Consider the following 70,017-nt stretch of genomic DNA (forward strand, 5'->3'; position numbering starts at 1 on the left):
TCAGCGGCCATGGCTCACGGGCCTAGCCGCTCCGCGGCATGTGGGATCTTCCTGGACCAGGGCACGAACCCCTGTCCCCTGCATCGGCAGGCGGACTCTCAACCACTGCGCCACCAGGGAAGCCCTGCCGTATATATATATATATATATTTTTTTTTTTTGCGGCACGCGGGCCTCTCACTGTTGTGGCCTCTCCCGTTGCGGAGCACAGGCTCCGGACATGCAGGCTCAGCGGCCATGGCTCACGGGCCCAGCCGCTCCGCAGCATGTGGGATCTTCCCAGACCGGGGCACGAACCCGTGTCCCCTGCATCGGCAGGCGGACCCTCAACCACCGCGCCACCAGGGAAGCCCTGCCGTATATTTTTATATACACTTACTACCCTTAATTTTTTTCTTAGTTTAGACGTTGTTGCAGGTAACATTTTGGATCCTGCTTTTCCCACTTAACATTAGATCCTAGATAGTTTCTCATCTCATAGACTTCATAATCATGTTTTGGGTGACTGCATGATGATAAGACTATTTTAAAATAGGAATATTTTAAAATCTAATATTGAATATGCTATTATTAGATATTTATAATGCCTCCAAGTTTTTATTATTATAAATAAACTGTGGTACACATTTTTTGTGCTTAGATTTCTTTTATTTATTTATTTATTTATTTTGGCTGCTTTGCGTCTTCGTTGCTGCGTGTGGGCTTTCTCTAGTTGCCACGAGCGGGGGCTACTTTTCGTTGTGGTACGCCGGCTTCTCACTGCGGTGCTTCCCTTGTTGCAGAGCACGGGCTCTAGGTGCACAAGCTTCAGTAGTTGCAGCAAGTGGCCTCAGTAGCTGTGGCGCACAGGCTCCGAAGCATGTGGGATCTTCCAGGACCAGTGATTGAACCCGTGTCCCCTGCATTGGCAGGCGGATTCTTAACCACTGGACCACCAGGGAGGTCCCTGTGCTTAGATTTCTAAATTGAGTTTATTTCAGTAAGTGCCCAGAAACGGAATTTCTGGGTTAAAGTACATGAATAATTTTAATACTCTTGAGTCTTTGGAAGTTACCTTCCTTTCCAATTGAAATATAATTGATGTACAATATCATATAAGTTACAGTTGTACAATACAGTGATTAACATTTTTAAAATATATTTATTTATTTTATTTTTGGCTAAGTCGGGTCTTTGTTGCTGCATGCGGGATCTTTCCTCGCAGCGTGCAGGCTCCTCTCTAGTTGTGGCATTCCGGTTTTCTCTCTCTAGTTGTGAGGTGCGGGACAGGGGCTCTAGGAGGCGCGGGCTCTATAGTTGCTGCGCTCGGACTTAGTTGCCCGACCAGGGATCGAACTGGCATCCCCTGCATTGCAAGGCGGATTCTTTACAACTGGACCACCAGGGAAGTCCCTGGAATTTGCTTTTCGAAAGGGTTGTACCAATATACACTCTCATCAGCCATGAAAGAGTGTCTATTTGCCAGCACTCTTGTCAGCAGTGAGTTTTATCTTTTTTTTTTTTAAGTTTTGAAATCTTACCAGGTAAAATTTGGTATCCCATTTTGTCTTTTTTGTAACCAATGATGCTAAACTATTTGTTCTAATGTTGCTTTTCCTCTTTTGGAGTTGTCTGTTCACGGCCATTTATCTTTTGGGCATTCTAATGTTTTACTTAGAGATTTGTACATTCATTTTACACATAAAATATACTAACCTTTTGTCATAACGACCATAAGGATTATTTCTTTTTTAGTCTGTTGACTTTCATTTGAAAAAAAATAGTTACTGAGAAATGCAAATCAAAACAAGAGTGAGATGCCCCCTTACACCCATCAGGATGGCTACTATCAAAACCCCAAGAAAATAACAAGTGTTGGTGAGGGTGTGGAGAAATTGGAATCTTTGTGCACTGTTGGTGGGAATGCAAAATGGTGTAGCCACTATGGAAACAATATGGCAGTTCCTCAAAAAAATTAAGATGGGAAATTGTATGTTACGTGTGTTTTACTATAATTAAAAAACCCCACAAAACCTAGGGAAGCAGAAAATATAACACTAAAAAAGTTATTGAGTTCTGTGTGAAGTATTTTTGTATGCTGGGCACGGAGATTGTAAAAACAGAAAGACATCAAGGTACCCACGCAACATGAGGATCGAAGTAGAAAGCACCATCCCAATGCAGTTTCATGTCTGCTTTGATAGAGGGTCGAGCAGCCAGGGTTCAGGGAGCAGTCAGGGGTGACAGCTGACCCAGAGTGGGTGAGGGGTGGGGTGGGGGTCAAGTTCCTTGTGGAACTAAAGCTGGAACAGCTTAGGAGTTAGCCTGGCAGAGGGAGGAGGTCTGAGTCGTAATTTCGGCTATGCTTTTATGACACGCACACACGCTTAACGCTTCCGTGGACAAGGCTGTTGTTGACCTTTCTCTTTGTGATTTCTTCCAGTGGTTTTATGCTCATAAAGAGCTCTTCCCTCAAGAAGTCTGATGGTTCTGTTTCTTCCTGGTTTCCAGTGGTTCAGTCTATTTTTACATTTAACTCTTTGATCTACCTGGAAATTATTTTGGTGATTGATGGGGGGATAAAGCACCCCAGTGGAAAGGCAAAGAGGCAGAAGGGGAGGCTGGGTGGCTACCAGGAGCCCTGCCTTCATTGCTCATCACCCTCTCTCCTCCCTGTGGTTCTTTTAGGTGATGGCTGGTGTGTGTGTGTGACCGAAGCCCTGGGTCATTGGAGGTGATGATCCAGTAAGACCACGTTGGCCTTGAAGTATGAGGGATGCAGAGCAGACTGCTGTAAGGACTTCCAGCATAGGGATTACACAGGATGGGACGGAGGTGTATGTGCCGCCTCTCCCTGCCCATCCCCTGCCACCCAAGCTGTCACTCTCTGCTCCCACTCTCCCCCTCCTTATAAATAACTTTATGTATCTGTCTGTTTGCTTGTTTGGGGCTGTGTTCCTGCTATACCGTAAGCTGCTAGAGGACGCACGCCTTGTCTCTCTTGCTCTCTGTTGTATTTCCAGTGCCGGGAACAGGGACTGGCACAGAGTAGGTGCTCAGGGAATATGGGGTGAATGAAGGAAAGGAAAGAATGGCCTCTCTGAGCTGGCCCCGCGGGGGTGCAAGCAGGTAGGGATCCAGGAGGAGCTGCCATTCCGAGCATCTGCTCCAAAGCCTGTGGGCAGATTGCTGGGCGAGGGACTGAGGATCCAGACCCCCCAGTCTGGGGCAGACCTGTTGTGTCTGGTTTTCTGGTCTGCATTCCATGGGGGGCAGGGAGGCTGAGGGGCTGGGAGTCTCCCTCCCACAGATGTTCTCTGTAGCTGAAGCCGGGGCACAGAGGCAGGGGTAGGAGACGGTCAGAGGCTGGGCCTGTGTCTGAGCCCAAAGGGACAGGGCTATGGGAGCCATGGGCTGAGTCATGGAGGCGGCTGCTCCGGATGAAGTTTCCTGTCTCGGGGGATCAGAGACATTCATTACAGCCAGGACGAGAAGTAATTAAGCCAGAGAGCAGCAGGGGTTGGGGGAGAGGGACCTGCTTTTCTCAGTAGGCTCCTGGTGTAATTAATCAAGGCAGAGGAAGGCAGAGCTCTGCACAGTCTGGGAATATCGTTAATAGAAACATGGCTTCACAGCCTCAGTCACCCACATCTGTGCTGACCACCAGAACAGCAGGGGCCCAAGGAATGTGATGGCATCTGGTTCCATGAGGCACCTGAGACAGAAGAAAGAGCTCAGGCCAGGGCTAGACTGGCCCAACCCACAGCCCCGGTATTGCCATTTACCTGCTGTGGGGCCTGGGGCAAGTTGCTTAACCTCTCTGAGCCTTAGTTTTCTTAGCAGTAGAATGGCACTAATAACACGGATCTCACAGGAGTGCTCTGGGGATTAAATGTAAAATGCTTAGCAGTGCGTCTAGCATGCAGCAAACACACGTAGAGTTGGGATTCAAAAAGTAGTCTGTGGCAGCTGGGTGTGAGAATCCACGTGGGAGCAGATGACGGGGTGGGGAGTCCAGAACACGCAGGCTCTCCTGACGGGGTCCCGTGGTTCTGGGTCCTGGGGCAGGCAAAACAGCCTCGGGTATCGTTTAACAGACACTCTGTACTTTTTTCCCATTATTTGTGGTCCTTACAATGACCCTTGTGAGGATGTTCTTATGCCCATTTACAGATGAGGAAACTGAGGCTCAGAGAGGCAAAGTGGCTTGCTGAAAAACAGTGGGTTGTAGAGCTGGGATTCTAGTTTAAGCCTGCCTGGTGCCACAGTCCTCAAATGACCCTTTCCTTTAGGCTGCAAGGCTACAGAAACTTGGGGTACACAAGGCACAGGAAACCAAGTGACCCCATCCTGGGGTGAACCATGGGAGCAGTGGGGCACCCAACCTCCTGCTCAGACACCCCACAGGCCGTCCTCCCTGGACATACACTTGGGCATGTGTCTTCAGGGGAGAAATTGCTGGACACTCACCTCTCTCTTTATGGGCCAAGGGCGTGTCTCCACCTCGTTACCTAATCCTGGAGAATCGTGGGTCTCTGCTCCTCTCAGGTCCTGAGTCTGGCCTCTGCTTTTTCCCTGCTGAGACCACAGCCCCACTGGGTCCTACCTTGGGCCCTCACTCGTGGCCAGAGGCTGGAAAGGGTAGGAGAGGCGGGCTGGACTTTGACACCGGGCCAGGGAGGTGGTGGTCGATTATACACCTTTTGTTCTCATTTCTTTTGTTTGTTTTTGATTTTTTCAATTAGAACTTTTCTGATTATAAATACATATTCATTCTAAACTAGAAAAATTACAGAGAAGCACAAAGAAAAAAACCACCTGTAATCCCACCTCAAGAGATAATGCTCTTAACATTTATTTTAATTTTAATTAAAAAAATTTTTTTATTGGAGTATAGTTGATTTATGATGCTGTGTTAGTTTCAGGTATACAGCAAAGTGAATCAGTTGACATATATTGACATTTTAATGTGTAGAATATCCCTACAGGATTTCTTCCTAGAAATATATATATATTTACAGACTCAGAATCATTCTATATGAATTATTTTTGTACTCTGCTTCCCCCCATGTAAGCATATGTCATAAACATTTCCATATCATTTAACATTTTTCTAAAACGTGATTTTAATGACTCCATTAAAATAGTACATCTTTCCTATATACTATAATTTACCATTTGGGGGATTTGGGTTGTTTCCCTTATTGTGTGTGTGCTATTATTGTTAATTGCAGTTATGATGAGTATCCTGGTGCTTATCTCTGGATGTGTCCATTGGTTACATTCATAGAAATGGAAACTCTGGTTGAAAGGTTATACACATTACCAGCCTTCTGAAAGTTCTCTTACAGTCTTGTCTTTTTTTTGATAAATTTATTTATTTATTTTTGGCTGTGTTGGGTCTTCGTTGCTGTGTGCGGGCCCTCTCTAGCTGCAGCGAATGGGGGCTACTCTTCGTTGCGGTGCGTGTGCTTCTCATTGTGGTGGCGTTTGTTGCGGAGCACGGGCTCTAGGCGAGCGGGCTTCAGTAGTTGTGGTGTGTGGGCTCAGTAGTTGTGGCTCGCAGGCTTAGTTGCTCCCGTGGCATGTGGGATCTTCCCTGACCAGGGCTCGAACCCACCTCCCCTGCGTTGGCAGGTGGATTCTTAACCACTGTGCCACCAGGGAAGTCCCTCTTTTACAGTCTTATCTCTAGTGTTTGCAAAGGGGTCTGGGCAGCACTGGGCATTATCATTAAAAAAATCTTTGCCAAAAGTTTTTAATAGAAAAGAAAAGTATCTGTTTTAATTTGCATTTCTTTGATTAATAGTGGAATTGAATCAATTCACATTTGTGAGTCATTTGTGCATTGCCCTTCCTTACTTTTTAAAACAGGCGTCTCTGTGACTCTCACCGACCTATGTAACCTGACTGGACTTAATTAAGAGCAAAATCGAGATTTAACGACCTTACCAGTTGAGACTAGACTTAGATAATCAGTATCAGTAACCTCGGAGCCGACTTGGTGCCTGACACCCAGACAGATGTGGCAGTGCCGAGGCCGGTCTGGGAGCTGCCTTCCCGGCTGTGCCTCAGTTTCTCCATCGGTAAACCGAGGAGGCTGGACTAACCAGCTGGTGTCTTATGAGGAGGCCGGTGCAGGCTCGGGGTTCAGGCAGCACCAGGTTCAAATCCATGTGCTAAGGTTTTTAACTTCTCTAAGTCAGCAGTTTCCACCTCTGTAAACCGGGGCTAATAACAATGCCTCCCTCACTCAGTTGCTGGGAAAATGAACTCAGATGATAGTGATGTTTCTCAGGCAGCCCTGTGCCCCAGTTAAGCCTTGGTCAAGTTGATATTATTTTGATTATTATTATTACTAGTAGTAGTAGCCGCAGCAGCAGCGGTAATATTTAGGAATTCCTGTTGAGTCTCCTGCTTGCATCCATTGGGAATCCAGGTCAAGACGTGGATCCCACAAGGGGAAGGAGGCCGGGACAGCCAGGTGTTCTTGCGGCAGCCAGGCTGATGGCCACGGTCTGGGCGGTGGGGAGAGGAAGGAAGCAGGGCTGACCGAGCAGGAGTGGGCAGCAACGGGAGAGGCGCTGGAGGGGCTCCGGCCTCGCCTGGGTTGGAGCTCCACTGACAGGGATCCCGTCACTTTTCCTGGCTCCGCGGAGCGATCAGAGGTGGTGGGGTGCCGGGGAGTGGCGGTCCCCTCCGCTTCTTATCAGCGGTGGCCGGATGAGCGCGCGGTGGGGAAGGGTTCCGGGCCGGGGCTAATGCAGGCGGGCGGCGGGCGCCGTGTTTGCTGAGATAAGCGCGCAGCTCTGTACACAGATGCCACTTAGCTGCGCAAACAGGCGCCGCTCGCCTCGGGATGCTCAGGACGCCCGGGTGGGCAGGGCGGGTGCGACGGCGGCTTCCCGGCCAGAGCTGCGGGGTATGGGGTGAAGGGTGGGAGCGCTTGAGGAGTGGGCACGTGGGGGGTGTGGGGTGCTGATGAGCCGCGGGGCGTTGTCAGTTTTAGGAGGGTGTGCCCCTGAGCCGGTGGGAGTCCGTGTGGGTCTGAATGGAAGCATGTGTGAAGTGTCTACGTCCCTGAACGTGACAGCTGGGTGCCTGAGCTTGTGGGGTGTTGGCAGTGGGCGCTAGTAGGTATCAGAGGGACTGTGCCATCCTGTGATGTGTGAGCCTCCAGGGCACAGCCCTCACATCCTGCAGTGTCCCCTTAGCCAGGCCCCAGGGACCTACTTGTCCACTGCTCCCTAACAAGCCTCACCTTCCTCCCCTTGGGGACAGGCACCCACACCCCTGGGTTCCCACAAGTGGGAGGCTCAGGCTGCTGTGTCCCAGCAGGGCTGGGACTGTGGGACACTGAGCAGAGCTTGCGGCAGCACCAGGCAGGAGTCAGGGCCGGAGAGCCCCTGGAAGGCAGCACCCCCCCCCCCCGCCTCACTGCCTGCTCTATCCCAGGGCTGTCAGCTCTGTCCCCACATCCCTCCTTTGCCCCCATCTTCCACTCCTAGCTGCCTTCAGGACCTCAACATACTGCTGGAGGCTGCAGACTTGGGGCCACCACCCTTCTCCTCCTCCTTAGGATACCCCATGCCCAAGGTAGCCTGAGGGAGAAACTGTCTTATCTAGGAAAACATGAGCAACTGCCCAGACCAGGGAAGCCTGCCAAACATAGACTGGTCATAGGCGTATGGCCCAGACTCCCAGCTGAGAGCAGAATCCAGCTTGGCTCAAGTTCAAGTGTAAGCCTCACTGACATCTGATTAGCTTGAAAGACTGTCCAGTCCTGTGCAGTCATCCCTGTTCCTGCCACATGCTTAAATCTGCTTTTTTTCCCTACTTTGTCCAGAACCTTGGCTAAACCTTCTCTGATTTTGCCTGATTCCTGCTTGAAAGCAAGGCTGCCAAGTACTAGGATCCAGGTTGTGCACTGCACTAGAGCATTGAATCTCAGAGGCATCGTTCACATTGTAGACATAGAGTAATATATATGAGCATGTGGTGGCCTCCTCATCAAGTCCTTGATTGAGAGGGGAGCCTACATAGGTACCCAGGGCCATGTATGGGAAAACACTCACTGGCACCCACAGGTGCAAGTGGCTTGACCCCATCCAATCTGTGCTCCAGAGTCCTCTGGCTTTTCCTGACAGCCTGCCACCTGGGATGTGCTTCCCAGCCCATTCACTCTGAAGTGGGGATGCTTGCCAATTAGTGTTGACCTGCCATTCAGATTCAGGGTTGGGGAGATGTGTGTGGGTGAGAATGTGGGTTCAAATGTGAATGTGCCTAGGGCTTCCATCGTCTGGGGTTCTGGAGTCCCCTGGCCCTGTCCAGGCAGAGCTGGACAGAGCTGGAGGTGTGTCTGCGCAGTGATAATTTCATCCAGTACCTGAAAGAATGCATGCTCTCTGGCTGCCAATTTAAAATGTTTATGCCAATTGATACATTGGACTGTAGTGACCATACCACTAAGAGATTGGAAAGGCAAGCCACAGAGTGGAAGAAGAGATTTGTATAGGAATCATATCCAAAGTATATAAAGAACTTGTACAAATCAATAAGAAAAAGGTAGACAATTTGATAAACAATTGGATAGAAGGCTTCAAAAGGCAATTCACAAAAGAAGTCAAACATACGAAAAGATGCCCAACTTTATTTGTCATCAGGCAAATGCAAATTAAAACCGCAATAAGGGACTCCCCTGGTGGTCCAATGGTTAAGACTCCATGCTTCCAATGCAGAAGGCACGGGTTTGATTCCCGGTCGGGGAACTAAGGTCCCACATGTCGCGCAACGTGGCCAAAAAATAATTTAAAAAAACCCCAAACAAACCCACAATGAGCTACCACTACACATCCATCAGAATAGCTAAAATGCAAAAGAGAGATAATGCCGTGTGTTGACAAGAATGTGGAGCAACCAGAACTCTTATCCTGCTGGTGGGAGTGTAAACTGGTACAACCACTTTGGGAAACTGTCTCTATCTACTAAAGCTTAACATATGCACCCTATAATCCAGCAGTTCCACTCAAGGATATATACTCAACAGAAATGTGTACATGTAGTCACCAAAAGACACTTCCAAGGATGTTCATAGCCTCAGTATTCATAATATCCCCAAACCTGAAACTACCCAAAATGCCCATCAACAGTAGAATGAAGAAATAGGGACTTCCCTGGTGACGCAGTGGTTAAAAATCCACCTGCCAATGCAGGGGACACGGATTCGATCCCTGGTCCGGGAAGATCCCACATGCTGCGGAGCAACTAAGACCGCGAGCCAGTATGAACTTAAAAAAACAAACAACCATATTGCTGAGCCCCATTCCCAGATTCGAGTTCAGTAGGACTAAGATGGGGCTTGAGACTGTGTAGTTTTTTTTTTTTTTTTTGCGGTACGCGGGCCTCTCACTGTTGTGGCCTCTCCCGTTGCGGAGCACAGGCTCCGGACGCGCAGGCTCAGTGGCTATGGCTCACGGCGGGGCACCAGCCGCTCCGCGGCCTGTGGGATCTTCCCGGACCGGGGCACGAACTCGTGTCCCCTGCATCGGCAGGCGGACTCTCAACCACTGCACCACCAGGGAAGCCCAAGACTGTGTAGTTTTAACAAGTTGCCAGGTGATAATGTTGCTATTGATCTGGAGACCTCACTTTGAGAATGACTTCCATAAACACACAGGGTTTTATTTTCTCATGTGAAAAGCCCAGAGGTTGGCAGCCCAGGGTTGGTGTGACACTGAATTGTCAGGGACCCAGGGTCCTTCAAGCTTTTCATTCTGGCTGCCACATGTGTCATTTGCCTCATGGTCCAATATGGCTGCTTGAGCTCCAGCCATTAGGTCTTCCTCCAGCAAACAAGAAGGAGGAAGAAGCAGGAAAACAAACCCATAGTGTTATGGTGCCTTAAAGTGCCTTTAAAGACACTTCCTGGAAATTATAAACAGCACTTCCATTTGTAATTGATTGGCCAGAACTTAGTCACATATACAAAACTAATTGCAAGGGAGGTTGGACAGTGCTTTTTTATTCTGGATGGCCAGGTGCCAGCTAAGTCAGGAGTTCTCTGACTAATGAAGAGGGGGAGAATAGATATTGGGGGCAACAAGGAAGTGCCAAAGAGCACACCCCACCCCATTTGCCCAGGGCTAGGGAACCCAGGGTCATCAGGTTAAGATTAGGTGACCTCAGGTAAGGCAAGTCACCTTACCTTCATGTGTCTGTGAAATGGGGACTCATTCACGTCTTCATCTGACACATATTTATTGATGCTCTCCCCTGGCCTGGTACTGGGCTGGGGGCCAGGATAGAGAGGAATAAGTCCAGGGCCCACAGTGGAGGATCCAGATGGACAAACCTCTGCCCTCCCGATGCAGGGCATTGAGGGTAATGCTGTGTGGAATGCAGGGAGGGGCCCTGACCCAGCTGCAGAGTGGGAGTGGGGTTGACCCTTACAAACAGCTTCCTCCTACGTTTAGTTTTGTTGTAGGATCAAATGAAAACAACGGGTGTGAGCATGGCTTGTTGCTTTTCTCTCTGAGACATGGACCCAAACTGGGTATATGGGGTGGAATTCCCAGTGCTGCCAAGCCTTGCCAGTAGGAGAGGTGATCTGGGAGAGGGTGGTGGAAGCTTTAAGAGTGGATGAAAACTGGGAATGCTCTTCCCCCAGAAAGATGTACTTTCACACAAATTTTGCCACACAATGTCAAGGCGTTCAGAGACCCCTGAAACTTATTGAAGGGCCCCATTTAAGAGCTCTGATCATAGAGGATATCTTCCTCTTTTGGTCAGTGGTGGTTTTTAGGAGCCCCAGGCTCTGGGACAGCAGTTTCAAGAGGTTTTCCTGAATAGCCCCAATTCTGGAGCCAGGACTTTAAGCAGGAAGACTGCTGTGGCAGTGGCAGAGGTGGCTCTGAGACTGGGCTGCACTTGCAAGGGATCCCAGAGCTGGGCAGAGGGGAGCAGGAGAAAGTGGACAGAGGATGGAGGAGGGCAGAAGCGGAGGACCATGAGTGCATCCCGCGGGGGAACAGGCAGGCCTGTGGTGCCTGCAGCGCGGGTGGGTGGGCATCCCGCAGGGGAACAGGCAGGCCTGTGGTGCCTGCAGCGGGGGTGGGTGGGCATCAGAACAGGCTTCAGGCCAGCATCCTCTGGCTGGGGGCAGCACCCCCCTGTATCCTGTAAGAAGTGAAAAATCCTGGTGGAGAGTTTGTCAAGGAAAGGCCCTGGGAACCCTAATTTCCTTGCAGCTGCCCGGGCCTCGGTCTTCCTGGGAGGCGCCACGAGGGCGGGTGGTGGGTTGTTTGTTTGTTTGTTTGTTTGTTTGCGGTATGCGGGCCTCTCACTGCTGTGGCCTCTCCCGTTGCGGAGCACAGGCTCCGGACGCGCAGGCTCAGTGGCCATGGCTCCCGGGCCCAGCTGCTCCGCGGCATGTGGGATCTTCCTGGACCGGGGCACGAACCCGTGTCCCCTGCATCGGCAGGCGGACTCTCAACCACTGCGCCACCAGGGAAGCCCGTGGGTTGTTTTCTTGTTTTCTCCTCTCTCTGCTGTCACCCTCCACCCCCCACCCCTGATGGATGGCCCAGGCTAAGTCACACTAATGGGTTTTTTTTCACACACAGAGCCCTCGGAACTAATGAAGCTGCTAACAAGTGATGGGGTAAATGAGTCGACGCAGCTTTATCACTCCCCCTGCAGCAGCCCTCCCCATGTTGGGGTTGGGGGGGCGGGCTGAGGAGCAGGCCACGGGCTGCCCAGTGGCTCATGGATACTGGGGACATAGGATAGGGTGGTGGATGGAACCTGTTACTTGGGCTGGGCAAGGAGGTGGAGTTGGGGGGAGAGAAGGGAGATGCTGGGTGAAGGAGGAGAGGAAAATAGGTAGAAAGGGAGTTGGTGAGAATTGTGGGGAGAGATGGGGAGATGCAGGTGGCAGGGCTGAAGAGAGGGGAGGGGAAGGGATATGTGGGGTAGGTGGAGTGAGGGTCCTCCTTCCTACCAGGCACTGGGGTACAAAGATCGGAGACCCCAGGCCTTGGCCTTGAGGAGGCCACAGTTGGGATGGGGAGGGAGATAGATATATCCATCATTTTAGTTATCAAAAGAAGCTGGTGACACTGGCTTTATTATTCCTGTTTTACAGTGAGGCTCAGAGAGGTCAGGCAACTTTCTCAAAGTCACACAGCTGAGAAATGCAAGTGAAATTCAAGCCCGGAGCAGTGTGACTCCAGAGTCCAGGCCGTTTCCACTACCCCTGATTTGCAAGTATGTGGAAGCAGAAGGCAGGATCAGAAACCACTAAGAACAGATTACTCTGGGTTGATCTGATTTGCCCCATTGATGGGATTACTTGCTCCGGGGTGGAGGTGCTGCAGGCTCCTTGTGCCTGGACTTCGGCAAAGCACCCGAAAAATCTCTCCTGACATCCTGTGGACACAAGGGTGACGTGTGGGCGAAATGGCTCAATGGCTGGAAGAATTTCTAATTAGATGTGGGCCAATTCTAAAGACAGTTGCCGGCAGAGCTGATGTATCAGTTGGAGGCAGTGATTTTGGACCATGGGGTTCTGTCCTTCGTCCTGTTGTGCTTAACATTTTTTTCCTTTTCCTCTCCCCTGTATTTAACTCTTATTACCCAAGTAGTTTATATTTGCTGTAGAAAGAGGTACACTGGGGGCTTCCCGGGGGCTTCCCTAGTGGCACAGTGGTTAAGAATCCGCCTGCCAATGCAGGGGACATGGGTACGAGCCCTGGCTGGGGAAGATCCCACATGCTGCAGAGCAACTAAGCCCGTGCACCACAACTACTGAGCCCGCGTGCCTAGAGCCCGTGCTCTGCAACAAGAGAAGCCACCGCAGTGAGAAGCCCGCGCACCACACCAAAGAGTAGACCCTGCTCACTGCAACTAGAGAAAGCCGTGCACAGCAACGAAGACCCAACGCAGCCAAAAATAAATAAATTTATTTTAAAAAACAAATAAAAGAAAAAGATACACTATAGGTAAGTAAAAAGAAAGAAAAAGCATCCTAAATCTCACCAAAAACACTCACTGAACAGTCTTTTCAACCTGCTGTAAGTTTGAAAATGTTCATAAGATGCTGGGGATTAAAAATCCACAACAAAAGGTTACCTGCTGTTCACATTTAGGGTGCATCCTGCCACTCTCTATTGCAAATAATAGCTATAAAATGTAGCATTTTATTGGGCACTTACAATGAGTTGGCAATGGTACAGAGCAACTTGCAGGCCTCATATCATTATGTCCTCATAATCTTTTTCAGGCACTTTTATGATCTACTTTTCACAGATGACAAAGCCGATGCTCAGAGATGAAATAACTTGCTTTGGTCACGGAGGCTAGCGAGCAGCTGGAGCACAGCTTGAACTGGGATTTGTCAGACTCCAGAGCTGAACTCTGAGCTTCTACGGGACCCCATGCTCCATGAGTGCATCAGGACCCGCCCCCCACAGTCCACCCCTTACCACCTCACCCCTCCTGCGGGCTGTTTGTGCAGGATGATCATGAATCCTTATGTTGCTTCCCTTTAGCTTACACAGGTGGTGTCCTAGGTGGAGACACCACCTGGGATGTGACCCTGTAGAAGGCAAGGACCCCAGTGAAGCTGGAGATTCTCCTGGTCTTTAAGCAGCCCCTCAATGGGTGTTTCTTGTATGTTTCTTATACAGGCAGATTCCTCAGCTTGGAAAAGCCAAGAATTTATTTTCTTTTGAAGTAACAAACAGTTTTAGAAAACTTATTATTTGCCAGGTGCTGTTTTAAGCACTTTAGAGATAGTAACTTAAAAAAAAAAAAGATTAAAAAAATTAACATGCAGTAAAATTGACTTTTTTGGTTGTTGTACAGTCCTGAGTTTGTTTGTTTGTTTGTTTGTTTTTTGCGGTACGCAGGCCTCTCACTGTTGTGGCCTCTCCCGTTGCGGAGCACAGGTTCCGGATGCGCAGGCTCAGCGGCCATGGCTCACGGGCCCAGCCGCTCCGTGGCATGTGGGATCTTCCCGGACCGGGACACAAACCCGTGTCCCCTGCATCGGCAGGCGAACTCTCAACCACTGCGCCACCAGGGAAGCCCCAGTCCTGAGTTTTAATGCCTGCGTGGATTCCTGTAATCAGGATACAGAATAATTACATCACTCTGAAGGACTCCCTAATGCTGTCCCTTTGTAGTCACGCCTCCTCCAAGCCCTAATCTTTGGTAACTACTGATCTGTTCTCCATCACTATAGTTTTATCTTTATAAGGATGTCATATAAATGGAATTATACAGTCTGTAACCTTTGGAGACTGGCTTTGTTCACTCAGCCTAATAATGCCCCTGACATTAATCCAATTTGTTCCATGTATCAATAGTTCATTCCTTTTAATTACCGAGTAGTAAATATCCCAATATACGGATGTACCATTGTTTATTCAGTCACTCATTGAAGGGAATTCGAGTTGTTTCCAGTTTAGGATAATTATGAATAGAGCTGCTGTACACATTCGTGGACAGATTTTTGTATGGACATCTGTATTCATTTCTCTGGGATAAATGCCTTGGAGTGGGATTTCCGAGTCCTATGTAACTAACTGTATGTTTGTTTAACTTTAGGAGAAAATGCCAATGTCTTTAGACATTTGTCTGAAGCGCTTCCTTCAGCACTTCTTTTAGCACAGATTTGCTGGCGACGAATTCTCGTAGTTTTCCTTCACTGAGAATTTTATTTCACTTTCATACTTGAAAGGCACTTTCACTGGATAGAGGATTCTGGGTTGACAGGTATTTTCTTTTAGCCCTTCAAAAAGGTTGTTCCACTTCTTTCTGGTCTCACGAGTTCTGGGGAGAAATCTGAGATCACTGACATAGTTTTTTTCTTACAAGCAACCCATTATTTTTCCTTGGCTGAGTCTCAAGGAAACAGCAGTATGATCATGAGCTGTCCTGCTTGGGTTTGCTGAGGTTCTTGAATTGGTAAACTTATGTCTTTTGCCAAATTCGTGAAGTTTTCAGCCATTCTTTCTTTTTTTAAAAAATTAATTAATTAATCTTATTTGGGGCTGTGTTGGGTCTTCGTTGCTGCGCGCGGGCTCTCTCCAGTTGCAGCAAGAGGGGGCTACCCTTTGCTGTGGTGCGCAGGCTTCTCATTGCAGTAGCCTCTCCTATTGCGGAGCACGGGCTCTAGGCGCACGGGCCTCAGTAGTTGTGGCTCACGGGCTCCAGAGCATAGGCTCAGTAGTTGTGGCACAAGGGCTTAGTTGCTGCATGGCATGTGGGATCTTGCTGGACTAGGGCTCAAACCTGTGTCCCCTGAATTGGCAGGCAGACTCCCAACCATTGCGCCACCAGGGAAGTCCGCCATTATTTCTTCAGACACTTTTTTTTTTCTGTACTGCTCCCTTTCTCCTTTCCTTCCAGAACTCTGATGTCGTGACTATTAAACCATTTGATATCATCCTTTCATATGCCTGAGACTGTTCGAGTTTTTTTTCAGTAGTTTTTTCTCCGTGACTTATTGATCTAGCTTCAAGTTCACTGGTTCCTTCCTCAGTTATCTCCATTGTGCTATTTGAGCCCATCCAGTGAATTTCTGTTTTGGTTAGTTTATTCTTTCAGTGCTAAAATTTCTATTTGATTCTTTTTAATATCTTTTATTTAATAGCTGAGACTTTCTATCCTTTCATTCATGTTAAGAGTATTTGCCCTTACTCCCTGGAGCATTTTGAATAGCTGCTTTGAAATCTTTGTCAGATAAATCCAAAATCTGTGTCATCTCAGCATTTGCATCTGTCTGTGTGAGGTGATGATTTTCCTGGTACTAGTAGGCTAAATAATGCTAGCTTTATCCTGGATATTTAATAATATTGTAAGAATCTGACTACTGTTCAGATTCTTCAGAGGATGTTGGTAGTTTTGTTTTAGCAGGTGACTGACCCAGGTGGGTCCAGGCTGCAAGTCCTACCCAGACTTCTGTGGGTTATAGTTTCCATGTCAGTTCAAGGTCAAAGTTTTTGCAGCTCTATTCAGTTCTGTGCCATGTGTGTAGCATCCAGTGGTCAGTCTGGGACCTGGGCAGTGACCTTACCCCAGTCCATTTCTCAAAGCCTTAGGTCTACTGCTTAGGACCAGATCCACTCAGGTGCAGCTGAGGGGTGAGCTCAGGGGTTCATAAACAGCTTGATGGGGATGCTTGTACTTCTGTGCGATTTTCTTCATACTCTCTGATTCTCTGGGGCTTTTTTGTTCTTCAGTGAGAAAACTGGGCCTTGAGTTACCCTCCTCTGCGGCACACTTCCTGTGACTGTGCCCGTATTCAGGGCCACATGGCAGGAAGACAAAGAAAAAAGCAGTGGGGTTCACCCCACCCACTTGAGACCACAGCTCTTTTGATCAGAGCGGGGAGACTCCCCTCCCTCAGAGTTTTAGGTGTCTGTGGGCCCCTGCAGCCACTGATGTAACTGTCACCACTGCCCCTGCCGTGGAATTGCCTGGGGTCTGGGGCACGAGAGAAGGCAGAAGAGGAAAACCAGGTCTCTTCCACCCTCTCTGAGGTTAGACTTCCCTCTTCCACTCCTTGAGGCAGAACTAGAGAGTTTCTGCTAGAGATCTTTCTCTTCAGCCCAGTGCCCATTCTGGATTTGGTGCTGTCTTGTGTCCATGCTGGGGATACCAGAGGAAAAAATGAGACACTCACTGCCAGTTCAGTGGGACTTCAAATTCTGGCTCTCTTCCCCAGTTTGCCTGCTGTTCTTTACGTTTTAGACTCTTCAGATGACTGCTCCGTGCACTTCTGTCCAAGTTTTATAGCTTCATTCAGTAGGAGAGACAGGGTGGTGTGGGCTTATGCCTTCTTACCTGGAGTAAGACAAACACTGTATATACTTTATCCCATCTTATAGTTAGGGATAAAAATGTGTTATACAAGGTACACACTACCATATATAAAATAAACAAAAGGACTTACTGTATAGCACAGGGAACTATATTCAATATCTTGTAATAACCTCTTAAGAATAGGAGTGCTGGGCTTCCCTGGTGGCGCAGTGGTTGAGAGTCCGCCTGCCGATGCAGGGGACACGGGTTCGTGCCCCGGTCTGGGAAGATCCCACATGCCGCAGAGCGGCTAGGCCCGTGAGCCATGGCTGCTGAGCCTGCGCGTCCGGAGCCTGTGCTCCGCAAGGGGAGAGGCCACGACAGTGAGAGGCCCGCCTACCACAAAAGAAAAAAAAAAAAAAAAAAAAGAATAGGAGTGCTTACATGGTGGGGATGTGCTTGGACCTCTGGGGGTTGGGGTGGAGCCCAGGGCCCCCTCACAGTATTTCATTCCAGGATTCACAACAAACACCAGCATTAAAAATTTTTTAACTAAAAAATTATTTTTAAAAATATTATTTATTTATTTGGCTGTGCTCGGTATTAGTTGCAGCAGGCAGGCTCCTTAGTTGCGGCTTGCCGACTCCTCAGTTGTGGCATGCGAACTCTTAGCTGCGGTATGCATGCGGGATCTAGCTCCCCTACCAGGGATCAAACCCGGGCCCCCTGCATTGGGAACGCAGAGTCCTATCCACCATGCCACCAGGGAAGTCCCCTAAAAAATTCTTTTAATAGTGCTTTAACTTATTAAAATAACGTATATATACTCTATAAAAACATTCAAACTATATAGGAAATGGATAAAGTATTGGAGAAGTTCTTATTTGGAGATAAGCAGGACTGGTTCATTGCCCAGTCTTTTGAAAAAATCAGTTAAAGTTGGGCAACCATAAAAATAGACACATATATGCCTTAGTCATTTTGTCTGGACTTCAAACATAAAAATGCACATTCAAGCACCCACCTCTCTTTGGGTCTCCTGAGTCCAGCTCACCTTGTCTTTCCTGCATAAATCACACCTACAATCCCACAATCCATCACCTACTCTTTCCAGTTTCACTAAATGGGCCAAGAACTTAAAGACGCGTGTAAAACTCTCCTATGCAGGATCTGCCTTGATTTTTTAGGATTTTCCCTGAATATTTTACAGTTTTCCTTCACATTTAATCTCACATTTCAGCCTTTTCCTTTGTTGAGTCTTTCCAAAGCATTCAACTTAGTTTTCAAGGAAACGACTCTTTATGCACTCATATTTCATCAGTGTGTAATATTTAATTGGATTATATAATTATATGATAACAGTGAAAGTATAACTGGCATAAATATCAAGAGAACATAGTCAACTCACTCTTGGTAAACAGAAAACTCAACCCGGAGGGAGGGGAAGCCCTTGTTTTTTTAGACCATGGGGTTAGCAAACTATGGCCTGTGGACCTGTTTTGGTATATCCTGTAAGTCAAGAATGGCTTTGCATTTAAAAAATATTTATTTATTTATTTATTTATTATTTATTTTGGCTGTGCTGGGTCTTAGCTGTGGCATGCGGACTTCTTAGTTGTGGCATGCATGCAGGATGTAGTTCCCCGACGAGGGATCAAACCCCGGCCCCCTGCATTGGGAGTGTGGAGTCTCAGCCACTGGACCACCAGGGAAGTCCCTACATTTTTCTTTTCTTTTTAAAATTGAAGTATTTACAATGTTGATTTACAATGTTGTGTTAGCTTCAGGTGTACAGCAAAGTGATTCAGTTATACATATGTATATGTGTGTGCGTGTATATATATTCTTTTTCAGATTCTTTTCCCTTATAGGTTATTACAAGATATTGGGTATAGAGACTTCCCTGGTGGCACAGTGGTTAAGAATCTGCCTGCCAATGCAGGGGACACGGGTTCGATCCCTGGGGACACGGGTTCGATCCCTGGTCCAGGAAGATCCCACATACTGTGGAGCAACTAAGCCTGTGCGCCACAACTACTGAGCCCGCATGCCACAACTACTGAAGCCCGTGTGCCTAGAGCCCGTGCTCCGCAACAAGAGAAGCCACCACAGTGAGAAGCCTGTGCACCACAGCAAAGAGTAGGCCCCGCTCACCGCGACTAGAGAAAGCCCGTGCACAACAACGAAGACCCAGTGCAGCCAAAAATAAATAAATAAACTTTTAAATAAATAAATAAATGTCTATTTAAAAAAAAAAGATATTGAGTATAGTTCCCTGTGCTATACAGTAGGTCCTTGGCTTTACTTTTTTTTTTTTTTTTTTTGCAGTACGCGGGCCTCTCACTATTGTGGCCTCTCCCGTTGAGGAGCACAGGCTCTGGACGCGCAGGCTCAGAGGCCATGGCTCACGCATCCAGCCGCTCCGCGGCATGTGGGATCTTCCCAGACTGGGGCACGAACCCGTGTCCCCTGCATCGGCAGGCAGACTCTCAACCACTGCGCCACCAGGGAAGCCCGGAGTGGAGTTCTTTTATTTCTGTTGTTTCCTCTCCAAACGGACCCAGCCTTGTTCCCCTGTATTTCTCTGTCGCTATGTTCTTGGAACTCCTCAGACAGGGGCTCTACAAGGATGGTGCCTCCTTTCTCAGACTGGGGCTCCGCAGTGAAACTGCTGCTCCTCTCACCACAGACTGGGAGTCCCCAGGGATGCGGCCTGGCATTCCTGGAGAACAGGGGTGTGCCTTGCCCCTCAGATGAGAGCTCCCTAAGAAGAATGATTTTCCTCTGCTCTCTGAGGATGGGGTCCATGTCCCCTCGTCCCGCTGTCTTCTTCCACCTCCATGCTCGCCACACCGACCTGGCCTTTCTTGGGATGTGTGGGGCCCATAGGACCCAAGCGGCTGATAAGCAGCCATTTCCGGAGAGTGCAGGTGACTGAACCCATAAAAAGGTAATTGAGACAGCCCTGGACTCTCCACCTCCAGAGAGAACTCTAAAAATAACACCCACGGCCATCTGTCCTGGAGGGTGGCGGGGCTGGCCCCGAACTAGGGGCCTGGACAGCCCCCTCCTGCTTGTGTGGGCTGATGGGATGCCTGGAAGCACTGGAGGATCCAGCCAGGCCAGGGAAAGGGAGCTGGAAATGGCTTTATGGGGAGACTCCCCAGTAGCCCTCTCTTTTCCTGCTGGGGGCAGGTGGGTCTGATGGGGTTGGCAGACCCCATACTTAGCTTCCCTCCCCCTGCTCTCATGCCTGACTCCTAAGCCCCATGGTTATCCTAGGTAGTAAGCCTTTCTGTCCACCATGATTGAGTGGGACTCTTCCTGGGGTCTACCTCAGCCCTTTTGTCTTGTTTGAATCCTGGGTGACCTTGGCTCTTGTTTCCTTACCTCTTAGAGCTTTAGTTTCCTATCTGGAAAATGGGGAGAAACTCAGCTCATTGTGTTTTGGGGCCTGAAATCATGTACTGCCCAGTACACAGTAGGTGCTTAATAAACAGGAGTCCTTTCCGGTTTCCTTCAAAGGCCCTGGCTGAAGATATTTGCCCCTGAGCCCAGTGGAGATTGCAATGGGCTGGGGATGGTGGCATGTTCTTGGGCAGCCCTGGCATCACTCAGTCCCATAAGACACCAGTGCCCTGAGTGATACCTGGATGGAGATGGGGGCACACTGCCTTGCAAGGGATCTCTATGCCAGGCCTGCTGGACCTGAGTCTGTATGTGTCAGGCTGGGTGCACAGGTGGCTGACTCAGCTGCTTCTGGGGAGGGGACTGGCTTTTGCCTCCTCCCGCCCCTGTCCCCAACTCTTTTTTTAAAAAATTTATTTATTTTATTTTTGGCTGCGTTGGGTCTTTCTGCCGTGTGTGGGCTTTTCTCTAGTTGCGGCGAGAGGGGGCTACTCTTCATTGCAGTGCGCGGGCTTCTCATTGGGTGGCTTCTCTTGTTGCAGAGCACGGGCTCTAGGCGCACGGGCTTCAGTAGTTGTGGCACTAGGGCTCAGTAGTTGTGGCTCGCAGGCTCTAGAGCACAGGCTCAGTAGTTGTGGTGCACGGGTTTAGTTGCTTCGCGGCATGTGGGATCTTCCCGGACCAGGGCTCAAACCCGCGTCCCCTGCATTGGCAGGCAGATTCTTAACCACTGCACCACCAGGGAAGCCCTCACCAACTCTTTAATAGAGAGGAGATACAGAGGGGTGTCCAGAGAGGCCTCTCCTCCAGGACATCATAAACAGCAGTTCAAGAGCCAAGGTTATAGCTCCCATCCCTGCCTCCAGTCGAGAGAGAGTTTTCCCCACAGGTCCTGTCACTCCTTGGGCCCTCCTCCAACATATTACAGAGCAGGGGCTGAAAAGGCTGGCTTTTGGAAGGAGTGGTCGGTCACAGGTCCCGCAGGCTGGAAAAAGTGGGTTTGGCTTCCTGCCCCCCTTCTCCCGAGCCCCCACTCCCACCCGTGGGCAGGCTAGGAAAGATGGAATCTCAGCCCTGATCCTAGGGGTCGTCCCAGGAACCTAGATCCAAATGCTTCACTTCTTCCAAAGGCTAGACCTGCTGTTGGGGGGCTGTAGGGTGAAGATGGGGTTCCGGCTAGGCACCCTATCCAGAGGTACCTTGAGTCCGAGTGTGGGAGCTCCCCCCTTCCCCGGCTCCTTGGAGGTGGAGACATCACGCACGGTCTGGGTGTAAGCTCAGCGATCTGGCGTGGGGTGGAGGGAGGAAGGAAGAAGAGCCCTCCCCCCTCCAGCTCCCCCTCCCTTTCCAGGCCTGGATATAAGCCCCGGAGGGCAAGCCCTGAGCTGAGGAGGCCGCAGCCTGACCTGCAGCAGCCCAGCCCTTGGGACTCCTCTCGCCTTCCATCTCCTGATCATCTCTGCCTCTGGAGCTGTTGCTGTGAGTGGCCTGGGACCCAGGAACGGTCTGGTGCTGGGGATCCCGGGCTATCTGGTGGGGAAACTGAGGCTAGGATGGGGGAAACTGGCACTGAGTGGCGGGAAGCTGGATTGGAAGGGGGCCAGCCGACGTGGGAAGGAGAGAGGCGGGGGAGCCCCCACTGCCAGCATAGCCTTCTTCCTCCATCTACCCTTCTGGGTAACACGGGTGGAGGCAGGCAGGGCTTATGCCCCTCTGACAGATGAGGAGACTGAGGCCAGAGACGGTGCAGTGCCTGAGAACACAGAGCGAGCAGGTGGCTGACCCTTGGTCGGGTACCAGCCCCAGACAGGCCGCTGGAGCGTGGGCCCCACGGCAGCCTCAGCCTCCTGCCTCAGGGGTAGAGGCTCGGGCTGACTCCAGTGCCCCGTCTCCAGATGGTGACGGTGCGCAGGCCGTGGCCCGCCACGGCCACAGTGCTGCTGGCCCTGCTCTTCTGCCTGGGGGCGCTGGTCGACGCCTACCCCGCCAAACCCGAGGCTCCCGGCGCACTCGCCTCGCCGGAGGAGCTGAAGCGCTACTACCTCTCTCTGCGCCACTACCTCAACCTGGTCACTCGGCAGCGGTGAGCTCTTGCGCGGGGTGGGCGGGGCGGGGTCGCCACTAGGGGCGCGGCCGGGCCTGACCCCGCCCACCTCTGGCCCCGCCCCGCAGATATGGGAAACGTGACATCTCGGAAGCTCTCCTCTCCAAACTGCTCTTCCCGGATCTCGAGGACCGACCCGTCAAGTCGCGGTAAACGCGCCCCGCCACACGCCCCGTCACCTGGAGCGTGGCCTGGTCCTACGGCCACCCTGGCACCGCCACCTAGTACTGTCCCCAAGTCTCGCCTCCCCAGATCCGACGCCGGGCTCCGTGTGATTCTTTTCCTTTCCCTCCTACAGGCCAGAAGGCGCCTACCTGTGGTGAAGACCCCCAAGGCCTCCTGAGAGATACGCTGATTCACCAACCTCGTTTGCATGTTTGCTCCTAACCCCGGGACCTGGATTCCTCTCCCGCTTGCTGCGTCTGGGGAGGGTTCGGGGTGGGGTCCTCATTCCATTTCTCGGTACCCCCGCCCCTGGGCTGGAGGGCTGTGTGTGGTCCTTCCTTGATCCCTAAATAAAGAGCAAATTTCACTGACATGGAAAGTGTGCGTTTCTATTTCCTTTCCCTTCTCCTTCGTGGAGGTGGCATCCAGGTGGGAGTGGAGGGTGGAGACAGAGAGAGCTGGGAGGATAGAAGATGGCACGTGAGACAAAAGGCGCCCCAGGCCACGACTGGGGTGGAGTGGGGGGGGCTCTCTCTGATCCCAGCTTAGAGAAAACGCTGCCACGCGGGGAGGGGATAGCATTCAGACTAGGGTCCTCTGGAACTCTCTAGTCCGGTGCGGTGGGGACAGGTTGGAAGTTCTTCAAAAGGGGTAGAAAGGAGCAGCGAGAATTGCTGCTGAAGGGTGAAAAGTGTGGAAAGGAGCATGCTAGGCAGCCCAGCAGAGCAGGTGGTGGAGACAGAGTTGCCCCCATCCCCCAGAGATGAAGGTGGTTGGGAGCGTGGGCTTGACACCAACACCCCGGTTACCCCGAGGAGGTGTATTACTAACCCACCTGGGCTGTAGTGGCTGGGGGTGGAGATGGGACCCGAGATGGGGCTGTGGAGGGAGAGTTATTTGGGGGGTGAGGTGGGTGTGTGTGCTGGGGGAAGGGGTCATTTCTAACATCTCCGTTCCCTGGGCAGGAGGGGCGATGGGACTGTGGAGGCTGTCCTCTCTCTCAGCAGCCGCCCTCCCCTTTCTGAATTTATACCCAGTAGATAAGTCACTAACCATGCCCTCCTTGTGACAAGGCCATGACAAGGATGCCCTCATTAGGTGCCTCTGGGAGGGGACCCTCAAGCTGGCTCTGCCATCGTTGCAGAAGAGACCCCTGCTCAGACACAGCCTGCCTCGGGGCCCCTGGGGCTCTAACACCTCCCCTCCCCTGCGCTGCCCTCGGCCTCCCTGCAGGTAGGGCAGAAGGGTGAGCTGAGAGCAGGTCCAGGGCCTGGTCAGGTCACAGGCTGTGCGGACTCTAATGCTCTAAGCCCTTGCCCAGGCCACTCCCTCTGCCTGTAGATCCCTTTCCCTCTCTTCAGTCTGGAGATCAGCTTCAGGGTAGTGGCTACCTCATCCCAGAAGCCTTTCTTGATTGCTTGGGGGGGTGGAGTTAGTTCATTTCTCTGGTTTCCTCTCCCCACAGTATTGCCATTATCTGAGACCCACTTCCCATCACGATTCCCCCTGTCTTCTTTCCTCTACTCTATCCCTTCCCCCTCCCACCCCGCGCCCCAGGAGAGGTGGGATGGGAGCACGCAATGGCTGCCACAAGCTTTGGTTCATTTTGTGGTTGGAGAAGTGAGAGGATGTGAATCTGTGTTGGTGTCCATGGTCCCCTGTCTGTTGGTCTGCTTGGGAGAGCCGTGGTCAGTTTGAGGCTAACAGAAGAGAACCCTGGTATAAATTATATGACCACAGACAATTTTTGCCCAGTTTGACGTGTCAGGTTCAACATCAGTGACGTGGGTTTGTCGCACGTCCACTGGGGGGAGTGTTGAGAGGTGGTTAATCCACTGCTGATCAAACCCAACCAGTGTTGGAGATGGAGGGAAGCTTAGATGTAACATTAATGACGACAATATAAATAGCTACTTTTTTTTTTTAAGTGCTTACTGGGAATTCCCTGGTGGTCCAGTGGTTAGGACTCGGTGCTTTCACTGCAGGGGCCCAGGTTCGATTCCTGGTCATGGAACTAAGATCTCGCAAGCTGCGCAGGTGGCCAAAAAAAAAAAAAAAAAAAAAGCACTTACTTATGTGCTAGACAATGAGCCGTTTGTTTTACATACATTATATTGCCAGGGTATTGATCTGGCTTTTAAAATAGAGACAGAATTAAAAATGGCTTAAACAAGAAAGAAGTTTCTTTTTCTCCTACATAAAATAAGAGTGGCATCTGGGCAGTTGGCAGCTCTGCTTCATGGGGGCATCCAACATCCCAGGTTTCTATTCTGAGGCTTCCCCACGCCCTCATCTACACGACTGAATACGGCCCACCATCACCGCATCCATGTTCTAGCCACTGGGAAGGGAGGGAAAGAGAAAGAGGAGGTGCGCTCGTTACTACGCTGCGTAACAAGTTATCCTATAACTTAGTGGCTTAAATAACCGCTGTATTTCACTCATGATTTTGTGTGTCAGGACTGGGAAGGGCTTGACTAGGCAGTTGTCCCTTGGATCCTCTCATGCAGTGGCTGTCAGAGGTTGGCTGGGTCTGGCAGGTGCTGCTGGCTGTTGTCTGGGATCCCAGCCCGGCAGCTACATGTGGCCTCTCCAGCATCATGTCTTGGGGTAGTTGGACTTACACGGTAGCTGGTTTCCCCCAGAATGAATGCTCCAAGAGAACCAGAGGGTGGCTACATTGCCGTATTAGTTTGCTAAGGCTGCTGTAACAAAGTACCACAAACTGGGTGGTTTAACAACAGTTCTGGAGGCCAGAAGTCTGAAATCAAGGTGTTTGGCAAGGTTGGTTCCTTCTGAGGGCTGTGAGGGAAGGATCTGTTCCAGGCCTCTCTCTTTGGTTTCTAGATGGGTGTCTTCACTCTGTGTCTCGTCACATCATTTTCCCTCTATGCGTGTCCGCTTCTGTGTCCAAATTTCCCTTTTTTTTTTTTTTTTTTTTGCGGTACGCGGGCCTCTCACTGTTGTGGCCTCTCCTGCTGCGGAGTACAGGCTCCGGACGTGCAGGCTCAGCGGCCATGGCTCACGGGCCTAGCCACTCCGTGGCATGTGGGATCTTCCCGGACCGGGGCACGAACCCGTGTCCCCTGCATCGGCAGGCAGACTCTCAACCACTGCGCCACCAGGGAAGCCCGGCCATATGGTTTGGAAAGCACATCCACTACCCCTTCCTCCTCAGTTGTCACAACATCCCTGAGAGGACCCAGAAGAGGAATCACTTGTTTGCAAAGGCGAAAAACGAAAGCTGTAGGTTCAGCTGACATTATAGAGTAACTGTCATTTCTTAGGCACTGACAAAGCTATGACAAAGCTATGTCCCCTCTGTGGCCAAAACTATGGATGGCCCCAGCTCTTGAGTCAATCCCCAGGTCTACCATTTGTCTGCAGGGGTTGGGAGCTGGCCGGGGTGGTGGCCAGAACCGTCCCACAGCACTACAGTCCTGTGGGAGACCAGACCTGTTGAATTAGGGCTGGAGCCTGGCGCCCCCTGGTGGCAGCCTGCAGCCTCTGCTGGTTTCACCAGAGGCCCTCCTAGGACCAGCCACTAATTCACCCTTGTTTTACCAAGTGGGATCCCGAGGCCAGAGAAGGGCCAGGGCTAGCGGAGACCGAACGACCTCCATATCTGCTTTGCAGAATGTAAGTTGTTGTTGGGTGAAGCATTATTCTTCTTGTTGTCAGAAGTCAGAACTGAGAGGAACAAGACAGAACACTGGTGTTTCCTGAGGCTTCCTTAATCCTCAGTATCTTGAGGAAAAGCAAAGCTCAGATCCCTGCAGCATCACCTCCAGTCCTTACCGCCCCCCCCACCCAATCCTCTCCTGACACACTCTTTTGGTGTCCTGATCTGGGACAGCAGAACCTCAGGGGCGAGAAGTTCTTTGCTCCCTACTCAGGCGTCACTGAGTTATTCAGACAGTCACTTGTGCTCCTTGGCCTGAGCTGGGGAGGGGGCAGGGGGCTGGGGAAGGGAGGCTGAGCAGGGGAGACTCAGAGGCTCCTGGGGGTGGGGCGCTGCTGGTACTGGTGGGGTTGGGAATCTAAGCCAGAACTTGAGTCCTGGACAGCTGTGTGATCTTGGGCTAGTGTCTTCACCTCTGTGAGCCTCATGTTTCTCAGCCCCAAATCAGGAAATTATAGCAATATTTTAACAGCCCTACTTAGAAGAGTCCAGATTTTGGAGTTAGACTTTGTTTCAAACCCTGTATCTCCCACTGACTAGTTATGTGGCCTGAGGCTAGTTATTTAATGTCTCTGAGACTTAGTTTCTGAATCTGTAAAATGGGTTGTTGAAGGAACTCACTGAGGTGATTGAGCTGGGAACACTTTGGAAGATTCAAGGCTTTCCAAATGATGCTGGTTTTTAACACTTCCCTGGAATGGGGGTGCTGGGAAATGGCTACCAGATATTGGTACCCCCCCACACACCCCGGGGCACATCAGTTCTCATTCTGCATCCTATACACCAGCCAGGGAGAGCGTTTCTCCCTGCCTGGGTCCCCACCCCTTTCCACATTCCCTGGTTACCTGAAGCATCTCCCCCGTTCCCATCTTGCTCTAATCACAAGCTGGAAAGGAAGTCCTGAGTCTCCAGCCTTCATCCCTGGAGTCTCTGAGCCACAGCCTCAGTCTTCTGCCCTGAGGGAATCTGTTTGAGGATTTGGATTAGTCCTTGGGAGGCAGGTGGAGCTGTTCCCAGGCCTGCAATCAGAAGCTTCCAGTTATCCTGATGTCCCAGAACCCCGTCCTTCTTGAACTAAGCCTGCTCTGGTACCCGCAGGCAGAGAGGGGCCTACAGGAGACTGATTGTGGTCCATAACTTTTACCCGTTATGCTGCTAGTGTGGCACCCATAACACTTCCCCGTTCCCCTCCTGTACCTGGTCCTAGCGCGCTGGCGTTGTGGGCACCCGGGAGACGGGAGACGGTGGGAGGAGGGGGTGAGGGCTGGGGAGTGAGAGAGGCTGACAGGAGGCGGGGACTCTGGGGGCTGAGGACTATAAAAGGGCCATGGCCAAGGGCAGGGGTATCCATCTGGCCTGAGGCAGGCACCTGCTTGGTCCAGCACCCGCTCCCTCAGGATTCAGGGTAAGTGGGCTCAGCCTGTCCTGAGCTCGGGGTCAGGGGGCTCCGAGGGGCTCGGGCTGGGATGTGGGGAAGGAGCCGGTGCCTTGCAGGGCTGGGGGCCTCCGGAGGCCTGAGGTCCTACGTGGGTCCGGCTCTACATCTGGACAAATCCAGCACCCTGGAAGAGCAGCCTGCTGCTGACTAGAAGACTGCAAATGTGTGGGGGGCAGGGGATGGTGGCTGTGAACACAAATCCATGCGTGTGGCCGGCCTCTTGCTCACAGCGACAGGGGCTGTGGTGTCCTCTCCAGGACCCGCATCAGCATGTCTACTCCTGGAGGGGAGGCTGGGGAGGGTGGGAGGGCAGCACACCAACAGGCAATGGATTCCTGCCCTTTGGTTCACAAGTTCATTCTGTGTGCCCCCAGCGTGCAGGGGGGCGGGCGTGCCCCTACTTCCCAGCAGCCCCTCCGCTCCAACTCCCTCCCCGCACCTGCCTCTTCAGAGCCATCAGGCCCTGGAGGTCATGAGTCCTGTGTCTCCTGCCCCACGGCCCCACCTTCTCTGCTACACTTTTCTGCTCTGCCCGGGCCCTGGCTGAGCTCCGCCTGCTGCGCTGCTCCTGAGAGGGGCCGTCGCGCTCTCCAGGGCAGGCTCTAGGAGGAGGGGTGGTCAGGTCCGAGTAGCCCTTTGCACTTGGTCCCAGACTTGGAGAAATGGGTGGCGGGCTCGGGGCTGGGCAGGTGGGCTCCGTGCTGCCTCTGTGTCCCTGCTCCTTGCTCCTCAGATGGCCGCCGCCCGCCGCTGCCTCTTCCTGCTGCTCCTGTCCGCGGGCGTGGCTCTGCTGCTGCAGCCACCACTGGGTGCCCGGGGGGCCCCGCTGGAGCCAGTATACCCGGGGGACAACGCCACGCCGGAGCAGATGGCCCAGTACGCAGCTGAGCTCCGCAGATACATCAACATGTTGACCAGGCCCAGGTGTGTGCGAGAGAGGGCGAGAGACCCCAGCCCTAGACCCTTTCACGCTCTTGGGAAAGCAGAGCGTCTCTACTGATCTGGCCTGGGCCCCTGTGCCGCGGGCGGGGTGGTGCCCAGGGGTAGGCGCGAGGCAGGTGAGCTGCCACCTCGGCACAGCGCTGGCCCCAGCTACCTCTCCCCTCCCAGGTATGGAAAAAGAGACAAAGAAGGCGCGCTGGACTTCTCGGAGTGTGGCTCCCCCCACGCAGCTGTCCCCAGGTGGGCTTGTTCCCTGCCCTGTGTGTCCAGATGCCTGGAGCAGAAACGGGGGGTGTGTCGGGGTGGGGAGAACAGGGGCCTAGGGCTGGCCTGAAGTGTCCCGAGGGCACGAGGACTACCCACTCATGCTGCCATGCTCTGCCCTCTCCTCACAGGCAGCTCAGCCCGAGGGACTCGTAAAGCCACCTCCTGCCCCTCTGACTCCAGGGCAGTGCCGGCCCAGCTCGCCCTCCTGGACCCTTGGCTCTGGCCGCAGCTTGCTCCCTGCTCCCACGCAGGCTAAATAAAGCACATCAAAGTAATAGCCTCACTTTCTCTGTGTCTCTGGGGACCCCAGGTCGGGGCAGGAGCAGGCCAAATGCACAGGAATAAAGGGGGAGGCAAGGGGGAGGAGAAGGGAAACAAGGGTGTATGAATGATCCAGAACGTCTGTTGGGTCATCAGAGCCATCCAGCTCACCCTCTCCACTTCACAGAGGGGCAAATTGTGGGCCAAGGGGAGGCAGGACTCCCCCAAGTTCATTCAGCAAGTCAGTGAAGCTTGAATCATCCCATTTCAGCATCCCTAGACCCTCCTGATCATTGGCTTGATGACAGCCCTGCCCCCAAATGCACCCCCATCAATGCTTTCCTATAGCCTAGGCAGTAGGTGAAGTGCTCATTTATACTAAAGTGTCCTTGGCACAGGGGTGGGCGCGACAGCCCAGCCCAGAGGAATGACGGGTTAAGACAGTCACCGGCTACAGCTGTGGCATCGGAGCTGCCCTCCTCTGGGCAGTCAGAGGTGTGTCACTGTGCGTGTTCGGTCCAAGGGCGCCCCCTCCTCACGGCACGGTGCCCAGCAGAAGCACGGCCGGAGGAGGGGGACAGTGGTGGGGAGGGGTCTGGAGATGGTGTCACGTGAGGTTGTTGGGAAAGGGAGCCTGTGTGTGCCAGGGACATTTAACCCTCTCTGTGAGGGGGGAGAAACTGTTATCCTCGCTCTACAGAGGGGGAAACCGAGGCTCAGAGAGGTCCAGCAGCTTGTCCAAGGTCCGGCAGCAGATGGCAATCCAATACAGGGATACAGCATTGGCTTTAGAGTCAGATGAACCTGGGTTAGAATCCAGGATGGGCCATGTTCCCTGTGTGCTTCTGGGCCAGGACATAACCTGAATGATAGGGGTGTAGTGAGCAGGACGTGAAATAATGCATGTACAACATTTAGCATGGCCCTTAACCCAGAAAAGTGCTAGCAGACGGGAGCTTCTGCAGGGCAGACTTGCAGCCAACCAGCTGCTTCCATGAAGCATGGTGGACAGACGAGCAGAGGGATGACCAGTCTTCAAATATATGCAGCTCCAGCTTGCGCAACAGGGTGACGGTTAACTCCATGCGGCTCCAGGAGGGGCTCCGGAAGGCGGGCTTTCCTTGACTAGAAGTTTCATCTTTGAAGAACCAGAAAACTGGAAAGGACTTGCCCTGAGAGGTAGTGAACTCCTGGACATAAGAGCTATGCAAGCAGTCGCAGGAGGGGAGGCCGCAGGAGGAATTCGGCCTTCCGGGGTGGAGGCTGCACTGGCTGAGCGCTCCGGCCACCTCCAGGAGTCCAGTCTGTGGATCCCCCACTCCAGCTCTGGGAGGGTGAGGACTCGGATCCTGCCCGGGGAGGCCTGCACTGACAAGGGGTCCCAGTGGCCCTTGCCAACCCTCGCCCTTCTCAGGCATCCTGAATAGGTGGGGATGGGCTGGTGTGTCTGCGACTGGGAGGGAGTGACCTTGTCTCTCTCCTCTTTTCCTGGCCTGGGAGCACCTGTGGATAGGGGACAGTCATGGCAGGGGTGGGGGGAGAAGTGAGAGAATTCAAACCTTCTTGGTTCCTGGAACGGCTCCTTCTGCCTCCCCTACATGTCCTGCCTGACGAGATGGGGCTTGTGGGTTCGGTGGATGAGGTGGTCCACTCTTCTGGGCTCAGCACCTCACACTGACCCCATGGCAACGACACCACAGTTGTGGTTCCCCTCAAGTCTTGGCTGTGTCTGGTGTGTGCAAACGACTTGAAAGTGGAACTAGGCCCTAAAAGGCAAAGGGCTGGAGAGGATGCCGCCACTCGGCAAGCGCATGGCTCAGGCTGATTCTTACATCCAAGGGGGTGTCTGGGAGGGGGGCTGGTTTCAGCAGGAGAATAGAGCTTGAGTTTGGATGATGGAGCCTTAAGTCCCAGAATCTTCCCTGGCAGCTAAGGGGATGGGTTCTAGGTTGGGAGAGGTGTAGTTACTTCCCAGGAGCAGGAATCGGGACTCTGCTCAGGACATACCTGAATGTGACAGTTGGATCAGGATGGGGCCCCTGCCCCTGCCCCCAGGGGAGACAGCTTCTCGGGGACAGGCCTGGCTGAGCTCCTGCCCTCTCCCTGCTCTGCTCACAGCCAGAGGGGCTGAGAGGGTCCCCGGGGGTGGGGCGAAGGCAGGACCTTAACGCTCTGCACACTGGGGGGCTGCTTGTTCCTGTGACAACCCTGACTTCCCAGGCTGGCACCAAAGCTGCCCTGCTCGGGGCAGAAACTTGGGGTGGGGGGGGTCTGGCTGAAGCTCCTCCTCCGAGGTTGCTGGGACCCACTTCTCTCACCTCTGCTCTCCCGCTTGTTTAGGGCCCCCCCGCCCCCTCCCCCGTTGTGGTGTAAGTGCCTGAGGTGGGGGAAGGCGGATGGGTCGCAGGGAGGAAGCAGGGAAGACCCCACAGCTGAGGTCTTTTTCCTTCTACTGTAGCAGCTCCAGGAACCCCTCTCCCCCTCCAAGGACAGGTCCCTTCTTGCCCAGGGCTCACAGAAGTCAAGGAAGCAACAGAGATTCCGTTTCTCTTTATTGTTCTCACCGGGGCCGGGCTGGGCAGGAGTTGGGCCCCTCTCAGAATATAAAGAGGGTCGGTGGGCAGGGAGACTTGAGTTGGGCTTCTGGAAGTCAAAGCCCAGCCTGGAGAAGGAAGTCCCCGGGGCCCTGGATTCCCCACAGCCCTCAGGGCTTCCTTTCGCTCCCGCCCAACCTACCCCAGTTCCGAGGACCCTGACTGGTGCCAGCCGAGCCCAGGCTCTCCTACCTGGGGCCCCGGGAGGAGGCTGCTGGTCGGGGTTTCGCGGCGTCCCGGGGTGGCGGGTTCGTGGTGTTCTATCGGGGGGGTTTCGTGGCGTTCGCTGGTGGAGTATTCTTGGGGTTGTTCGCGTCATTAGAGTTCTTGGCGTTCTTGGACTTCATGCTGGGGAACGCGTCTTTGCAGAGGCCATGCGGCTGCTCTGCGAGCCCGGTTCCGGGCTGCGATGCGCAGGGAGTGGGGTGGGGTAGGGTTGGGTAGCGGGGGCAGGTGGTGTCTGTTTCCTCCCCTCCCCCTCCCTTCCCACCTGCTGTTGAAGAGCTTCTCTATGTACTCGTTGAACTGGCCGAAGTTGGGCAGCCAACGGGCAGCCCTGGGCCTGAGACGCTGCAGCTCTTGCACTTCCTCCCCCACGGCCCCGTCAGGCCTCAGCAGCAGCAGAGCAGGCACAGCAGGGCGAATGCGCACGCGCAGCGCAGAGCCGACGTCTGGAGCGGGCGGGGCAGAGAGAGGCGGGGCTGTCACGTGACTCCCAGCCCTCCGACGCGTGGCGGGGTGGGCAAGCTGGGGCGCCCGGGCGCTCACACCCAGGGACCCTCAGACTCTGGGACATAGACAGGTACACTACTGCCATAAGGGACTTCCAGGTGCCCAGGCCGAATGGTGCACACCTGGCCATGCACAGTGATGAGCACAAAGCGCCAGGTAAACGGGGACCCTGGCGGTGGACTGGGAGGCACACCCTGAGATGAACACACCAGGACGCCGTAGAGCCATTGGTCAGCTCCTTAATCTCACTGACTTCCGTGACTCCTTCCTCACCCCACTCTGGCCTCTCCTGCCTCTTGGCTGTTCCTCAACAATGCCAGACATGCCGTTCACTCTGCCTGGAAGCCTTCTTCCAGATATCCGTACGACCAACTTCCTCGCCTCGCCTTCAGGAGTCAGCTCAAAATTCGCCTTCTAAATGGACCCTACTCTGACGCCCCTGTTTAACACTGCAACTCATCCCTTCATCTTGTTCTACTCCCCCCGCCCCCTCACCGCACCTTCTAACTTACTGTATTTTATGCTTATTTTTTCTTGTTTTCATCCCCAGCAGTAACCCCTCCACCGCTCCACCAATGTAAGCACCATGACAGCTGGGCTCTTTGCCTGTTTTGTTCACTGATGTATCACAAGCACCTAGAACAGTGCCTGACATTTAGTAGTTGCTCAATACTGCGTGTTAAATGAAAGACTAACACAGTTACGTACAGGAATGCTAGCCCAAGGATCCCCACGCACACCCAGCCGCGCACAGAGAATTTCGTGCTGGCAACCTACAGGCACACCCAGTGACTCACATACTTTGATGCCCATACACATGCTACATACCACCGGAGCCCCTGAGACCCTCAACCCTCTCTTGACCAAGAACGCCTCTCCTCCCCACCACCCAAAGCAGGGACAGGAAACGCTGGCAGCTGTCCTGGCCATCAGACTGGCAGAGGGGGCTGCCCTGGCCTCATTCATGACCTTAATGGCCTGAGGAGGGGCGCTTGGTGCCAGCCTCCGTCACAAGCTCCTGGAGAGCACAGCTGACAGGGCCCACCAGACATTACCATGGTGCTGGGCAGGTGCAGAGGGCATGGCAAAAGGGTCTCTGGTCAGGACCTCCCAGCCCCTTTATATTCCTCGGCATCCATGTCCCCTTTCCCTCTAAGTCTCCACCTCCTCCTTCTCCTGCCCCTGTGTCATAACCTGGGAGCTGGGAACAGGGAGAGGGTGGGGGCGGAAACACATGGGCTGCCAGCTCTCCTGACCAGAGCACAGTCCCTGCCAGAGGCCCAGAGGCGTGGGTGGCAGAGGCAGAGGCACTGAGGAGTCGGGTAACTTTTTTTTTTGCGGTACGCGGGCCTCTCACTGTTGTGGCCTCTCCCGTTGCGGAGCACAGTCTCCGGACGCGCAGGGTCAGCGGCCATGGCTCACGGGCCCAGCTGCCCCGCAGCATGTGGGATCTTCCCGGACTGGGACACGAACCCGTGTCCCCTGCATCGGCAGGCGGACTCTCAACCACTGCGCCACCAGGGAAGCCCTCGGGTAACTTTTTGCTCCAAGCCTACAGATCCTAGGGAGGAACTGTCTCTGGGGTTGAGAGGGAGCTGTGCTTTTTCCCAGAGGCTATTTTCAGGGTTGGGAGGGGAGCTATGTTGAGAGACCAGGCGTTCCTTCCCACCCAGCTGGCTCCAGAGGGCCTCTTTTCCCTGAAGGGCTGCTGTGAGGCCTCAGAGCCCCTGCTCCTGGCTTCTAGGCCTCTGGCGTGGGGAGGGTGGGGGGGTGAAGGTGAGGTTTCTGCCTTCAGGACCGCAGACCTCACTGCTTGTCCTGGGTATTTTCCCGGCCTGCCCTGCCACTCTGGAGCCCCTGATGGATGACCTGCAGAGCCTTCTGAAGGGTGGTGGGTGTTGGCTGCCTGCTTGAGGGATGAACTCAGGCCTTGGGCTGCCTCAGGTCACAGAGTTTTGGCTGTGTGGCCTGTCAGGGCCCCTGTAACTGCTCAACATTACTGCTTTTCTGGGGTAAGGTTGTGAAATGTAGGCTGATGCTTTTTCATGCCCATCCCACTCCCTGAAGGGGCACAGTAGGAAGATCAGGGGCTTCTGGGTAGGAATCCTGACGTCACTACTTCCTGGCTATGTGACCTTGATTAAGGGACTTTATCTCCCCTGAGTCTCTGCAGCCTTGTCTGTGCCATGGAGCTGGTTACACCTAGAGCACAGAGCTGTTGTGAGGATTGAGTCGGATGATGTAGCTGAAGCCCTTGGACAGCTCCCGGCACAAATAAGTGATTAGCGTGTGTGAGCCCCTCAACTCCCAGATGCGCTCTTTCCCCACCCCCCACCAGCATTCACACTTCTCCCTCAGGGGAAGGGGTGAGAAACTCAATGTCAATGTCACAGAAGTTTATAGGATGGCTCAGTAGCCAAGTGAGACCAGGACTACATTTCCATGGAGCCGAGAATCTCCAGAAAAAGCAATGAGATTCCTATGATAAAATTCCATAGGACAAGGCGGGAGGAGAGATCTAGGGGCCAGTGTACCTCAAATCCCAACAAATAGGCTATTATTTATCCTACTTAGGCACAAGCCCAGCGCTGATGCCCCCATCCCCGAAAGAGCTCGAATATGTGTCCTCTTGCAGCTTTGGCTGTGAGAACCCAGGCTGCCCTTACAAACCCCTGGGCTCCTCCTCCGGCACCAAGGGCCCTCAATCCCTCACTCTTCCGGGCTCAGTTCATTCCAGGAACCATCAAGTTCTGAGGGATGGCACTTGGCTCCCCTCCTTCCTGGCCCAGAATAAGAGAAAAAGCTCGATAGGGTGAGCAGGTTGCAGGAGGAGGGATAAAGGACTCAATATTATTATCAATAAGAGTAGCTCTATGAATATAGAGTTACATATTGATAACTGATCATCACTGCAGTTGCTCAGTGCTGGGTACCAGGAGAAGCATTCTGTTGCAGCATCTGTAATACTGATGACCGATGCAGGCACCGTTAACTCCTTTTCATTTGAGGAAGCAGGCTCAGAGAAGTTCTGAGACCTACCCTCTTGGATCTGGAGAAACAGGCCCATCTTCTTGGAAAGCTACCCCCAGCCAGTTACATGCCTCTCTGTCCTTCAGGCCTCGGGCCATCTGCAGTCCTGAGTCCCCCTCCATCGCCTCCCACTCCCTTGGTCCATCAACTGCTCCTAACTCAAGCAAGACTTCTGGCCATGCTCTGCGCACCACCCCCGCCCCCAGTCTCCTTCCATCTGCTTGGCTCTGTTTCTCCCAGGGGCCGTTTCGAGTGAACTCTTCTCTGCCGCTCGGGTCAAGACACAGGCATCAGCATCAGACTGACCTGGGCTCCAAGCTTACCATGCTGCCTGCTGGCTGTACATCCCTGGTTAAGTCACTTTACTTCTCTGAGCACGGTGTCCTCAGCTATGGCAGGTACATTACAGCTAGGTCACAGGGTTATTGGGAGACAAAGCTGAGAGAAGGCTCCTTAGGCTTTCAGACCCAAATCTGCCTTGAATTCTGTGAGTTGCCCCTGGACCCTTCAGAGAAATTCTCTCTTTTGCTTAAGCTGTCCTGAGTTGGACTTTTACTTGCTATCAAACCAAAGCAAACTGAAAAACCTTTGATTAATAAGCCTCCCATTACTTCCTGGATAAAGCCCCATCTTCTTAGCATGATATCTAAACTCCTTCACAATTTGACCTCAGCCTACTTAAAAAAAATAACTTTAAAAACAACTTTATAGAAAAATTTAAACACAAAACTCCGCCCATTTTAAGTGTACAATTGGATGAGTTTTGACAAATATGTAATCAACCCCACAGTTGAGATACAGAGCATTTTCATCACCCCAGCAAGTTCCCTCCTGCTGCTTTCCAGCTCATCTGGCCAGAACTGGGCATCCCCTCAGGCTGAGAATGTGGCCCAGGATGGAAGGTTCTGAAGGAAACAGTTGTCTGTGGTGACTTAGGAGAAAATGTAGCTATCGTGTTAAGAAATTAAGTAGGTTATATACTGAGCCCTCATTAGTAGACTAAATATTAAAATGACAAGAATGCAAATAATATCATCTTAAATTGAGGCTGGGAAAAGAAATGCTGGTCTGGAAATTACTGGTATTTTGCCTTACAGGAAAAATAACAGTCAGCTTACTAATTCTAATTCTCACTCTGGTCTGGCCCAGGGGAGGCCTCCCTCAATAAGAGTGCATAGAACAGATGGTGCAGCCCCTGTGGGAAACAGTCTGGCCGTTCCTCAAAACGCTAAACATAGAATTACCATATGAACCAGCAATTCCATTCCTAGGTGTGGACTCAAAAGAAATGAAAAACTATGTCCACACATAACAGTATTATCCATTATAACCAAAGAGTGGAAACAAACCAAGTATGTATCAACTGATAGATGGATAAACAAAATGTGGTACAGCCATGAAATGGAATGTTATTCAGCTATGACGGAATTATGTAGTAAAGAACTTAACCTTGCAAAGTCGATTGCTGGTTGTCTAGGGCTGGGGTGGGGGGAATGGGAGGTGACTGCTAAAGGGCATGAAGTTTCTTTTGTGGGGGTGATAAAAATACTCTAAAATTGATCGTGGTTGGCAATTGCACAGCTCTGTGAATGTACCAGAAACTACTGAATTGTACAGAGTAAATGGGTGAATTTTATGGTATATGAATTATATCTCAATAAAACTTTTACCCCCCCAAAAAGAGTGTGAGTGGAATTGAAACTCCTAGAAAGGGGACTTTGCTGTGTTCACTGGTGTGTCCCAGTGCCTGAAACCCCTCCAGGAGGACAGGTGCTCAACAAATATTGTGTAATAAATATGCCAAGTGACCCCTGGAACTGAAGCAGGGCCCTGAGGACTCCCAGTCTGGAATTTTCCAGACCACTCCCCTTTGCAAAAACAAGAGCTGTTCTTAGAGCATCTGTACCTCCACTCTGCTTTGGGACTCAGCCAAAAGGCTTAGCTGGATTGAGTTGAGGCCTGTGGCCTAAGAGTGAGGGCAAGACGAAGAGGGTGGGAGGGACATCAAGAAGACTGACCTACTGCATCCCAGGCATGGGATCAGCCCCTCCAGCCTCCCATGGGTTAGCCCAAATACCCACATCATCAAAGAGATTCCTTGGGGCGAAAGATTTGAGTCTGAGGCTCTCAGATCCATGGGCTGTGAGGAGAGAGCCAGGCCTGTCCCCTTTGGAAAGAGTCTCAGGCTTGGAGGGAAGGGTATTGAATGCTCCAACCAAGCTCAGACAGGAAGAACCAGGCTCAATAATTGACTCCCACCATTTCTCTCTGAGACTCTCTGATCCCTCCCCAGATGCTTTGGCCCCATCTGGGAGGTGGCCTGGCCTGCCCTCCCTCATGCCCCTGGGAATGTGCAAGGAAGTGAAATTCATATCCTGATTCTTCATATTCTGTTACTCAGGCAAGATAGTTAACATGTGTTCACTCAACTAACGCCAGGCATATGTTCTCCTCCAGGCATTGGACAGTGTCCATGGGACAGGGAGTGAGTCAGACACTGTTCCCTCTGCTGGAGTTCAGTCTAGCACAAGAGCCAGACGTGGGCATCACCTGCCAGAAGACCCCATAAACACCGTCACAACCGCTTGAGCAGAACAAGAGCCCCAGGAGTCCAGGGCAGGGCAGCGATGGGACCAGAGAGGCCTCACAGAAGAGGAATTGCCAGAATTGGGCCCCAGGGGGGATTTTGCTGGGCAGAGGAGCAGAAAACAGCTCATTCCAGACAGAAGGAACAGCACAAGCAAAGGCAAGGTGTGTGTGTGGCGGGGGGGGCGGGGGGGTGCTGTGAGGGTGCAAGACTATCCAGGAGGCCACTGGAGTCAAACAGGTAGAGGGTTGGACAGGTACAATGAGGCAGGAACAGCAGGAAATGTGGCTGAAAAAAGTGGATTGAAATGCAAATGGCCAGAACGGGAAAGATAAACAAATTGTGATACATCTCACAAAGGAAGAGTACCACTCAGCAAGAAAAGAGAACAAATGGCTGAGATGCCTAACAATACGGAGAAATGTCAAAAAGGTGATGCTGAGTGAAAGAAGTCAGACACAAAAAGAACACACTGTTTGATGCCATTTACATGAATGGCAAAACTAAAATAAAATAGGCAAAACTAATCAATGGAGATCAGATCAGAGAGCAGCATCAAACTACCACTGGCATTTTTCACAGAACTAGAACAAAAAATTTCACAATTTGTATGGAAACACAGGGTACCCCAAATAGCCAGAGCAATCTTGAGAAAGAGAAATGGAGCTGGAGGAGTCGGGCTCCTGGACTTCGGACTATACTGCAAAGCTACAGTGTTCAAGACAGTATGGTACTGGCACAGAAACAGAGGTATAGATCAATGGAACAGGATGGAGAGCCCAGAGATAAATCCACGCACATATGGTCACCTAATCTTTGATAAAGGAGGCAAGAATGTACAATGGAGAAAAGACGGCCTCTTCAATGGGTGGTGCTGGGAAAACTGGACAGCTACATGTAGAAGAATGAAATTGGAACACTCCCTAACACCATATACAAAGGTGAACTCAGAATGGATTAAAGACCTAAATGTAAGGCCAGACACCGTCAAACTCTTGGAGGAAAACATAGGCAGAACACTCTATGGCATAAATCACAGCAAGATCCTTTTTGACCCACCTCCTGGAGAAATGGAAATAAAAACAAAAATAAACAAATGGGACCTAATGAAACGTAGAAGCTTTTGCACAGCAAAGGAAACCATGGACAAGATGAAAAGACAAACCTCAGAGTGGGAGAAAATATTTGCAGATGAAGCAAATGACAAGAGGTTGATCTCCAGAATTTACAGGCAGCTCATGCAGCTCAATGTCAAGGAAACAAACAACCCAATCCAGCAATGGGCAGAGGACCTAGATAGACATTTCTCCAAGGAGGATATGCAGATTGTCAACAAGCACATGGGGGAATGCTCAGCATCATTAATCGTTAGAGAGGTGCAAATCAAAACTACAGTGTGATGTCATCTTGCACCGGTCGGAATGGCCATCGTCGAGGAAGCTGCAGACGGTGAGTGCTGGAGAGGGTGTGGAGAAAAGGGAATCCTCATACACTGTTGGTGGGAATTAAAAAAAAAAAAATTGTTTTTTTGAAGTTGATTTTTTCACGTTTAATGTGAAAATGAAGATATCATGAAGTTTACATATCACAGTATTAGGCATTATTTAATATCAATTTTGATAGCTATAGTTACATCATCTAAAAATTACATGACGATTGGTGGCACGTTATATGCTATTCAAAACTGCAGTAAAACAGAAATAGCGTGAATGCAAATACATATTGCCAAGGACCTAGGGATCACACTCAAATGACTGGATGGCAAACTTTACATGTTAGCAAGATAAAAAGAAATTGCTAAATCTTTTTTTCCCCCTGTATTGAAATAATGAGTCTTAGATGATAAAGTAACAAGATCCAAGATACCTTAAATCAAAATATTTACAAAAAGTTCAATAATGTTTTAGAGCAAACAAAAAACAAAAAGGTGAAATTAAAGAGATCATTCGTATTCTAAATTTAATTTTTTTCTGTTGGTTCTTAGTTACAAGCATTTCAAAGACTCTTTAAATAATACTTTTAAACTCCTAGTTAAAATAAAATGAGGTGAGGTAATATTTAACTAAAGCAACAAGTTATACCAGTTATGTAAAAATATCTTCCTGTTAATTTCAGAGATATTTTGTACCATTCAACAAGGAAGAAACTTGAACAATTATCTCAAGATAATGCTGCGTCATCAGTGGAGCAGTGGCGATATGCAATCGTGAGAGACTTCTGAGGCCCATGCAGGGAGAGGGGGACGAGAAGGAGGTGTTTTGACTGAAGTTTTTTTTTTTTTTTTTTTTTTTACAACTTTATTGGAGTATAATTGCTTCACAATGGTGTATTAGTTTCTGCTTTATAACAAAGTGAATCAGTTATACATATACATCTGTTCCCATATCCCTTCCCTCTTGCGTCTCCCTGCCTCCCACCCTCCCTATCCCACCCCTCCAGGCAGTCACAAAGCACCGAGCTGATCTCCCTGTGCTATGCGGCTGCTTCCCACTAGCTATCTACCTTACGTTTGGTAGTGTATATATGTCCATACCTCTCTCTCGCTTTGTCACAGCTTGACTGAAGTTTTGCTGGCAGGGAACTCCCTCCTGTCCTGTGATCCCCAGACCCAGGAGGAGAAGGAGGACAGCTCCCTTATCGTGGTATCACAAACTAACAAATGCCTAGTGTGTCCCTTTCCCAGCTCCCCCCTCCAAAGCGGGGTGCCTCTAAGAGGCATGTTAACCTCACATCAGACCCAGGAGAAGCGGGAAGGAATTTGGCGTTGACTTAATAAAAGTGTCTGATGAATAAATGACAAGGACCTACTCTATAGGGAACTATGTTCAATATCTTGTAATAACCTATAATGGAAAAGAATATATATATATAACTGAATCACTTTGCTGTACACCAGAAACTAACAGAACATTGTAAATCAACTGTACCTCGATTAAAGAAAAGAAAGAAAAAAATGTCTGCTGAAACATTATATACATATATATACTTAAAGTTCATAAAAAGAAACATCTTTCATCATGCGGATGTTGATCAGCTGTTTTTGCATGTCCCTTTGTAAGGAGAGGATCGTCTCTCCCCTGAGTGAGGGGATGGAGCTGACTCCTCTTGAGGGCATCAGCTCTGCCCCGGCTCTCAGATGCTGTGCCAGGGACAGCGAGGACCAGAGACCCTGGAGCCCCCAGCTGGGTGTGGCCAGGGGCCAGTCATGGACCTCTCTGGGCCTCCGCGGCCTCAGACACCAAATGGAAGCCCCCTTCGCAGGGTGGGCACTAGAGAGCACAGATGGGGCCATCAGTTCTTGGCGGCCTCTTCTCTTCCCTTGGGTCTGGGGGCACATCCATCTGTTCTCCTCTGGGTTCCCTCAGCTCTTCCTGCTGCCCTGAGTCCATAGCTGCCTTCTGAGGCAAGAGGCCTTGGGGGTCGTCTCTGCATCCAGCTGCCCGGCAGTCCTCACCTGTCCACGTCCCAGCCCCAGTCTAATGACCAAGGGCCTCAGGCCACATCTCCTGCTGACGATCCCTTACATGCACCTATTGCCAGCCTTGGCTGTACGTTGGAATCCCCTGGGGAGCTTTATCAAACTTCTTTTGCGTGGCCCCGCACCCAGAGCCTGCACCCGTGTTAACCAGTACCCTCTTGATGGCAAGCGCTGTGCTAGGTGCTGGAGTTACAGCGGTTAATAAGATACATTCACCGTCTTCAAAGAAATTCACGGGTGTGGAAATAGGTATTTATTTAGTGGAATAATGAACATTTCAAGAGAGATCTATCAAGAGGTTACCTCTTGGAAATCCCTGTTGGCAAGAAGGTTTTTATCTCCTTTATGAGCAGAGCGGAAAGTGGTCTCCTGAGATACACAGATTGATGGAGTTGGAAGGGAATTTAGTTAACTAGTCCCTGTGCCCCAACCTCCCATTTTACAGATGAGGAAACCAAGGCCAAGAGGCTGAGTTTTCTGTGTGGGAGGAGGAAAGCGGTCTCCGAAAGCCAGAAGGCTCTTGCATTGTGGCATCCCCGGCAGGTGCTCTTGAGAGCTGCTAAGCTGTTCTCAATCCAGTATCTGATGCCAAGTGAATAAAAGATTTAGGGCGCATTAGTATAAGTATTTTGATCAAGTCTAGATAAATTCAAGATTAAGCTGTGATGGATAACAGCTAAGGATTAGCAAGAAAGTTTACAGATTGTCTCTAGGTGTTTATCTCTTTTAAGGCTGATGATTCTATGCATAATCTTAATCTACGTCACATTTAAATGTGATTTAAGTTCAGCTGTTTTTGTGAGTTATCATATTTTCGTAAGTTGAAGAATACTTGATGGAAAACGAAGCAAATCTTCTTACTAACCAAACCTACTAAGCCTGGCTCTGCCACTAGCTTGTGGGGTGATCCTGGGCAAGTCCTTGAGCGTCTCTGGCTTTCAGTTTCTTCATTTCTAAAGTGAAGCTACTAATAGTAGCTATGAAGTGAGGCGCCGCATGTCTAGCAGAGCCCGAGGCCAGATAACCTGGGGTCAAATCCCAACTCTGCCACTTAGCGTAATGCCTTTGGGTCGATTGCTCAACCCCTCTGCACTCAGTTTCTTCATCTGTACAACAAGGTGATAGTATTGCCCACCTCGACGTGTACTTATGGGATCAAAGAACATGATACATGTGAGGAGACTGGGGCTATGCCTGGCAGTGCGCTTACAAGTGGTGGCTCTGGCGGGGATGATGCTTAGAGCTCGGAGCGTCAACCCACAATTAGAGGCTAACAATGTAAACTATGAGCGAGCTCTCTGAAAACCGAAGAATGCAAATCTAACCAGGGGGGTGAACTGTGACTAAGCAGACGCTCGAGACTCAGGGGAAAGAAAAGAGCTGCATTTCTCCTAACCCCAGCCTCATTTCACTCCTTCATCTTTGACCCTCCCCCATTCCTGCCCTGTCCAGGGTCTATAGGGGCACTCCAAGGCACTGTCGGCTTGTGGGAGTCTCCAGCAACAGACACTGGGTTTTTGGGTTGGCTAGCAGGACTTCCTCCCACTCCCAGGGTCTGCACTGCCTTTTGTGAGCTCGTCCCCACTCCAGTGATGAGCTACTTATTCCTGGGCCCCTTACGTGGTGCCCACAGCAAAGCCCTTGGCACCTTGGTTGGGCACTGGAGGAAAAGGATAAGAGAGGTGGGTGGCACAGATAGGGCTGGGCAAGATGCCCCTAATGGGTGTGTGGGCAGCAGGAAGAGGACATGCTTTCTGTACCAGATACCTGGGGCTTCAGAAGCCCTGGGGTGGACCACCGCCTTCCCCAGGAGGACCTGAGGCCAGTTATGGGTACATCAGACAGCCAGAGACAGAGACGAACCACCCACTGCCCAGCTGGTACCTAGTGAGAGCCTACTCAGACCTACTCCCAGGAAGGAACCACATTTATGGGGCACTTTCTGTGTGCCCGGCACTGTGGCAGCCACTCTGTGTCCTCTCCCAAGGCGGAGGCTGTTATCCCTATTGTGCAGATGAGGAAACTGAGGCTCAGAGATGTTATGTAACTGGCCTAGGACACATACACCACGTGGCGGAGCCAGGATGTCAGCACAGAACTGTCTAGTTCCAGAACACCCCACCCCATGGGGTTGTGGCAGAGTAAAGCAAGGAGTCAGAGCAAAGTGCGAGTGTTGGGCCAGGGGCGGGGAGTGGGGAGGAGGGCCGGGAGGCTGCTTTCGGGAGAGGTTTTGCACCTCCAGACCAGCAGTCTAACGTGGGTGCAGGGCAGGTTGGTGTGTGTCTGGTGGTGGTGGTGGTGATGGTGGAGGACTTTTCAGGCTGTCTTGAGGTTGCGACGGGAGCAAGTGGCCAGGACACTTGGTCCTCCAGGGAGGGTTCGGTTTGGTCCTGGAGAGGAGGCAAAGCTACCTGTCTAGATGCCCTGTTGAGGCTGGGATTGAAGAGAGGGTAGGGGCACAGCTTTTTCTTTAGAAATTTGGTTTCCAAAGTGGGGAATGCACCTAGGGGGGCATCAGATGATCCGTTAGGGTGTGGTAAGAAAATATTGGAACTTCTATCCATAGTTTAAAAAATAATCATGAAAATTTTTTGGTGCGTGAATGATTTTTAATATACATATTAGTTCAATCGCATAAATATAATATATAAACATAAATATACATACAGTGACGGTTCCAAACTTTATTTATTTTTTTACTGAGAGCTACAGCCAATAGAAAAGGCTTCCAGAACAAGACTGGCGAGTTGCAGGGGTCGGGGAAAGAGATCGGAGTGGGTGGGTGTAGAAACAGAGACTGGGGATAGCTGTTGGCGGCCCCTGCTGGTCATCACCGGAAGTGCAACATCACTCAATACAGCACCCTTCAGAACACCCACGCCGAGTTTTCTTTCTTTCTGTGCCTTGAATCCCAAAGCCTTGGAATGAATATCCACCAGAGGAAAACCTTGATTTTAGGGGAAACAGTGACACTGCCTGCACCATTGTGACCTCTGGGGCGGGGGCAGGGAGGAAGACAGAGCTAAATACAGACCCCAGAGGGAGAGGACTCATTCCCCTCACTGCCCCCCCCGCCCCCCGCCCAACTCCCCCACTTCCCCTTACTCCCCCCACTCCCCAATCCCTCCGCCAGAGGGGAGCCCCTAACTGCCATGGGATGCATGGTGGACCCCTCAAACCTGCTTCCCGCCCCAGCAACTCTATTTCCCACTAGTAGCACCCTCATTCCTTTGGGGCCCTGCTTAGAACACTTACTGCACCTCTTATGACATTCAGTTATACTGCCAGACAGTGATTTTTGTGTCTGACACCACCCCTCCCCGACCTCCACCTTCAGGAATCACTGATGCTGGCGCTGAAGCTGGTATCTGACTCACTATCACTGAAGCTGGCACCCTATCTGGAACAGAATAAGAGCATCCTACTCTGTATCAGGAAATGCTTCTCCCTTCTCTGTAACCTCATGGGGCTGTTGTGAGAATCGAACAATATATCAATTGTACGATCCTGAACAGATGTGAGGAGCTGGCATTCTATAAGGCCCTTATAAGAGAGATGCTTGTTGACTGACTAAGGGGGGGGGAGGCAGCTTGTAAGGGTAACGAATTGGGCTCCACCTTCCTAGAGGGCCAAAATCTGGGATCCCACCTTGTCCTGGTGATCTTGAGTGAAACTGAAAGTTTGCTGTGTGTTGCTATGGGGTAATAGTCACGTGACTGAGAAGAAGTAATTAATATTTTGGAGAGATTCAAGATCCTTCCACTTCCCAACCAAACGCAAATAGCCAAGTGATTCACTGCCCAGAGGTGGACAGGTGAGAGTGGACAGTAGCCTTCATAATGGGAAAGAAGGGACTTCTTCCTGAATTGAATTAGGAGGATCTTCTGGCTTGAAGGCAGAAGAGAGGGCTGGAAGCATCGTGCTCCAGCAAGCTCTTTGGTTGGAGACAGAAGCCTGCAATTCCAGTCCCTGCCATCTGGGGTCGCTAACCAACGTTCTTCTCCTTCCTCAGTAACAAGGGCAGAGAGCACCGAAAAACATCAGGGTTTTCAGTCGAGTTTGGCCTGGTTCTGTGCCTCTTCCCTTTACTGATACTCAACAAACCTATGCTCTCCGGAGCTCAGGGGCGAGCTGAGTCTCCTGGACCCGGGGATCAGTCCCATTCTTCCAGGATGGATTTCCAGGTCAAACCCACTTTTGAGATTTCCAAGCAAGTTTCCAGGATGCAGTTCATTTCTGATCTTAAGAGCCCTGCATGTTCTAGAGGGCAGCTGGAGGGGTTGGGGAATACCGCGGCCAGAGTAGTACTGCGGCTGGCCCCGAATGCTCTGCACACTTAGCGAAGGGTGGTCTTGGGGCTGAGCCTCCTGTATTCCAAGGCCAGAACTAAGTGCAGGTCTAGGGTGGAGCCAGAAGCCGGGCGAAGGCGGGCAACTGGATTTAAGTCTTTCTTTATTTCTTGAGATGGCACTCTGAGGAAGGGTTACCTCGTTCTGTACTCCGTAGACAGAGGTGTGGACCAGCTCTCCGGTCCAGGCTTGAAATAGGGTCTCGACGTTTCCCCCCTTTGACTGCAAATTCGCCGAGAGGATCTGGGATCCAGGTAGCCACCACTGAATCCTTAAAAGTTGCCCCTGAGGGGCTTCCCTGGTGGCGCAGTGGTTGAGAGTCCGCCTGCCGATGCAGGGAACGCGGGTTCGTGCCCTTGTCCGGGAAGATCCCACATGCCGCGGAGCGGCTGGGCCCGTGAGCCATGGCCGCTGAGCCTGCACATCCGGAGCCTATGCTCCGCAACAGGAGAGGCCACAACAGTGAGAGGCCCGCGTACCGCAAAAAAAAAAAAAAAAAAAAAAAGTTGCCCCTGAGCCCGAGGCCCTACGGGGGTGCGTCTCTTGCTCTTTGGGGGTTTCCCTAAACTCCTCCTGCTCCCTTATCCAGTTGGGAAGCAGGATAATGAGGAAAGGTGAGGCACGCTTGGAACTGCAACGCGGGTCTAAGCAGAGAGAAGGGGGCGGGTAATCTTTCACCATCGCCCTTTTAAGGGATCGCTGGGCGCCGAGGGACTAGTGGATACAGGTCCCTGTCCTTGCTTCCCCGAGTAGGAGGCAAGTTGGGGAGGAGGGTGGGTCCTGGGCTGTGCAGTGTCTCCCAGACCACCACCTCCCGGCCTACCCACTAGCTGCTCGGAAAGGCTACTTTCCTCGGGGTGGTCCCAAGGCATCCATATCCCCCTCCCCTCCTCTCTCGGTCTCCGCCCCTTCGCGCAGAGGAGGCCTCGCCGCTTTAAGACCGGGGGTTGCGATTGACAAGCAATAAACGCGGAGCGCCGGGCTGCGCTGGAGCAACCCCGAGCTAGGGGCCTCTAGGGGCGCAGGTAGGCGCCCCCCAGCCCCCGAGCCAGCACCCACCCGAGGGCCCTCTTCGTCCTGGCACGGCACTTGGGGCCCTTTCTCTGCGTCCCACCTCCCCTGGCCTCTTCCCTCAGGCCAGTCCCCTCCCTCTCACCCTCCCGCCCCCACCTCCCTTTCTCGGGTGCTCCTAGAGATAGACCAAACCCCGCTGCCCATTGACGGTGGCCCCCGCCCCCGCGGCGAGGGCTCCTAAGTGACGTCAGGCACAGAGCTGGTGAGCTGTGAGGGGCCCGGGCGTCCGGGCGGCTTCTCTGGGGGCTGTGCGGATTCTGGGGACTTCGGAGCCAGGCATTACGTAAGAACCGCGCTGTTAGCTCTTCCGGGGGTGGGGGCGCAAGACAGAGGTTGCGTTGGTCCCCTTGGCTCCCCCGCCACCTTGGGAGGCCAACACCTTAATCTTTCCTGGGAGGGGGTCCTGGGAAGGGGGTGTAATGCTTCTTCGCTTCCTAGGTTGTAGAGGGGGCGGGTCTGGGTCGGGGGCCAAGGCTAGGATCCGGAGATCTGAGAAGGGATCGGTGCCAGGAGCGAGGAGCCAGGGTCAGAAAGTTAGGTCAACTAAGGGGTGGGTGGGGGGGAGAGTGTGGACGGGGTGGGGGTGGGGGCGCAGTCATTCAGTGACCTCATCCCCTAGTCTCCGGCGGGCGTGCAAGCAAAGAGCCTACTTTGATGGCTCGCAACACACCCCCCTCCTCCCGGGTCCTAGCGCCCAGCGTTGTCGGGCTGGGCTCTTGGAGCGGGGGTTGGGTGGGGGCGCTCTGATAGTCGGTGCTTGCAGACCCGCCCGGCCACAAGACCCAGTCTGTCTACCCCTCCCCACGACCTTTTGGTCTTCAAAGTGCCTTTGTCAGACCTTACTCCTCTCCATCTCTTTGTACGGGTATTGACGGAGCTTGGAGGAAACCTCCCCCTCTCTCGGTGGGCCCACATCATCTACCGACCCTGGGTAGTGTGGATAGCCTGGACGTAGGGGTGAGAGGGCGCCTGGGCCCAAGGTTTTGGAAGCTGAGGTGCGGGTTCCCAGATGCCTGGGCTCCGGACCTTGGCTCAGAGCCAGGCTGGCTTGCCTGGCACTGCTGTTCTCCTGTGGGCACAGCCGGGCCCCGCCCTCTCGGAGGCTTGGGTGGGGGTAGGGCAGAGCTAGCCGATGCCGTGGGAACCGACTCCCCAGAGGCAAAACCCAGGCAGGCTAGGCAAGACTTCTGGGGACAGGATCCTCCCTGCCTCTTCCCACCTTCCACCCTCTGGGGAAGGAGGATGTCTGGAGTTCTCTTTGCCAGCAACCGTCAGGGAGACTAGCGCCAGCCAGGAGAGGGCTGCAGGTTCCAGGTCCCTGGGACCTGGGAGGGGGCAGGAAGGGAGCCCTCCTCGATACTGTCTAGGAATAGACAGCAGGGTTTGGCGCCGGGAGCACTAGTTGGTACAGTGGATCCTGGGCATTGCTCCCAGCCTGGGTGCTAGCCTGACAGGGGGTGCCTTCCTCTCCCTGAAAGCTCCTTTCTTCCTTGTTCTCAGGGGCAGAGCCAGGAGGAAGGGGAGCCATCCTTCCACTTTTGTAATTTCTGCTACTTGAGCTCAGATGACCAGCTCAGGCCTGGGAAGGTGATAGGAGGAGAGAAGATTTTATTAAAATCAGGTAGTGGTCCCTCTAGGGACCTTTTGGTGGGGGAGGTGAAGTTGTGGCTCCCCCACCCCCAGGGCCCAGTAGCATTCAGTCCTAAAGTGGGCACTGCCAGCTGCTTCCCCGCACTCCCCCATCCCTGCTGTGAGCCACCGCCTCCTGTTGTCAAGGCAACCAGGAATTAGGGTTTTCTCCAGCAGCACAGGCCCAGGAAGGCAAAGTGAGGAAGAATGGTGGGTTACCCACCTGCACCCTCCCCTGGAGAATGGGGGATCCAACCCCAGCTTGGGGAGGACCTGGGATGGGAACTGGGTCTGTAAACTCCATGGCTGGCTCTGCCCAGAACCCCTGCTCTCCTTGTCCCAGCTCCGGCTAAGAAGGGGCATGGGGAGAAAGAGGCCTTGGGGATGTATGACATCATTTCTGTCAGACAGATGGACAAACGTTTGTGGAGCATTTACACTGCGCTAGGTCTGGGATCCAGAGGCAAAATAAAACTGATGTGGTTCTTGACCCATGGAGCTTAAAGTCAGGGAACACCCATCTTTCCGGCTTTTGCCTCAAACTGGACTTTTCCCCACCCTTTCTCTCTCTCTCTCAAAAAAAAAGAGACAGATGGTAGGCAGAAACAATTTTTTTTTTGAGTCATGAACCCTGGGTTTTCATTGTAGCTCTCTTTATTAGCTTTGTGACCTTGGGCAAATCAACTAACCTCTCTGATCCTCTGTCTTCTCCTCCTTGGAGAAATGGGCATGTAATATCTGCTCTTCCTGCCTCCCAGGACTGTGGGATCATTTAGTGTCAGGGCAATGCCGTCTCCCCTACCTCAATGGGTGATCCTGAGGGCGAGGCCCTTCCTAATTCCTTCCCTTGCTTTGCCCTCATGCCTTCTCAACTTCCTCTCTCCCCTCCTCCAGGAGAGCCATTTCAGAGCCCTTGCTGATTTCACCATGCCAGTTGCCGCCACCAACTCTGAGTCTGGTAAGAAGGGAGTGGGGATGTCAGTTTATATCAGTGGTTCAGAGGGTGCCACGCAGGGTGGGGAGCAGCAGCCAGGCACTCCCACAGCTCCCTGTAAGAACAAACTGCCCGCTGCCGCAGCTGCTCCACCCAGCTGCTCAGCCATTTCTTCGGCAACTTCTATCACCCTGCTGCACCTGCCCCAGGGTGGGGCTGGAGACACAGCACAACTCACCTCCATGGAGGTCAGGGGAGTGCATGCTCTGGAGAAGTCCATGGTGCAGTGCCCACCAGATGGGTAGAGTAGACTGTCACGTGCTAAGATGGGAGTGTGTGTGTGCTGGGGCACAGGAAGCTGTGCGTGGAGAATGCCAGGTCAGGAAGCCTCGACTTAGTTCTATAGGAGGTTTTAGGGCAAGGGTGTGGGTCAACCCAGACAAGCTAGGAAGCCTCAGGAACAAGCTGCTTAAATTCTTGGAGCCTGCGTCTCTTCTTCTGTAAAGAGGTGTAAAGGCTATGACAGAGAAAGCACGTTACCATTAAGAATATTCCCAAGTATTATGCTGTGCTGCTGAGTTGTTACCTCATTAACCTGTGACCCTGAGTCAATCACCTCACCTTTAGGACCTAGGTTTCCTCATCTGGAAGATGAAGTGGTGGGACAAGATCAGTGTCTTTAACTTGTATTGGTCCTGAATCCCATTGAGAATCTGATGAAAGCCGAGGGTCCTCATCATAGACAAAGTCTTCTATGCACAAAATCTGCATTCTACTCCAGGGGTTCAGGGACGCCCCCTTAAGTGCGTTCAGAGACCCACCAGGTGAAGTGCCCTGTGCTAGAGGCCTTCTAAGGGCCCTAGCAATTGTAAACCGCTCTTGTATTGCTCTGATTTCTCTGGATTTCCCCCTGCCTGCACGCCTCCCACCCATGTAGCCCCTTCCCTCTCTCTAGGCTCTGCTTCTGCCTCTGCAGTATGTTCCAGGCCCCCCAGTTTGGTTAGATGGAGTCGCCTGTTCCTCTCCTCTGACAAACTGAACTAGGAAAGTGAAGGCTGCTGTGAGTGGGCCAGAGCCTAAACTGTGACATCCTTGTCCCCCAGGAAAGGCCTGTTCTCCATGCAGTGGGGGGACTGTACCAATGTCCCCCAGCTTCTGCAGTCTTGGAGGGCTCAGTGCCTCCCCCTGCTGCTCCAGCCTGCCTGGGCCCCTCTGTAAGCTGCTTAGGGGTTAATTAAGCCCATCCCTGAGCCTGTGATTAAAGGCCTCTCAATCTGGGACTGTCCAGTAAACCCATTAATAGTGCCTGGCAGGGGTGTAGAGGGAGGGGAAGGCCCAGCAATTTAGTTTCCCTGCTGCAGGCCTCTTGATAGGCCCTGGTGGGGTGGGGGACAGGGCAGGGAGTGGAGCCCAGGAGTGGGGGTGTGAGGGCCTGCTTCCTCTGAGGACTCCTGGGGCACCTGCTCCCTTGGGTGTTGTGCCACGGGCTTTTGCCTTTCCATATTCAAAGGAAGAAGGATAGGAGCAAGCTGCTTAACCTCTTGGAGCCTGTGTTTCCTCCTCTGTAAAGAGGTGATGGGAGACTCAAAGCATAGGAGTCTTGTCTTTCCCTTAGGTGGCTCTCTGCACCTGCCCTGGGGCTGGACTTGGCTCCTGGCCTCAAAAATCTAATGGTGGGTTCTGGCCCGTCTCATTTGGTGGTCTTTACACTTCTCATGGGCCTGATAGACAGCTGCGGCCCTGCCTCTAAGGTCAGGTTCACCCTCCCTGTCCCTTCTGCCTTCCCCCAGAGGTCCTTGCCTTGGGCTCTGCAGAGCGTGAAGCTAGCAGGGTCCTTCTACCCTTACCTACGTGTCGATATGGCCACTGTCGTTGTGGAGAGAGGGAGATGCTGTGGGTGTATTCCTCTTGCAGAGAGACCCCAACTCTATTTCTAGTAAGGCGGAGGAGTCCTTTTCCTGAGGGTTGGAGATACGTGGGTGTTGGCATGGGCTGAGAGTTCAGACAGCTTACCCCTGGACTCCAGTCCATCAGCTCTGCCCTCTCTTCCCCCTTCAGCTGGTTCCCTCCTTTCTTTGAATCAAGGCTAGGATGTGGGGCTTTCAGTTGGAGCTGTCCCTTTAAATCTCTGGGTTAGTGTCCTAGTGTGTAATCCTGCTTGCTGCCATGGCAACCAGGGGTGTGCTGTGACCTGGTGTCACTCCTCAGGGAATGGCAGTCTGGTGGCAGCAGCAGCGCCTAGTGGTAGCTTCATGGGTACAGGGTCTCAGAGGAATGAATGGTGGCTCTGGGCTGGGGTAACTTTCAAATCCCCCCCACCTCCTCCCCCCCGGACCCCCTGGTCTCTGCAGCGTGAATGCTCCCTCACCTTTTCCTTTCCCCAATCCCAAGATGCCTGACTTGCCACGGGCATCACCCCCTTAAGCAAGGGGGAGCGCAACTGGGAGATGGGGAGGGAGAAGCTGCTGCTGAGATGTGGGGTCAGAGGGCTTGGGGCGCCCTTCCCTGCCCACAGTGGTGTCACCCCTTTCCCTCTTTCTTCTCCGCCTCACCGCTTCATGGCTAGCAGCTGGGGGAGGCATCTGGGGCTTGAGGTGTTTGTCCCACGCCAAAGTGGTGTCACAGCCTCCTGGCGGAGGACCGAGAGTCGTTCTTGGTGGCTTCCTTAGATCTGGAGGGAGTCATTGTAAAGGAAACTGTGCTTGGAGAGGGGACTGAGAGGAGAGGTCGGAGGGCTCAAGAGGAGGTGGCGTGGGGTGTAAAAGAGGAGGGACCTGCAGGAGGGTGGGCGGGAACAAGATGGGGGCCAAGTCCCCACCCACCTTGGGTTTCTCACGGCTGGGCTGGGAGGGGAGGGTCTCTGAGCACCGCTTCCGTCCTGAAGGGGCTGCACGCTTAACCCCTTCCCCCTGCAAACCTTCCCTCAGCCGCCTCCTTCCCTTTTAGTGGTAGGTACTAAAACTGGGGGATCCTGCCACCCGTGGGACGAGGACCCTCCCACCGCCCCTTCCCCGCCTCTCTGTTACAGTCGGGGCTTTGGCCAATCAGCAAGGCGGTCAGAAGCTGAGCCTTGCTATTGGCTGACCCTGCAGCGGGCGCTCCCTGAGTCCCGCCTCCTCCAGCGCTGCCAGCCTCTGGCTGGGAAAGCGGCGGCGGCGTGGAGGCTACTCTGGGAGCCCTGGGCCGGGTCGGGGGCAGCCATGGCCGGCAGCCCGGGCTGCGGGGCCTCCTTGGAGGGTATATCCCTGGGATCCTCTGAGGAAGCCGAGCTCCGGAGGGAAGGTAGGGAAAGGCGGGGTGGCGAGGCTGGGGGCTGGTCCTGTGGGCTTCGGGGCATCTGGAGAGGGTCCCTAGGAGTGGGCTCTCTGGGAGCCTAAGGGTCTGGGGGCGCGGCCCTCCGGGAGCGCTGGCCTGGCTGAGGGCACCAACTACCCTGGCTCAGTCCTCCCGATGGCTGGCAGGCTGGGGAATCTGTGTGTGAGGATGACTGGAGAGGGAGGGTCCCAGGATATCCTGGCAGAGCGGGAAGGGTCCCTGCCCTGGCCTCTTTCTGAGCCCACTGAGGGCCTTGCAGGTGTCTGACCAATGCCAAGCCCAGGCCTAAGCAGAAGGGGTCTGGAGGGCAGACGTGGGTGTCTTTTCTGGAGAAGGAGGGAAGGATGAGGGGGAAGAGGTTGGGAGGCCAAGAGTCCCTGGACAGCAGCTGCCAGCTCCAGTCTCAAAGCCTCCTGCTCCCCACCCCCATTCCGTCCTGGAGAAGGGGGGCACTGCCGAGAGCAGTGAGGGTTGCCAGGGACTGTACCCACCCCCCCCCTCCCCGGTTTGGGTGCTGTTATGCAGATGTAGGCGTGGGTAGCAGGGTGGCAGAGTAATGATACCCCCTGCCCATCTCTGCCCCCAGCTGGGCACACTCTGCTTCTCCCTTCCTTCCCCCAGAACCTGCCACAGCCAGGAGCTCCCACCTCTGCTGGTGAGGGAAGCCAGCCCCCACCTCAGACCTCAGCAGTGGCCCAGCTTCAGGTGTTCTCATGCCCTTGCTTCTGTCCCATCCCAGGCTGAGGGTTTGCTGATCCCTGGGATGACTTGGTCTGCCCTCTGCCCTTGGGTGTCCACAACCATCCCAAGCCCCAGGGTGCCTGTTTCCCCAGCTCCTACCAGTGTTCTGGGCCTCAGCCTTGGCTTCCTATGATCTGTATTAACTTCTGGGTCATTGTCTTTCAAAGCTGAAGGGCCTGTAGATACCAACCAGTTTAATCCACCCATTTTACAGGAAGGAAAGACTGAGGCCTGTGAGGGACAGTGACTAGTGCAAAATCACTCTGAATTAGTGGCGCAGCTGGTACTGGATACTGGGTAGGCCCTGACCTCCTGCATGGCTGCCTGCTTGACTTGCACTCAGGGACGTGCTCCAAGCACCGTTTCTCTCATCCCTGAGCCCGCCAGGTGCAGGTGGCTGAGTCCTGTGGCTTCAGCCCAGCCAGAGGTTGAATGATGTGGTTCTCTGGTTTAGGGCAGAACCCGGAACCTGACACCTGCTTTCTTTTTTCCCCTCCCCCCACCTCAGAGTCCACTTCCTGGTGCCTAGAGCCTTCCACTTGCCCAGGCTAACATTACCTAGGGCCTAGAGAACAGGCCAAGGAAACTGCCCCTCCCCTCTTAGGGCCCCTGCCCCAGGCATTCAAGGAGTACCAGGAGTGCCAGGCAGGGAAGTATGTGCTGCCGGGGAGGGGCTGTCTTCTGTGGGATGTGGGGTCAGAAGGGCAGGGTTTCTGTGGTGTGTTTGGGTCCCCTGTGCTCAGCTGGCACTTGTGTGTCTCACTGCCTGCTCCTTCCCTCCAGCCATGCAGCAAGTCCTGGACAACCTGGGATCCCTCCCCAATGCCACAGGGGCAGCCGAACTGGACCTGATCTTCCTTCGAGGCATTATGGAAAGTCCTATAGTGAGATCCCTGGCCAAGGTAGAGTGCTCCAGGGAGGCTGGCACAAGCTCACTGTGGCTGGGGAGGCATAGTGTGTGGGGGGATGTTAGCCACAGGGGTGCTGGGAATGGGGCACGTGGCACCGGAGACCCCCAGAGTGGGGTAGGCATGGACATCCATGCCCAGGTGATGAATCTGAGACACTGCAGGTAGGGAGGCTGCCCCCATGCCTGACTGGTGAGTGTGTAGACGTGCCCACATGGATGGGTGTTTGGTGACTGCCAACTTGTAGAGGGTATGATTGGTTGGGGGTGAGCATGCCTGTGCTTTGGAATCTCCAGAGTTCATCCTGCTTAGCTTTCTGTCTTTGGGCATTTTGTGCGGACATCTATCTAAGGTCACCTGCCACGTATCAGGTGGGGGAGAGACTCACTAAAACAGAAAGTTATAAAGCACTTTGGTAACAGCAGTGATAGAGGCAGATGCGCTAGGCATTTGGGGAGTGTAAAGGACAGATGCCTGACCCAGCCCAGGGTGGGTAGGGAAGACTTCCTGGAGGAAGGGCCATTTGTGCTGAGTCTTGAAGTATGAGGAGGAGGGGCAGGGCATTCCATGCCATGGAATGTTGCTTGAGCAGAAACAGAGGTGAGAAAGAGCCAGAAGTGTACTGGAGCTGCAAGTGTCAGCGTGAAGATGGAGCTTTAGGTGTGAGACAGGGAATGTGAGATGTGGAGATGTTGGCAGCTGTTGGTAGCTGGTGAAGGGCCCTGGGGGCTATGCCTGGGGCTTGGGCATCGTCCTGTGATGTCCTGTGAGCAACTTGGAGCCTTTTGTGGGTTTTAAGCATGGGTGTGATGACGGCACACAGGTGTTTTAGGAGCATCGCTCTGGCAGCCACAGGGAGGATGGTTGGAGGGTCATGGCTGGAGTTGGAGAGACCAGCGTCGGGGGTGGCCCTGAACTAGACCTGTGGTAACAGGGCTTGAGGGAGGGGAGGATGAAAGAAATATTTAGGAAGTAAATTGGCAGTACTTGATATTTGGGTGTGGAAGGTGAGGGGTGCGGGTAGCCACGCACCTGGGATTCTGCACAGGGAAAGTGTGAGGCTGGTGCTGCCTTCACGTGAGATAAGAAGCGAGGATAGACTGGGGAGGGGGCGATCCTTTGCTGCGGAGGATGAGGAGGACTCCCAAGGCTCGGAGTCGCAGGGAATCATGCTAATGGCTCAGATTTCTCAGGGGAGGCGGACAGTCTTCTGCTGGCCATCAGGGATCAGGGGTTGAATGGAGCGGGGCAGAGGGGGGGATTTGGAAGTGAAGGTTCAACTAATTAATAACTGAAGGGGAGAGAGGGAACCCACCAAAGCCAGGGAGCAGGATCGACAGGGCTCCAGACTGTCAATCCCAGGGTGGGGGTGACTCAGGCCAGAGACACAGAGGGTGGCTTTGGTCCAGGGCTTGTGCTGGATGGGGGCTGTGGGAGGCTGAGATGCAGGGAGAGGTGAGAATGGTCCAGAGCATCACCACTGGGGCTGAGGTTGGAGGGGAGGGGAGAGTGGCCAGGAGCAGACAGAGGGGCAGGGAGAAAACGGAGGTGACGGCCTGGGGGCTCTCCGGATTTGAGGATAGAGTATACAGCTGGAAGAAACGAAGGCCGAGGTCAGAGAGAGGGTTGGGAAATGAAAGATTTCCAAGGAGGACGGCTCTGGGGGTGGCATGACAATCTAGGATGTGGCTGCAGTGGACGGGAAGGTCATCGATGTTAAAGAAGCCGAGGAATTGGGACTTCCCTGGTGGTCCAGTGGCTAAGACTCTGTGCTCCCAATGCAGGGGGCCTGGGTTCGATCCCTGGTCAGGGAACTAGATCCTGCATGCTGCAACTAAGAGCCTGCAGGCCGCAACTAAAGATCCAGCATGCCGCAACTAAGACCCGGAGCAGCCAAATAAACAAATAAATATTTTTAAAAAAGAAGAGACATCTAGGAATGGAGGGCTCGTGGGAGTGTCTACACAGGTGTTGGGTGGGGGAGGAGACTGGAGGCAGTCCCAGGGTCTCCAGTGAACGGTGGTGAGCGTAACCAGGAAGTTGGCAATGACAGTGATGGCGGGGAGGGGGAGGGCGGTACAATCAGGTGATGGGTCTTCCACAGGGTGAGGGTGGGGACTCTGTCACAGGACAGCTGTGGTCGGCCCTGACATGGGGCGTGGAAAGGGACCAGGCCCCCTTGCTACAGGGGATGCTGTGTCCCGGGGACACAGCCTGGTATGTTATCATCTGTGGAACGGCTGAAGACCAAGGGCAGTCGTTAAATGATGGAGGACGAGAGGGTGAGAGGGTCGCTAGTGGGAGGTTCTGGGGAAGAGAAAACTGAGAAGATTGTAGGGGACTGGAGAAAGGCAAATTGCTTCTCATTCTGTGGTCAAGGATTGGATTCATGTGTTAAAAATCAAAACAAGGAATTATGCGTGTTTCATACAGAGAGATTACGAGCTCCTTGAAGACAGGGATGTCTGCTTGATTTGCTACTGTATCCCCAGAGCCTGGAACCGTGCCTGGCACATAGTAGGTGCTCACTGAATATTTACTGAATGAGTGAATACAAGAGAGTGTGTAGAAAAAGCACATAACAGACCTTGAGGACCCACCTCCAGGATGTGAATGCCGGCCATGTTTGCTTTAGTTCTTGCTCTTTCTTTTTAAGAAATAAAAGCGTGATCCAGTGAATGCCTCTCCCCTTTTCCTCATTTCCACTGCTTCCCCTGCCCACAGGTGACCCCTGGCTTGAGTCGATGATGCCGTTCCCCTGAATGTGTGCCTGTCTTGCCTACACATGTATTTAGATGTAAACAATGTGCCCCCGTTACATGTGGTTTTAAGCTTTGCGTAATGGAATGTTAGCGTAAGCAGCTATGGTTTTTGAGATTTCTAGTTCATATAGTAATATAGTTATGGACATGCGTAGACATATAGATTCATTTGAACTGTCGTGTGGTATTCCAATAGGTGAATAGAGCCCAGTGTATTCATTTACTGGTTCCCGTACCGAGAGACAGGCACACTGTTGCCGACTTGCCTCTGTAAAGCACAGAGTTGCCGTGAACATCCTCATATCCATCTGCTTCTGCACGTGGGTGAGAGTTTCTCTAGGGTGGACACTTGGCAGTGGAGTTGCTGAGTATGCACATTTGAACCTCAACATCTGTAACCTTCCAAAGCTGACTTCACAGTTGGATTTATTAAACCACAGCTTCTCTGAGTCACTCTAGCTATTGCTTCTATAGCGGGACAGCCAGTGAAGTAAGGAGGGGCTCTCGGGATGCAGAACCTCTGGGTTAGAAGGTCCTGTAGCCAGCACCCTCCAAGGTGTGACCCCCCCACCCCCATAGCATTCCTCTCTGATGGCCTCGCGGAACCCATTTGACAGCTCTCCAAAGATGGGATTGCTGGCTGGATGGCTCTGTCTTTCGCTTAGTCGTTGTCATCCGTCCTCTATTCAACAAATATCTATGGCACGCTCACCAAGTCCCAGGCACAGAGCTAGGGCTGTGGCAATGAACTGTCAGAAAGTTTATTCTTCTCCTGAGGGAGCCCGAGTCTGTCATTTTCTCACTGAGCCCTGCAATGTCCCAGTCCTGGGACCCCTGCCTGATTGAGAAATTACCAATGTGCTGTGTCAGACCGTAAGTAAACTCCCTTCTCCAGAAGTGTTCTTGGGGTAAGCCGGCCAGCATTTCCTCCCAAGAAATTCCTAGAATGGTTCCAGTTGTGCATTAACACGACAGAAGGTAGTGTGGACATGTCTTCGATGCTGAGACCCCCGTAAGAGGCTCAGGGGCTAAGGGAACCCAGTGACTTCTCTCCATCTAGCTGTGAAACATACAGGAAGTGAACCTCCATAAAGGCCCATCTGAGCTCAGTAAAAGTCTTCCCGATCCCTTTATGCGTGACCCTTTACAATGCAACTTTGCCAGTCCTCTCATCAAAAGGGAGAGTTTCTACTCTTCAGTCTGGGCTTGACTGCGTGACTTGCTTTGGACAACAGGACCTACTTCTTACTCTTTCTCACCTATTTTAATGCTTATATATACACAGATCAATTTTGAACCTATTAGACAAAGTACTTTGATCAAAGGTCCAGCTGCAAAAGCTTGGTGGCCCAGAAACCCACAGGAGCGGAGTCCAGTTGGAACCCCATGTGGTAGCTATTCGCCTCCTTCCCTTACCCTGATGACTCTCCTCTCCAGGGACGTGGCAGATGATGTGGGAGGGGCTACACTGGGTAGATCTGGGACCAGGGAGGAGCAGGTCCCTGAGAGGACAAACCCAGAGAGTTACAGGTTCTGAAGGAAGTCAAATTTGGCAGGCAGATCACAAATCCAGAGGGTTGGCTACAGACAGCAGGTGGCAGCCCTGGCAGGGGGGTGACATCTGGGAGCTCTGACATGGACCCAGTAACAGGTGTTCCAACAATGGACAAGGCCATGGCGAGAAATCAAAGGCAGATGCCATTCAGAAATTTAGGTAAACTGTTACCATTGGGGACATCTGCCCGCTGGGAGGCCTGTGAACTAATCCACATGAGATGAAGAAGAAAAAGCACAGGGTTTGGAGTCAGAAGGTTCACTGGCTAGCTGTATGACTTTGGTAGGTCTGAGAACCTCTCAGAGCTTCAGTCATTTCTTCTGAGAAACGGGGATAACGATGCTTACCTCTCAGAGTTGTGGTCGGGATAGGGGGAGGTCATGGATGTGGAAGCATTTTTAAAGCATAAAGAGTTGTTATAATGCAGTCTTGGCCATTGGACTAGAGTTCATAGGGAAGACTCCAGTCCTGTGGCAAGGGGCAGGTGAGAGAGCTGGCAAAGCAAGGCAGGGCCTTACAAGAATGAGGGGCCAGGAGGGTCACTAAGATGGAAACTCTGACCAGGGGACATGTCAAACAGAGGCCACAGTGGTGGGGAGCCCAGCGCATCAGTTAGCTTTTGCTGTGTAACAAACCACCCCACAGCACAGTGGCTTAAAACAACTTTGATTTATGTCTCATGATTTTGTGGATTGGTTGGGTGGTTTTTCTGGTCTGAGCTTGCTCAGTTGGGATGGGGTAGTCTAGGATAGCCTCAGTCACATGTCTGGTGTCTCAGCTGGGAAGACTGCAATGTTTAGGATGGTGTGGTCTCTCATCCTCTAGGAGGGTGGCCCAGGTTGCTTCACATGGTGGTCTCAGCAGCAGTGGAAGACCAGCCCCCAATCCCAGGCACTTTCCAAGCCTCTTGTTTTGCATCACATTTGCTATTGTCCCATTGTCCAAAGCAGATCACACGGCCAAATCCAGGTTGAAGAGCCCCTTTACTTTCTGGCTCACCACACTCTGGACTACTTTCAGATTTTGAACTACTTAAGTATGAGCCTGGGCTTCAAATGAGAATTCTGTCTCCTGATCAGAGAGGTTGGAGTGGGAAGGCAGAGGGAAGAAGATTTTCAAAGAAAGGCTGTGTGGCGTTTCTGCATCTGCAGTTTACATCCGGCTCTGCATCGGGAGCTGGCGGATCTGGGTTTAAGGGCCGGCTCTACCATTAGCCAAGTGTGAACCTGGCCCAAGTTTCTGGTCTATAAGGAGCTTGAGCCCCTGCTGTGCTGAGGGTGATTTTTTCAGAGCCGAATTAAGCAAATGGTTACCACAGAAATTCAAAACCACTCTCCTGGCTGTGGGGCCTTGTGCCTCTAATACTGTAGTGTGTGTTGTACAGGAGCACACTTTCTAAAAACAGGCGCCCAGATAGTGACATCACAGCTGTGGGGATGCTCAGAAGCTTTGACAGGAGTCCCTGCTGTACCCCCATGAGCTGTGAAAAGGAATTCATTTTACCCATTAGGGCCTCGGATACTTTATTGGGAAAACGGCCTTGATACTATTAATCTCACAGGGTCATTGTGACATTTAAGTGGAATGTCTGTCAAATGTGTTATTTTACCATCAAACATGTATATACCCCCTGGCCCAGCAATTCTGCTCCTGGGAGAAACTCATATGTGCACCAGCAGACATAGACTGGAATGCTCATAGTAGTACTGTTTGGAATGGCAAAAACCTGAAATGACCCAGATGCCTTTCAGGGAGAGAGGAGATGAATCAGATATGGCATAGTCACACGATGGACTGTAATACAGCCATTAAGATGAATGAACTAGGACTTCCCTGGCGGTCCAGTGGTTAAGACTGCACGCTTCCACTGCAGGGGGCGCAGGCTCAATCCCTGGTCAGGATACTAAGATCCCTCATGCTGTGTGGCACAGTAAAAAAAAAAAAAAAAAAAATGTGATATGGGAAAAAAGAATGAATCTTAGCAAAATAACATAAATGAAAATTAATATTAAGTGATATGTGTTCACCTAATATGAAAAATAAGAGTAAATCTTTTCAAAAAATAGTAAGTGAAACAATTTTTCACTTAGTACTAAGTGGAAAAAAAAAATCAGGCCTCCAGGAATCAGATATAGCACAATTCCCTTTTTTTAAAGGTTAAAATAACTAAAAACAATATTTATTTTAGGAATATACTGAATACATATAGATACAATAAAACTATGTAACATGAGAAGCCAGGGCATGATGAACACAGGGAATCAAGATGGTGGTTTCTGAGTGGGAGAGGTGGGTGGATGGGTGCGTGGGGCATGTGATTAGATGTAGGATATTGTCAAGATCCTCCTTTATGGTTTAAGTGATGGGTACTTAGATCCTTGTCGTATTATTACAAAAGTACCTAATTTAATACCAACCAACTAAAAGGAAGCCATGCACAAACCAATGATGAGACTACATCATGAGCCAAGGATATGATTAATCCAGTTCTGAGTTCCCGAAGTCCCAGAAAAGTATGTTGCAAATTGTGACACATGTTGGGTGTTCTCAGTATTGGTCAATCAGCTGTTTGGGTTAGCCTGCTGGTAGTGTTTCTGTTGTATTTGAATGATTAAATGTTTAAAGTTTCCTCTGGCCCATGATGGTTGAGCTTGGAGAGCTGTGATGTTCCATCTGTGGGTAAGACATCCGGGGGGGGCGCCACAGGCGGAGGAATGGATCAGCCTAGGGGGAGGGGTCATTAAGTCAAAGGTGGGAGGTAAAAGGCATGGGAGACACACTGGCTTCCTGCTTGGTTAGGTGAGGGCTTCTGGGGAAACTTGTCCTCCTCATCCATGAGCAGAAGATGCTAAAGCTAAAATGGGCAGCCTCTATGCTTCTCACGTAACCTGGGCCAGAGCTAGCTCCCATTAACCCGAAGGAGCCTGGCCAGGGTCACCATGGTGAGATGGTTGCAAGCCTGAGTGCCTTTGTTTATTCTTGAAACATTTCCTGGGGCCTTGGGCTCTCAGCATTGTCTGGACACTGGTAACGGAGTCAGGGATGCTCTGTGGGCTGTGCTGAGCTTAATGAGTGAAGATCGCATAGGGTTTGGTGGAACCTTCTGGGGCATGTCTCTGCCCTCTGGCTTCTGAGGATCATCAAGGTATAATGGGGCTCCGAGTACTACTCCTTTGCCCCTTCAATTGTCTGTTTCCCCAGCAGGGAACCCTCTGCCTAGCCAGACTGTAGGAGTCAGGCTGAAATGCTGCTCCCCCAGCAGAGGATGATTTAGCGACAGTGGGGCCAATATGCTTCCCTGTGTGGGATGCTGTTTCCCTGGCCCGTTTGGGGAAGAGAAGACAGGAAAGGAGCGAGCCTTTATTGAGCACCTGCTGTGTGCCAGGCACTGTGTCCATCTCACCAAATCCTCAGAGTATCCTTATGAGATGTTATTAAAATCTCCTCATCTCATGGGCTTGAACAACTTTCTATTACGGAAATTTTCAGAAATGTTTCTTGAACCCCCATCATCCATTATCCTACTTCAACATTTAACAACTCATGAACAATCTTGTTTTATGCATACCTCCACCTCCTCCTCCTCTCTCTCCTGAATTATTTTGAAGGAAATCTCAGACATAATTTTATCTGTATTTCAATTTGTATAGATAAAAGATAAAGATTCTTAAAAAAAATTTCACACTATCATTATCACACATAGAAAATTAAGGAATAATTTTCTTATGGATTTTTATTAAATGGTATTGGGATACCTGGATAGTCATTTGGAAAGATATCAAAGTAGATCCATACCTCATACTGTACATGAAAATAAACTTCCAAGAAGATCAGAGATTGAGGAAACAAACCATACACATTCTAGAAGGAAACATAGATCTGTGTGTAAGGAATGCCTTTTTAAAAAACTATGCCTCAAAATTCAGATGCATAAAATGTTAATAAATTTAACTACATTAAATATATATTTTTTGCATTGACAAAAAAACATAAGCTGAGTCAAACGACAAATGACAAACTGGTGGTAAATATTTGCAAGAGGTATTACAGATAAAGGGCTTATTTTCCTAATATAGGGAATGTTTAAAAAAGTGAGAAAAAGAAAGAAACAAGATCTGATGGAAAAATTGGCAGAAGACATGAACAGACAGTTCACAGAAAAAGATATACAGATGGCCTTTAAACATATGAAGAGCTGCTCAGTTTCACTCATAATAAGCAAAATGCAAATCAAACCCCACTGAGAGATGGTTTCTCATCCATGTGATTGGCAGACATTCAAAGGTTTGATCACACACTCTGGTGGCAAGGCTTCAGGAAAGTTTCTCATCTGATGCTGGTGGGATGGCAAAGTGGCACAAGCCCCACGGAGGGGAGTTTGTCAATATCTAACAAAACCACATGTGTATTTACTGCTTGACCCAGCAAGACTTGTAGGAATTTACATGAAAGATCTTCTCCACGGATATAGATCAGCTATGCCAAGGCTATTCACTGCAGTTTTATTTGCAATAGTAAGATATTAGAAACAACCTAAATACCCATGGAGATTTGTTGAATAAATTATGGTACTCCAGTCACACAATCAGGGAAATGTAGTGATTGAAAAATAACAACAATAAAGGAAGATCTCCACAGAGTGGCATAGAGTGATTTCCAGGGCATATTGTTAAATAAAAAACCAAACAACAAACCAAACCAATTAAACAAATAAAAGCCCCAAGGTATCAAAGAATGTATATAGTGTTCTACCTTTTACGTAAGAAAGGGAAATATTTATTTATTTTTGTGGAAAAAAACCCAGATAGAATAAACCAGAAGCTAATGAGGATGATTATCTTTAGAGTGTAGGTGTAAATGGGGTAGAAGGGATGAGGATGGAAATGGGACTTTTTTTGAGTTTACTTTTTATATAGATTTAAAATTTGAGGGGAATTCCCTTGTGGTGCAGTGGTAAAGAATCCGCCTGCCAGTACAGGGGACACGGGTTTGAGCCCTGGTCCGGGAAGATCCCACATGCCGTGGAGCAACTAAGCCCGTGTGCCACAACTACTGAGCCTGCACTCTAGAGCCTGCGAACCACAACTAGTGAGCCCGCGCACCTAGAACCCGTGCCCCACAACAAGAGAAGCCACCGCAATGGGAAGCCCACGCACCGCAATGGAGAGTAGACCCTGCTCTCCACAACTAGAGAAAGCCTGCGCACAGCAACGAAGACGCAGCGCAGCCAGAAATAAATAAATAAATAGAATTAAATTCTTAAAAAAATTTTGAACCATGCGAATGTTGTACATATTAAAAAAGATTAAATTAAAAAGAATGAAAAAAGCACACCCTGAAATTAAGTGCAGATAAGTGAATTTGTCCATCTATCAAATTGTTAGCATAATCCTACAGAAAAAGGAATTAATTTAAGTAACTTTTTTCTCGCAATATTCTGACTGTATGCCCTAAGTGGGATATATACTAAGGCTGTACTATTTAATATAGTAGCCACTAGCCACACGTGGGTATTTATTTAAATATTTAAGTTAAAATTAAAATAAACTAAAATGCTGATATATGATTAAAAATTATGTTCCTTGGTTGTCCTAGTCACATTTCTCAATAGCCACGTGTGGCTAGAAGCTACCACAGTAGACAGCCCAGATATAGAACATTTCCATTAATGCTGTAAGTTCTTTTAGACTATTCTGAGGACAAAAAGAATGCAGATAAATCTTGATTTTTACTTAGTAGTTTTTTTTTTTTTTTTATGGTACGCGGGCCTCTCACTGTTGTGGCCTCTCCCGTTGCGGAGCACAGGCTCCGGACACGCAGGCTCAGCGGCCATGGCTCACGGGCCCAGCCGCTCCACGGCACATGGGATCCTCCCGGACCGGGGCACGAACCCGCGTCCCCTGCATCAGCAGGTGGACTCTCAACCACTGCGCCACCAGGGAAGCCCCACTTAGTAGTTTTGTGATAGGTAGTAGCAGTAGTTTAGCAAATCTGAAACTTGTTTGAATATTGAAGGACAGAACAAATAATTAAAATATATTAATGTTCTTGGGGAAAAGTTCTCACCAAAGGAGAAGGGAGATACAAATATGGGATGGGAGAAGATAAGGAAAGTATTGTAGAGTTTGGTTTTAATTAGAACTGTCAGAATCAACTAACGTCTACTGAAGTAATGACACCCCAGAATCAATGAGCACTGAGTGCCCAGATCTTGGTTTCTAAATACCATTTCCCACCAAAAGGAATCAGGGTTCCTTGGGGAAGTTGCCGATTCCAGAACCAGGGTAGGGAAAGTACAAGGTGAGCTCATGGTGGAAGGAAGAGGTGCTCAAGGACAGATGGGAACATGTCAGAAGGCATGCTTGGGGCTCCCCTGGACACATGTGGGATAAATTGAGACAATGAAGGTAGTGATGGTGACGGATTAGAACACAGTGAGTAAAAAACTCCATAGTCCGTGGGTGTGGGGAGAGAGAGAGAGAGAGAGAGAGAGAGAGAGAGAGAGAGGGAGGGAGGGAGGAGGAGTGGGAGGGAAAAAGGAAGAGCTGTTATAATAGAATGCCCACTAAGACATGTAGAAGGAATAATGGGATTAGATAATGACTATTTTGCAACCCCTCTATATAATAATAATTGACTCAGGCAAAGGCCATAAATGGATACTAAATCCATTAGTGAATGATTGTTGGGGAACAGAATAGTCACACAGTCTAAAGGTGTGGGAAAACCACAAGATCACTTATATAGAACCCTTGCCTCAATGATTAGCCTGAGTCTAAAGGTGAGGAAGCAATCAGATAAATCCAGTTCTGGGGCACTCTACAAACTACTGGCCTGGACTCTTTAAAAATGCCTTGAAAGGGCTTCCCTGGTGGCGCAGTGGTTGAGAGTCTGATTGCCAACGCAGGGGACACGGGTTCGTGCCCTGGTCCACGAAGATCCCACATGCCGCGGAGCGGCTGGACCCGTGAGCCATGGCCGCTGAGCCTGCGCGTCCGGAGCCTGTGCTCCGCAACGGGAGAGGCCACAACAGTGAGAGGCCCGCGTACCGCAAAAAAAAAAAAAAAAAAAAAAAAAAATTGCCCTGAAAGACTAAGTTATTGGAGTCTGTTCTAGATCAAAGGAGAATAAAAAAATGTGACAACCAAATTTAACATGTGATCTTGGTTAGATTGTAGATCAGAAAAACAAAGCTGTAAAGAATATTTTTGAGACAATAGTGAACATGGACATGGACTATGAGATACTATTGTATCAGTGTGTCAGTGCTGAATTTCTTGTATGTGATAATGGCACTGTAGTTTATATAGCAGATCTCCTGTTTGTTCTTAGGAGATTCATGCCGAAGTACTTTGAGGCGAAGTACTTTTTGTCTGCAACTATCTTTCAGATGATTCAGAGGGAAAAAAAAGTCTCCATGTATATCCCTGAAATGGGACTCCTTTCTTCCCACTTAACATAACATAACTCTCCCCGCTGGGCTCGTCTCTGACAAAGGCTTCCTTTTCGCTTTTCAGAGCACCTTGTCATGGAGCCCATGCTCAGTCAGTAGAGCACCGAGGAGGTGCAGGGCCTTCTCCTGGTACCATGTACTGATACTTGTCCCCTTCTTCACTGGGAGCACAGGGCTCAAGGCTTGGAGACCCAAGTTAGAGTCCCTGTGACCTTGGGCAAGCTACTCCACTTCCCTGGCTTCCTTAATCTGGGCTACAGGGTGTCCAAGACCCCACCCAACCATGATGTTGGGTAGAAGAAGCTGTCGTTGAACTCAGATGCTTATAGGGTTCTGGGTGCTGGGGACAGTGTGATGATTTTAATGGTCCTCTGTGGCAAGAGATGGAAATGAAATTTTATCCTTTGGATTCTCTCTTCCCTAAACTGAGTCCCAATCACTGTTCTGGGGGAGAAAGGAGAAAGCAAGGCACCTGTGTGCACGTGTGGGTGTGCTTGTGTCTGAGTGAGTGAGGCTCTGAGACTGATACCAGGAGCAGTGCTGTGGATGGGGTCTAAAGTCAGCATTTGGGGGTGGGAAGATGCCTGGGAGCTGGGGGGGGCACTGTGTGGTACCCCAGGGCTCTTGGGGAAGCGTCAAGTTTCACCTGTTCCGCCCCCACCCCCAGGCCCATGAGCGACTGGAGGAGACGAAGCTGGAGGCCGTGCGGGACAACAACCTGGAGCTGGTGCAGGAGATCCTGCGGGACCTGGCGCAGCTGGCCGAGCAGAGCAGCACGGCGGCTGAGCTGGTCCGCATCCTCCAGGAGCCCCACTTCCAGGTTTGGTCCTCTCCCGGGCTGCTCGGGGTGGGGGGCGCCGGCAGGAAGTTAGAACTGGGATGGGAAGGGACCTCGGGGCACTGCCCCATGGTCCCTCCTCTTCCCCCCACCTCCCCAGTCCCTCCTGGAGACGCACGACTCTGTGGCCTCAAAGACCTATGAGACACCGCCCCCCAGCCCTGGCCTGGACCCCGCGTTCATCAACCAGCCCGTGCCTCCTGATGCGGTGCGCATGGTGGGCATCCGCAAGACCGCTGGAGAGCATCTGGTGAGCACGCTGGGCAGCGCCAGCGGTGGAATCTCGGGAGGGGGGATTGAGAGTAACCGGCGGGGACCAAGTCTGGTCAGGAGAGGGTTGAAGATGAAGACGGGACCAGCTCTGCCCAGGGTCGGGTGCCAGCACACCCGGGAGACCGCAGACATTGTGACTCTCTCCATTCTGCCCACTTTCAGTCCACTGGTGCCCCGTAAGTAAAGAATTTGGGCAGAAGGTGGCAGAGAGGTTCGCTGTGAGGGTGGAGGTGGAAGGGTAGAATGGAGGGGCTCTTAAGAGACCCATCGGAAGATTCTGACTTGGAGCAGTTGGCGCCTCATCATACCCGCCCTCCGTCCCCCAGGGCGTGACATTCCGCGTGGAGGGTGGCGAGTTGGTGATCGCACGCATTCTGCACGGGGGCATGGTGGCTCAGCAAGGCCTACTACACGTGGGCGACATCATCAAGGAGGTGAACGGGCAGCCGGTGGGCAGCGACCCCCGCGCGCTGCAGGAGCTCCTGCGCAACGCCAGCGGCAGCGTTATCCTCAAGATCCTGCCCAGCTACCAGGAGCCCCATCTGCCCCGCCAGGTGGGCCCCTCCACCAAGCCCCTCACCCAGCACAAGGCCCAAGGGGTGGCTGAGCTTCCCGGCGGCCAGGGTCACAGGCCTCCTGGTGGGAGCGCCTCCTCACCAACCAGTGTACTCAAAGCAAGATGCATCTGGCGAATGCGGTCATGCATTTGCCCTAGTCTTGGGCACTCATGCGCATGCGTAAGGGATGTGCGCGCATCTAAAGCCTGGAGTACCTGAGTGTACAAATGAATTCCTGCATCGTGTGCAGCCCTCCGTGTGCCTACGTGTAGGCACGGGTGCCCAGAATTGGGTTATCATGTGCTCTATACAGCTGCCTTCAGGTTGGTGGATTGTGGAGGTCTCGCCGCTCTGCTCACCTCTCCTGTTGGCTGTCTAGCCTTTTGCCAGAGCCCTCTCCTCCGAGGGAGGGTGTAGGGGGACGGAGGGATCTTGCATTAGGTGCCAGGGTCGTGTTCCTTACCAGGTGATCCCACCTTCTTGGTGGGTAGGGCCAGGGCCCCAGGCCTGAGCAGATCGCCTATCCTTCAGAGTTCTTTTGTTCTGGATGCAAAGGGAGGCTGGTACCAGGGAGGTGGACCAGGCAGGCCTGTGGCATCATGCCTTTAGATGGGCAGTGCCAGGGTCTCTTTCATCTTTGTGAGGGGAGGGGGCAGGAGGTGAACTGTGTGACACTCCCACCCCCCACCCTCGGGGTAGGGGTGGCAACAGGAATGGGCATCGCCCCCTCCAGCCTTCCCCTGCTTCTTCCCTTGACCCTTTGCCAAATCCCTGGCCCAGGTATTTGTGAAATGCCACTTTGACTATGACCCAGCCAGAGACAGCCTTATCCCCTGCAAGGAAGCTGGCCTGCGCTTCAATGCTGGGGACCTGCTTCAGATTGTAAACCAGGACGACGCCAACTGGTGGCAGGTGAGCCCTGGGCACCCGTGCTGTCTCTCCAGGTATGGTGTCGGGGGGCGGTGAGGGCTTACTCAGGCACATCTTTGTCCCACGGTCGTTTCAGGCGTGCCACGTAGAAGGGGGCAGCGCTGGGCTCATCCCCAGTCAGCTACTGGAGGAGAAGCGGAAAGCCTTTGTCAAGCGGGACCTGGAGCTGACACCCACCTCAGGTACAGTCCTGCCCCCAGACCTCTAATCTGGGACCTGATGTGGCCCTGCCTGGCCTCACTTGCTCATCTCCTTATGGCCAGGGACCCTGTGCGGCAGCATTTCAGGAAAGAAAAAGAAGCGAATGATGTATTTGACCACCAAGAATGCAGGTGGGCGTTGGGGGCCCCCGTCCCCCGTCCTCCTCCAGTGCTCCCTCCCTCCCCCACCGATGACTTGTGCATCTGCTGGTGCTGATGCCGCCCGTCCTGTCCCTAAGCCCTGCCCTGTTTTTCCCTCCTGCCCTTGGCCCCAGCCCTCTTATCCTTGGCCTCCCTGAGAGCCCAGCTCCACCCCCTTCACCTGATGAGCAGTGACATCTCCCTGTGTCCAGAGTTTGACCGCCATGAGTTGCTCATTTATGAGGAGGTGGCCCGCATGCCCCCCTTCCGCCGGAAAACCCTGGTGCTGATCGGGGCTCAGGGTGTGGGCCGGCGCAGCCTGAAGAACAAACTCATCATGTGGGATCCGGATCGCTACGGCACCACAGTGCCCTGTGAGTGGGGGCTGGGTCCTGCCGGGTGGGAGGCAGGGAGCAGGGGCTGCCCTGGGGGCCAAGGCTGGGTCCACTGAATGGGCATCTGCATAGGCCCCAGGTTAAGTGATACCTTTGGGTGTGAGGTGTGTGGTGTGCGCCCTCTGTGGGTGGACGTGGGAACTGCAGGCTGGGGAGGGCGAGGAACCATTGGCCATGTGGGTGGTGCTAGCCTTACCTTTCCTTCTCTCATGTTTCACTTGCTAAAAGCCCAGCTGGGAACCCATGTGAAACAGGGCTGTGAGCTGTGTGTGGCCTTGTGGAAAAGAGGGCTTCTGGTGACAGAACCAGAGACAGGAACCTGAGTGCTGACCCCAGGTCTGCTTGGCCTTGCTGTGTGGCTTTGGGCTGCATATTGCCCTCTCTGGGCTTCAGTCCTCCATCTGTGAGCACTGGGTTACAATAGTGATTTCTGAAGGTCCCCTCAATATGGGCGTCTCGAGTCTGTGGGTGCCAATGGTGAGGGCGAGGGC

At 51.9% G+C, this 70,017-nt stretch overlaps 3 protein-coding genes across 3 annotated transcripts in view; all 3 read left to right on the plus strand.

Annotated features, from left to right (window-relative positions):
* Nucleotides 1-22,087: 22,087 nt before the first annotated feature.
* On the plus strand, nt 22,088-22,619 carry PYY (peptide YY; the record flags this gene model as incomplete). The annotated part of the gene is made up of 3 exons (XM_081217967.1): nt 22,088-22,275; nt 22,365-22,445; nt 22,595-22,619. 3 exons carry the CDS (start codon nt 22,088-22,090, stop codon nt 22,617-22,619), a joined length of 294 nt encoding a protein of 97 aa, XP_081074093.1.
* Nucleotides 22,620-28,314: 5,695 nt separating this feature from the next.
* On the plus strand, nt 28,315-28,943 carry PPY (pancreatic polypeptide; the record flags this gene model as incomplete). The annotated part of the gene is made up of 3 exons (XM_081218659.1): nt 28,315-28,505; nt 28,692-28,763; nt 28,919-28,943. The coding sequence occupies 3 exons, from the start codon at nt 28,315-28,317 to the stop codon at nt 28,941-28,943; spliced, it is 288 nt and encodes a 95-aa protein (XP_081074785.1).
* A 23,678-nt stretch (nt 28,944-52,621) lies between these two features.
* MPP2 (MAGUK p55 scaffold protein 2) overlaps nt 52,622-70,017 on the plus strand; it is a 22,079-nt gene continuing 4,683 nt past the window's right edge. Inside the window, exons 1-9 of the mRNA XM_081218151.1 lie at nt 52,622-52,740; nt 54,298-54,416; nt 66,860-67,012; nt 67,131-67,280; nt 67,630-67,857; nt 68,641-68,772; nt 68,867-68,972; nt 69,054-69,122; nt 69,344-69,505. Of these exons, the coding sequence (XP_081074277.1) occupies nt 52,659-52,740; nt 54,298-54,416; nt 66,860-67,012; nt 67,131-67,280; nt 67,630-67,857; nt 68,641-68,772; nt 68,867-68,972; nt 69,054-69,122; nt 69,344-69,505 (1,201 nt within the window). The 5' untranslated portion in view covers nt 52,622-52,658. The remainder of the gene's footprint in view (nt 52,741-54,297; nt 54,417-66,859; nt 67,013-67,130; nt 67,281-67,629; nt 67,858-68,640; nt 68,773-68,866; nt 68,973-69,053; nt 69,123-69,343; nt 69,506-70,017) is intronic.

This window comes from Mesoplodon bidens, assembly GCF_964165515.1.
Source record: "Mesoplodon bidens genome assembly, chromosome: 19".
In the NCBI taxonomy this organism is placed as follows: Eukaryota; Metazoa; Chordata; class Mammalia; order Artiodactyla; family Ziphiidae; genus Mesoplodon; species Mesoplodon bidens.